The 72,089-nt window shown below is 33.8% G+C and overlaps 2 protein-coding genes and 2 non-coding genes across 4 annotated transcripts; 2 read left to right on the top strand and 2 right to left on the bottom strand.

The window, feature by feature from the left end:
* Positions 1 to 40,282: 40,282 nt before the first annotated feature.
* LOC139892532 (nucleolar protein 56-like) lies at positions 40,283 to 43,330 on the top strand. The gene is made up of 8 exons (XM_071875645.1): positions 40,283 to 40,547; positions 41,015 to 41,229; positions 41,332 to 41,489; positions 41,568 to 41,755; positions 41,842 to 42,094; positions 42,175 to 42,323; positions 42,419 to 42,553; positions 42,825 to 43,330. Exons 1-8 carry the CDS (start codon positions 40,343 to 40,345, stop codon positions 43,148 to 43,150), a joined length of 1,629 nt encoding a protein of 542 aa, XP_071731746.1. The 5' UTR covers positions 40,283 to 40,342; the 3' UTR covers positions 43,151 to 43,330.
* A 1,131-nt stretch (positions 43,331 to 44,461) lies between these two features.
* Positions 44,462 to 44,581, bottom strand: LOC139895478 (U5 spliceosomal RNA). Its single transcript, XR_011775918.1, has one exon. It is a non-coding gene; the product is annotated as a U5 spliceosomal RNA (small nuclear RNA).
* A 4,261-nt stretch (positions 44,582 to 48,842) lies between these two features.
* On the top strand, positions 48,843 to 51,172 carry LOC139892531 (adenylate kinase 4-like). The gene is made up of 6 exons (XM_071875644.1): positions 48,843 to 49,116; positions 49,929 to 50,074; positions 50,177 to 50,296; positions 50,375 to 50,542; positions 50,710 to 50,799; positions 50,999 to 51,172. Exons 1-6 carry the CDS (start codon positions 49,005 to 49,007, stop codon positions 51,092 to 51,094), a joined length of 732 nt encoding a protein of 243 aa, XP_071731745.1. The 5' UTR covers positions 48,843 to 49,004; the 3' UTR covers positions 51,095 to 51,172.
* A 199-nt stretch (positions 51,173 to 51,371) lies between these two features.
* LOC139895474 (U5 spliceosomal RNA) lies at positions 51,372 to 51,491 on the bottom strand. The gene has a single exon (XR_011775914.1). It is a non-coding gene; the product is annotated as a U5 spliceosomal RNA (small nuclear RNA).
* Positions 51,492 to 72,089: the final 20,598 nt, after the last annotated feature.

The raw sequence follows: 72,089 nt of genomic DNA, 5'->3' as shown, positions 1-72,089 counted from the left end.
CTTACATCCACCGATATACGTATCCGTTCACCACAGAATAACCCTTTTCATTAAATTTCATATTTGGATTTTGATCTATCAGAATCTAACAAGTGGCATAATGAAGAAAACATTAGACAAAATAAAATTTGTTAGAAACAAACAAATTAACTATGAGAAATTTTGTTAAGAATCCATGCTAACTATTCCTAGCTAACTGTTCCCAGCTAACTTTTCCTAATTCCCTGTTACATTTTAATTACCGGAATTTAATTATCGCAATTTTAATTCTCGCAATTTCATTTATCGTCATTTAATTTCTGTTATTTATTTTACGCACTTTATCGGGACACATATAAACATATCATATCGACGTCATCTATATATATTATTTGGAATAACCGTAAGTCACTCTATATGCTGTAATGTTCGAGTTCGCATATAAAGGGTCGAGGTTGATTCTCAAATAATATATATACATTGAGTTGTGATCAAGTCTGAGACATGTATATAATGGGTCACGACATGTATTAATTAATTCTAATATTATATATTAAACTATATATGAATTATTGGACTACAAACTGTGGACTACTAACATTGGACAATTAAAAATGAATTAAATTATTGATTATAACATACGAAACTAAACATCTCTTCAAATTTGCCACTTGATTTCATCTTAAACCTCATTTGTATCATGACCATTACAATCTGCGTTCAAACCTTTCATGATTCTTGAAAACACCTCATGAGAGGATGAACCAACCGCACTTCATCTACGAAAGAAAAGATTGATGCATATAGTTATGCACCTGAAAACACTCGGAACCTGAGTAAACGTTTAACACGTATCTGTGCTAGCTCCTTTGGCATTGCTATTACCGAAAATAACATTGCAATTATTTTTCAAATTAGTCAATTTTGTCACAACTCCAGCAAATCAGCTTCAATTTTTTTTTTCATTCGAATAAACCTTATTATAAAGATTACCCCTTCAATATCATTACCAGAGAACCGTTTATATTCCACCACATTAGCAGTAAACTTACCAGCAACTTCATTACTCAATGGCTTAAGTCTCTCCGAAGAACTATTATATTTGTTCGTTAAAACCTATTCATATACTCATCCACATCTTTAACAAGAACTACCATACCAATTATCGAGAATCAGCAATCAGTACTTTGAAAACTCGCAGCATGCCTACATCAACAGTTATATGTATACATATAATATTTATCTCTTAGAATTATGATCTTCCATTCTGAAATTATAAAAAGCACCCAGTCTACGAATCAATGCTCAAATTTTGAAAAAACTGAATGAAGCAGCAGAAACTATAGACAACCGTAAACAACCCTAACCGTCGAAAGTTTGATGATAAAGAATGGAGTGTTGGAAACACTCAATAGAAAATTTAGTACCAAAAAAAATGGATTATGCAAAACTATGAAGGAAACTGTGGATAAATCACAAAGAATAAACATCCCTTCCAAGAATCCAAATGATTCAGTATCTGCTGAAGTCATTAACATATACTTTACTCCTGACTCTACACTTTTACGGACGATCTTCATCATCATCCATCGATATTAGAAATTCTAAGATATCATCGAATCTTTCATTATAAATATCCTCGATATTTCTGAAGATATTTTCATAACTATTCTTATCAGAAATCATTTATCTCTTCGCGATATCAGTGTTACATCAGAAAGAAAACTATTTTAGTTTCTAAATTCTGAAAAATTCGAATTTAAAATTTTGAATGTTTTTGAAGTAGTGTTGGGAACTGAAGCATGAGTTAGTATAATATAATGACACTTGATCAACGTAATTATATTACAGTAAGTCATGCTGAGTTTCTAATGAAACATGATGATTCACAGACTATAACATCATCATGTCCCATGTTACACGACTCTTTCATTCTACTTAATCTCTAAGCATATCACAAAAATATTTTCCTTGATATTTCTGTTCTTCCGTAATTCCAACAGTTTGCTAATAAATCGTGCGATTACATTTTCTTTCTGATTAAAAGATTTCTTTAAATTCCTTGAATTCCGAAAAATCCACCGTGACTACATCAAAAGTTAAATCTCTATCTCAATCTTTTGTGACGGTTTCACTCGTACGCTTCACATAATCAAATCGTTTTATCTATGTTAATCGATAATGATAAAACTCTATTTATCAACTCATATTCGTCATGAAAACATTTTTAGTGTTAGCCATGACGACCTCGATCAAATTTCGGGGACGAAATTTCTTTAACGGGTAGGTACTGTGACAACCCGGAAATTTTCGACCAAATTTAAACTTAATCTTTATATTTTTCCGACACGATAAGCAAAGTCTGTAATGTTGGAGTCTCAAAAAGTTTGAACTGTTTCTTATATTCAAATGACCTTCGACCATTCTCGACGATTCACGAACTATTACTTGTAAACATATATATATATATATATATATATATATATATATATATATATATATATATATATAATAAATTGAATATAGTTTGATATAATATATGATTTAATTGTAAGAACTAAATTGTAAAATGATATAAAAAATAATAAAATCTATTATTAAAATAAATCTATGTATACATAAAAAGTACATTAAATATATATTTTGTGATTCGAAGTTATTTAGTGAACGACGGTAACGCTCAATTGTCATTCGAATGATAGAAAAAGAGTTAAAAAGAAACTTATGCGATTTTTAAAATAAACGGTAATCCGAAAATGAGTTATATAAATTTTAGCTTTATTAAAAATGTATTTATATCTATTTGATTAGTTTTAGAAATATTTAATTTTGATTTGGGATCGAGCTCGAATGACAAGTCAATTTTTATGGGTGATATTAAACAAGTCTAAATATGAATTCATGACGAGATCTAGATAAACTTTGGTACATAATTAAGTTATATAAAATTTAGGATTTATTAAAAATATTTTTTACTTTGATGAGTTGGGTTTTAATACTCCGCAAAGATTACTTGAAATTAAAAATAAATATTAGACGCACCTTTTTGATCAGGTTTCAAACATTTAATAACCAAAATAAATTAATATATTTAAACTAAAAATTTGAGATTTTTAGGAACACTTTTGTATTTCAACTGTTTAGCAATGAACCACGATATAACACAATCCGTGAAAACTGTCGGCACAATATTACAAATCAAACGATGGCAAAATTATTAAATCACTGTTCTTAATTGATAAATTTTGTCTATTGTGCGTGTTTGATTCCTACACATTTACAAGCCTGAAAGTTAATCATATTATATTTATTATATCACTGTGTTTGAATGAGATATGCAACCGAATTTGTCTTGTTTCATTCCTTCAATCATATATGTTACATATAGATAACTTTATACAGATAAATATGGAGGAACACCCATGAAACTCACTAGTTATATTTCCTTCTCTCTATTTCCTGCACAACACCATAACTTGTCACTTCTTTCTTCCTCATAACCTTGAACACCAACGGGCATCACCTATATCACCTTCCATCACCCCCCACTACAACACCATGAACAATCACAGTCACTTCATATTTATCTCTACCAATTACTACTAACAGTGTTGAAAACCAAAGCGAATACCTCTTATGATCATGAAGTGCTTTATGGCTAAACATCAATCACTCTTTCTATTATTATATATATTCATGTACCTATGCATGATTGTAGTAAAACCCAAGACATAATTTGTTTGCTTTGCTCACCTTCATGCTCAGCACCTTGAAAACCCAACACCCACAACCACAATTCACGTTACAAGATGCCATAAATTACTCCTTCAACGTATCAACCGCAAATCTTTTATCATCTATTTCCCAAGTCATTATTGTGTCACATAACCTTAACCGCCACCTACAACTAGGAACAACCATCTTCACAATCACCACGACAAGACCACCGGCCACCCTAAACCGAGTCACCTTGTCACCACCATGAGACCACCCGTTGCCACGCTTGTTTTTCTATTAAAACCGAAACCACAACCCATGCTACCACCACCGGAGAACCCACTTACTCGATATTCTTTTTCTGTTTTGAATCACAAACCAGAAACCATCACCTTGTAAACTCTATGACCAACCACCATTAACCACCTTCACCACCTTTATCCATTTACAACCGTGAGCATACTCCAACACCAAGATCACCTTCGACAACCATCACCTCAATCACCCATCTTTTTCACTAAGCCACCACCATGATTCCATCTTCCTACCACCGCCAACTCCACTCTCACCTATTTTAGTTTTTCAAAGATCACCACGGTCTGCCAATCTACTTCTGTCCGAAACCCAAAAGCAAAACAGCCATGATAAAATTCGAATGATGTAGTCTGCAAATGCTCGTCATATTTTAAAAACAAATGATACATGATTATTTTTTTTCTTCTTTGTTTTCTTTGTGGCAGACAAGTAATAAGCCTATAATCCCACTTGATAAAAGAATGTACCCTAGTGGCTTTATGCAATGTAGAAAACAAAATAAAGAAAAAAAGGGAACCGATATGATACAGAATTTTGATTGGGCCACCAGTTTAGTTCAAGACATATAAGTATTTAGACATGTTGGGCTGATTAATTGTTGTTGGGCCTATGTGTTCAACTGGACCGAAGGTATTACACTGCTTGTTTTTCTGATTAAATTTAAAACGCAAAGGAGAGGTGATGTTATATTATACATGATATATGTTGGTAACAGTAAACAGAAACGATAGAAGGGATGATGATGAGTCGATGGTTTCTGTGATGATAATTATAAAATGATGATAGTCATGGGTATTAGTATGACGATAGGATGTGTACGATGATAATTAGATTATGATAATGACTATCATAATAATTAGATTAATAATGATAAGGAGGATGATTAGAAAATAGATTGATGAATGGTAGAAAGGTTGATGATAACGGTAATGATGATGGTGATGATATATCATGATATGATATAGAAGATGATGATTATAATCACGTTAATGATGGTGTTAAGGATGATGAGGTTGATATAATTTTATGATGAAACCGTGATTTTATGATATAGATAGCGTTTGATTATAATGTTAATTGGGATTAGAATAGGTAATGATCATGATATATGGTATACAAAGTATAAGAATAATGATGATAATTATTCGATAGATTACATGAAGAAGAAGCAAGAAGGAAAACAGAAATGGATTATTTAGATTTTTATTTGGAAATAAAACAGAAAGGCGTGATAGATCAAATGGTTAAGGTTGTTTTCGGGTTAGCGGGATGTCGCGAGTTCAAACCCAGACTTGGGCATTTTTTTGGGACTACTTCTTTGAGGTAGTTTACCTATTACTCATATTTATTATTATTATTATTATTATTATTATTATTATTATTATTATTATTATTATTATTATTATTATTATTATTATTATTATTATTATTATTATTATCATCATCCTTAATGTATATAGTATTATTATTGAAACTAATTTTTTTTTATAAAAATCATCATTTTTATTATTAGAACTATCATTATTATTATTATTATTATTATTATTATTATTAGAATTATCATTATTTTTATTATTATTATTTTTATTATCATTTTTATTATTTCTAACACTAATATTATTATTTTTATCATCATTATTATTAGTATTATTAAATAAAGATTTTCTATATAAAAATATATTATTTACATAAAACATTACTATATTAATATGTTTGTAATAAATATTAATTATCTATTTAATGTATATAAAAATAAATATAGTTAATTTAGTTATTAATGAAACGTACAAGTTACTAAAATAACAATTAATAATAATACCTAAATTTGTTCGATTACCATTATATGTGTTAATATACATATAAATGATATAGGTTCGTGAATCCAAGGTCAACCTGCATTGTTCAGTTGTTCAATGCCGTCATATGTATTTTTACTACAAAATACAGTATTGTGAGTTTCATTTGCTCCCTTTTTAAATGCTTTTGCAATATATATTTTTGGGACTGAGAATACATGCGTTTTTATAAATGTTTGACGAAATAGACACAAGTAATTGAAACTACATTCTATGGTTGAATGATCGAAGCCGAATATGCCCCTTTTTGCTTGGTAGCCTAAGAATTAGTAAACCGATCTACTAATTGACGCGAATCCTAAAGATAGATCTATTGGGCCTAACAAACCCCATCCGTTGTAGAGGATGCTTTAGTACTTCGAGTTTTTATATCATGTCTGAAGGATGTCCCGGAATGATGGGGATATTCTTATATGCATCTTGTTAATGTCGGTTACCAGGTGTTCAATCCATATGAATGATTTTTGTCTCTATGCATGGGACGTATATTTGTGAGAAATGGAAATGAAAATCTTGTGGTCTATTAAAATGATGAAAATGATCGATTATGATAAACTAATGAACTCACCAACATTTTGGTAGACACTTTAAAACATGTTTATTCTCAGGATTGAAAGAGATCTTCCGCTGTGCATTTGCTCATTTTAAAGATATTACTTGGAATCATTCATGGCATATTTCAAAAGACGTTGCATTCGAGTCGTTGAGTTCATCAAGATTATTATTAAGTCAATTATAGTTGGATATATTATGAAATGGTATGCATGCCTATCAACTTTCGATGTAATGAAAGTTTGCCTTTTAAAAATGAATGAAATGATTGTAAAATGTATCATATAGAGGTCAAGTACCTCACGATGTAACCAAATGTTATTGTATTCGTTCTTATGGATTAGGACGGGTATTTACATGCAAAATGTCAAACAGGTTATGACTAATATTAAAGTCGGAATACTGATGGTGTTAATATCACTGAATGAGAAACCCCTGGAATAAGTCAGGACTAAGAGTTATGTAAGAAAGAGCATCGCTCCAACAGGTGTGGCAGATAAGATCCCTGGGGTAACGCAATAATTTTAATGGTTTAAGATTTAGTGGATGCCCAAAGGCTCTGCATGACGTGGCAGTAAGTGCCTTCAACACATACACACATACACATGAATCTCTCGATTTCGACGGTTGTAAATTCTTCATGATGACTTGGATACGAATAAGCAACGAAAAATTTTATATAATAAGCAACGAAAATTTTATATAAATCGTTTAAGGTGACAATGTAAGAAAGAAACGAAGTTCTTAGTAAATATAGACTACTCTAAGTAAAATATCTTTTGATTAAAAGAATTGATTTGTAAAAGTGAAAGTAAAATTTCACATGTACTAGTCAAAAATAGGTAATTATTTACTTTTTTATATATAACATATATGGTTTCTAAAATTTTGTACGAATGGCAGTAAAATAAATTTATTTTTATAAAACTTTGAGAGGATCACACAGTAAAATAGTATGTGTAAAACAAACTTTTCATATTTCGGTGGTTACAAGTTGAAAAAAGATTTATGAGGATTGAGTAAAGGATTTTAAATATTTCGGGTGATATTTGAGGTAATAAAAACTATTGAATTTAAATGTGGTTGAAGACTATTAGTAGGGCATAAGTCCTTCGACCAAAAATGCTTAAGTGTGAAGTTGTTGCTTATAAGTGAGATACGAATGAGAGAGTATGAGGATGAGAATTAACCACCCATTGATTTTGGAAAAATTTCGAACTAGTATGACTAATACCGAAGTAAGAAGGATGATGGTGTGATTATCATCAAATAAGAAATCTCTCGGAATAAGTTAGGATTCAGAGTCGCGTAAGAATGAGTATCGAATAAGATTCTTGGGTAGTCTTTAATATAGGATTTGAATCGCTGAAGTAACGGGACACAATTTCCTTTATGTATCGTTGTGCAAGTTTGTTCATGGTATCAGTTTCTTTCATGGCTAGAAAGTGGGCAGATTTGGTGAGACGGTCAACAATAACCCAGATAGTGTCCTAACCGCCTACCATTTTTGGTAGCTTCATGATGAAATCCATTGTTATTCTTCCATTTCCATTGTGGGATTTCGGGTTGTTGTCATACAACTAATAAGGTTCAGCTTCGGGCTACTTCTCTCCCGTAACTATTAATGGTTCACCATTCTCGCTAATAATCTTCTTACTATAAATAACCTTCGCTTTCTTCCTTGAAAGCCAGTCCGTTCCAACTATTTCATCAAAGCTTCCTAACTTGATGAGTATTAGGTTAATCCTAAAGTCCATTCCAACTATTACATCAAGCTCCCCAAGTTGATGGGTGTTAGGTTAATTTTAAGGTTCATTCCAACCAAATCTTACTATACTACCGTGAAAAATTCTATCAATCTTCTCAAATAACACCTGCTTGTGCGTAGGTAACTAATCCTTTCCAACTACTTCTTTAAAACTTCCAAGTTTTGTTGACATGAGGTCATCTACAAATGACCCACCTGTTAATTTTAAGGTACTACCTTAAATTATTCCTCTATCTCTGCCAGCTTACCATTAGCTTGTCCTATAGAATACTTAACTCTCATGGTTGTTAATGGCTTATTAGTCATAACACTAATGTTCTTAGATATAAGGTTTCTATCTCCCTAGTATTAAATAACTCTGAGACAATAAAACGTTGTGACAAAACGTACCCTAACTAAAATCAGGATCCATGCGAGTCTCCATAGCTGAGATAACGATTGCTAAGTAAGTCCAGTGTTTTTCCAATTTGAGAACTTTTTCCTTAAGTGTCCAGGGTGTCTATATCTATAACAAATTTTCGGGTTATCAATTCTGCAATCAAGGCCCTTCTTGTGCAGTATCTGGGCTAAGTGGTTATTCTTTCCAGACCATAATGCGTATACTCAAGTGGTTCCTACCAAAATTTTCTTTGAATCACTTCATATTCCTTACGTAGTAACATTGGAACTTCTGCATGATTTACTTCAATATAATCACGCTGGCCTGGCATCATTATATTGTACTAAATCGTTCGTTCATTCCAATATCACTCCACATGGTCAATGTAACATTATCACTTCAAGTTCTACTCAATTTCATCTAACGGTGCTTTATCTATGCTATCTCAAAACAAAATCTGCATAATTAATCTCACAGTTTCTCGGTGTGGGTGCGTAGGTCCCGTAGGTCATGCATCAATGCCTAAATGTCTCGAAATTTTCTTCAAAATGTTCAGGTTCAGGTAATGTCGTTAGGTTTCTTTCTAGAAATTCAATCTGGGTCTCGTGTCGAGTTATACGTATAGCAAATAGTAATACGATATGTCTTTAGGCGACTCCCAAGTCTTTGGGTATGGCTGAGCATCAGTAGAAGACACTCTGACCTTGTGAAAGGAGATGCCTTCCCGACTTCTCCAATGCCTAAAAGTGTTAGGGACCTAAGTCCAGAAGTGTCGTTAGATCGCCGAGCAGTGGGGAAGGATGAAAGAGATAAGTGACGGTCATGAAAGCGTACGGGATGCGGGTCAACTTGCGGAAACTGAACAACCTTCTCATGTTCATACGTTGTATGTGGCTAATTAGGGTGAGCTCGGGGGGGGGGGGGGGAAGGTGTGGTTACTCCGACAAGTCCTCACATATCTCCTCCTCCGAGGATCAACTTCAGTGGGCATGTAATCCGAGGGGTAATCCTCCTAGATTGCGTGAAGTAATGCTTCGATCTCTGGAACGGTGGAACGGTAGTAACAGGTGGATTACATTACTAGTCCTTAGAGTTAGACGAGTGGGAAAAGGGTTCAGAAAAACATCTGAATTAGGAAGATAAATTTCCCAAGTCGGTACAGCGAATAGCAGACATGTAGCAAGAACGTAATCGGGCATAATAGCTACAGCATCCTAGATCATCTACAGCAGTACATAGCATGGCAATAATAACAGTATCATACTGAAGCAACATGCAAAAAGCAGATAGTAGCATACAGTAGCGAGAATAAGTAATAGCATACAGCAAGTTCACATGGTAGTAAAAGTAAGCAATAGCATGCAGCAAGATCATATATCAGTAAAAGTAAGCTGTAGCATGCAGCAGGTTCCGCAGAAACAAGTAAACGAGCAATTTGTAGATTAGTCCTATTAGCGAATCCTACTCAACTCGGTCAAGACTCACTAATGCAACCTAATTCCCTACAACCAATGCTCTGATACCAAATGTGACGCCCCGTACAAAACCATCATGTACGAATCGTCAACAACAGGTCCATTACACGGTATAATACTACATGCTGTTTTAAAACAAGTTTTGCATTCATGAAAAGGTGACGTCTTTACCAACGTCAAATGTTTTACAAAGATAACGTGCTTCTATGAATAGAAAGCATTAACATAAGTACATGACACAAAGGTCATTACAAAGCCATTGTTCAAATGTAACATAAGTAGTGAATGCAAAGTAAAAGTTCCATGATTGAGACATCTCTAAGTAATGCAACGGAAGTCTAACACATCAAGTCAGTAACAGCAAGTCTATAACACCAAGACTATAACAGCAAGTCTAACAACGGAAGCAACAATGTCTAAGTACCTGAGAAATACATGCTTAAAAGTCAACACGAATGTTGGTGAGCTATAGTTTGTTAGCAATCAGTAATGTAATGTAGACCACAAGATTTCAGTGCTTCAACCAGCAGTTTAAATAAGTGTTTCAAACCAGTATGATAAAGTATATGCTTATCCTTGGGCACCCGGTAACTAACTTAACGTAATATAGATATCACCCCCTAAAAGTACACTTGGCGAGTGCGTATCTTTTAGAAGTATCAAACACCCGTTAAATGCTAGCGCGACTAGCCCGAGTGGGGATGTCAAACCCTATGGATCCATATCTAATATTCGCGTTCACCTGTTCAAAAACCAATGATTAAACGTTACCGTGCTAAGGGGAATATTTTTGCCGTTATATCACCCACACATATATAAAGTTTAAGTACTCGTGTCTAGTATGTAAAACATAAAAAGCGCATGTATTCTCAGTCCTAAAAATAGTAAAGTAAAAAAGGGAAGCTATTGATATTGCTCAAAATAGACATATCATTAGTCGCAATATCAAGTCATATCGTCGTTTATTTCATACGAATTTGTAATATATCCATTTATATTCCATTGTATTGTAATTAAGCATAGAATCATTGTATACTTGAAGAAATATTGAAGATAATGAATGAAACAACTCAAAGATCAAAACCAGAACAAGAAACGAAGAAACAGAAAACTGAAAGCTACAGTGCGCGCCGCGCACTGATCGCGCACACCACCGCGCACTCCAACATTTGATCAGAACATTTAAGTAAAATGGAAACTAGAGAGCGCCCCGCGCAAGTTCAACAGAGCGCGGCGCGCACTACAGTGCGCACCGCGCACGTCCTCCGCGCACGATCCCCTTTTTCGTCTGTAAAGTAGATCTGAGACGTGTAATCGAGCTGTAAAGTAAAAGGTGGTAGGTGGCTAGTGCGCCCCGCGTACCTAATTTTGTGCGCGCCGCGCACGCTGGCTTTTCCAGCTATATTCTTCCTTTTTAAGCCCCTTTCCAGCTTCATTCTTCAGACACCATTACACAGTCATTTTTAGAGGCAGAGGTTACGATTCAAGGTGATCCTTGGAGTAATCCAGGATCACCTAATCCATCATTTCAATCCGAATTCAAGAATCATCAAGATCATCATCCAAGATTCATATCAAAGGTCGATTCTTGTTATCACAATGAATTCTATCTTTATTTCCAGTTTGTTATTGTCTTTAAATATGATTGTTAGCTAGTTCTTTTTATGCTTGTCTAGATTAATAACCGAGATGTTGATTGTTACTTTGGTTGATTGATTGTTCTTAAGTATGATAATTAAATGTTTGAATACAAGAACCATTCTTGTTAAGTTTAATCTTTTCAATTCAATTAGTTAGTATACTTGTTCAACTAAGAAATACCATCTTGCTGATTTAGTATATTGATTTACACCTAGTGACAAGTGTTTGCCCGTCTTTTACCAAAAGGGGTAAGTTGCGTTCAAACGGTTAATCTATATAGGAATGTAAGAACGACTCTTGTAGATACTTTCAGATAGCTTAATTGATATTTGTAGTTGTCTAGGAGAATGATCAATTCCCTAGAATCTGTTATCCATATTTTCATTACTCGATTCCATATAACTAATAGGTGTTAGTAATTTGCCTTATCTAGTGACGTTTATAGGGATCTTATTACCACACTTGATTGATTACTTGGGTTGGGTGAATTGAACATTTAACCGGACCAAGGGAATGAACTAAGCTAAACCATTAGTTGACATAGGAGTGGATCATGATCAACACACCATTGACTTGATCATTCTTCAAGTCTTTAGACTAGTTGATTTAGTTGATTACAAATAGGAGGTCTTAGATGACAAGAACATCACTTGCGTCGTGTAATCCCGTTTGAGTGTTTGCGCAAGACTACTCTTGGTAAACCGATCAATTAGTTCTCGTGCATAACCAATCGATCCGATCTTAATCCTAAATAAACATTCACATCGAGGGTAAAAAGTCTAGATGAGCATATTTCATCTTTTTGATATATAAAACTATCTTTCATCTTCATAAACCTAAAATACCAAAAATATTGTCTTTAAACTTATTCCTTTATTGATTTGCCCATCGTTAAAGGGCAACCCAATATCTTGTATTTGTTTGATTTCATTTATTTTAGCTTAATCACAATTTAGTTTATACAATCTTAATTTGCACATATAACTGTCCTTGGAACGATACACGGATTTTACCATTATCTATACTACTACACGATCGGGTACACTGCCCGTTAGTGTGTAGCAATCTTTAATCGGTATTTTTCCATATTATTTTATACGACAATTCATATACCACTTTTCGTACATCAAGTTTTTGGCGCCGCTGCCGGGGACAGTTGTGTCAAGATAAGAATTGTTTACTAAGTTGTGATTATTTTTTTTAGAATTTTCTTTTTTATTTTTTATTTTATTTTTTTTTTTGTTTTGTTATCGCTGTTTAGTGTCGGTGCTTTTATTCTTTTCTAGTTTTTGTCAGTTGCAGGATGATGCTTGATTATTTGATTAGCAAATTGGAGGATGAAACTAACAAGCTTGTTAGAAGAGATGAAGAACGTGGCCTCTCAAACAGATTAGAAGATATGATGAATAATCTTATTGCCTCTCAAACAGAACTTATTGCCACTCAAACACAAGGTAGTGAGAGGTGTGCACAAATGTTTGGAGATCAAGAAATCTCCTTTCAGAACATAGGGCAACAAATAGGAAATATATCACATATGTTGGTTCACTTTCCGAGTGAGCAAGAGTGTGCTGATGTCGGAGATGAGTTGATAATAAATGAAGCTGATCATGAGTCAACTCCAATAGACACACTTTCTGAGTTAATGATGGAATTCCCAGAATTGCAGGATTTGCATTCCTATTCATTTTGTGATGAAGAAGAGGTCACTATGATTGATGAAAAAGCTTTGTTAACCGTTCTCATGGCTAATGGTTATGAACCTACAACTGAAGAATTAAAGGAATTGAAGCTGGAAATTGAGCCCCGCTTAATAGTTAAGATTCACAGTGGGTCCACGCTTATTCCAGAGGATGTCAATTTAGGGAAGACAATCTTTAAAGACCCATTTGACCAAGATCCACCAATAAGAATAAAAGTGTTACTGAAAACCGCACTTGGAGGGGAGTCATGTGTTAACCCTCGGGTTAGGACATCCTTTTTAGGGAAACTGAAAAAGGATTTATCACATATAATATACACCACCCGAGGTGTAAATGATTGGCTCACTATTTTGATTCGTGGAACTTTTTCCACCGACTTCACGTCTCGTCCGATAAAGTGTGGGAGTTTTAACCCCACTAGGCATTAAATTCTGGGGTCGAGTCGAGTGCATGATGCGTTAATAAAAGTGCACGAGGTTTTTCAAGGTTTTAGTGACACTAGCATTAAAATTCAGCAAGGTACCTATCAAATTAGAATTTGTGTGATGAAGATCAAGGACTGAAGGATGTGCCACCGCTCACCTATATTCCACGATCTCCGGTTTTTGAACCTAGGTTTTTCGAACTCCTTTTTCTCACTATTGTCCTCTCGAATTTAAATTTTACTGATTTTAAGTAATGAGGGCATTACTTAATCTTAAGTGTGGGGGATGGTATAAATTCTCGCGGGGTATTCAAACGGTATTCAACTTGGCTTATTTTTGTAATTTAATGGGAAATTTTAAAATTTTTGAACTAAAAGTCTTAACGAAAAAGCCAAGTGTGGGGGATTTTACCAATCTTTTCGAATTACTATCACCAAATTTTGCTAAGAAAAATGTTTAAAGTACTTTTGGCTTGAAAGGAAAAAGAATAATGTCACTAAACCTAAAGGATTATCTATTTCATCCTTGAAGGAAGTAAAGTCTTCCGAATTCTTGCCTTACTTGATATAGCATACTTCCTAAACTATGTCATTTCATACCAATATCATATCACGATATAAAGGTAAAGTAGGAAGAGAAAGTCTTGAACTTTCAAACCCGAAAATAAACTTGGTAGGGTAAATCCAAGTCGCTATCCAATGCAAGACCGATTACGGTGCATAAGCTGGAGCAGGATCTGTCCCGCGCGATAGCTTAGTCTTCGCAGTTTTAACCCTTGATCTAAAATGTACAAATTGTCATGAAAGACCGATATTTATATCGCGTCAGGGGGCGCCCGATTAAGAGTTCCATGATACTACAATCATGGGGGCGGATAGCTTGCTAATCGCCGACTGAGACTTCGGTTTTCAGTTACCCTCAACCGGAATTTGAGGTTAAAACCGAAAAACGTGTCTAGTGTAAAAACTAGCATGACATTTTCAAAATCTTAAAACATTTTTTTAAAGATCCAATTTTCCCTAAGGATTCAAATTTTTCAGAACTTGCAACGAAGTTCACTTCTCCCGATTACTCCAAATGTGTGCGTGTGTCTCATATAGCGTGAGTTTTGTGTTCCAAAAGAACGTGTGTGTTTTGTGTGACTAGTGTAAACTTGTGCACTATATGGTGTGAGTGTGCTTCCTATTATTGTGTTCTCTAATAATTGTGTGTATTCTATTTTTGTGTTTTGTATTCGTATGATTAGAACAAGACTTGCTTGAGGACAAGCAAGAGTTAAGTGTGGGGAATTTTGATATTGCTCAAAATACACATATCATTAGTCGCAATATCAAGTCATATCGTCGTTTATTTCATACGAATTTGTAATATATCCATTTATATTCCGTTGTATTGTAATTAAGCATAGAGTCATTGTATACTTGAAGAAATGTTGAAGATAATGAATGAAACAACTCAAAGATCAAAACCAGAACAAGAAACGAAGAAACAGAAAACTGAAAGCTACAGTGCGCGCTGCACACTGACCGCGCACACCACCGCGCACTCCAACATTTGATCAGAACATTTAAGTAAAATGGAAACCAGAGAGCGCCCCGCGCAAGTTCAACAGAGCGCGCCGCGTACTACAGTGCGCACCGCACACGTCCTCCGCGCACGATCCCCTTTTTCGTCTGTAAAGTAGATCTGAGATGTGTAATCGAGCTGTAAAGTAAAAGGTGGTAGGTGGCTAGTGCGCCCCGCGCACCTACTTTTGTGCGCGCCGCGCACGCTGGCTTTTCCAGCTATATTCTTCCTTTTTAAGCCCCTTTCCAGCTTCATTCTTCAGACACCATTACACAGTCATTTTTAGAGGCAGAGGTTACGATTCAAGGTGATCCTTGGATTAATCCAGGATCACCTAATCCATCATTTCAATCCGGATTCAAGAATCATCAGGATCATCATCCAAGATTCATATCAAAGTTCGATTCTTGTTATCACAATGAATTCTATCTTTATTTCCAGTTTGTTATTGTCTTTAAATATGATTGTTAGCTAGTTCTTTTTATGCTTGTCTAGATTAATAACCGAGATGTTGATTGTTACTTTGGTTGATTGATTGTTCTTAAGTATGATAGTTTGATGTTTGAATACAAGAACCATTCTTGTTAAGTTTAATCTTTTCGATTCAATTAGTTAGTATACTTGTTCAACTAAGAAACACCATCTTGCTGATTTAGTATATTAATTTGCACCTAGTGACAAGTGTTTGCCCGTCTTTTACCAAAAGGGGTAAGTTGCGTTCAAACGGTTAATCTATATAGGAATGTAAGAACGACTCTTGTAGATACTTTCGGATAGTTTAATTGATATGTGTAGTTGTCTAGGAGAATGATCAATTCCCTAGAATCTGTTATCCATATTTTCATTACTCGATTCCATATAACTAATAGGTGTTAGTAATTTGCCTTATCTAGTGACGTTTATAGGGATCTTATTACCACACTTGATTGATTACTTGGGTTGGGTGAATTGGACATTTAACCGGACTAAGGGAATGAACTTAGCTAAACCATTAGTTGACATAGGAGTGGATCATGATCAACACACCATTGACTTGATCATTCTTCAAGTCTTTAGACTAGTTGAATTAGTTGATTACAAATAGGAGGTCTTAGAGGACAAGAACATCACTTGCGTCGTGTAATCCCGTTTGAGTGTTTGCGCAAGACTACTCTTGGTAAACCGATCAATTAGTTCTCGTGCATAACCAATCGATCCGATCTTAATCCTAAATAAACATTCACATCGAGGGTAAAAAGTCTAGATGAGCATATTTCATCTTTTTGATATATAAAACTATCTTTCATCTTTATAAACCTAAAATACCAAAAATATTGTCTTTAAACTTATTCCTTTATTGATTTGCCCATCGTTAAAGGGAAACCCAATATCTTGTATTTGTTTAATTTCATTTATTTTAGCTTAATCACAATTTAGTTTATACAATCTTAATTTGCACATATAACTGTCCTTGGAACGATACACGGATTTTACCATTATCTATACTACTACACGATCGGGTACACTGCCCGTTAGTGTGTAGCAATCTTTAATCGGTATTTTTCCATATTATTTTATACGACAATTCATATACCACTTTTCGCACATCAGCTATAACTCACAGTGAATGTGTGGTAAAAGTCGCTATGAAAAGTATGCAAGTAGTAAGTCAGTCCAAACAGGTAAGTTGGTCGATCCAAAAGGTCCTCAACCTAAGTCAAAGCTTACTAGGTCAGTAAATTGTCCCCAAAAGTTTAAAAGTGAATAAATTAAGTTTAAGTATCATCATCATCATCATCATCATCATCATTTATAAAAGGTAAAGTAAGTTTTCAACAAAAATAGAGATCGAAACAATAGGCTAACTTCTGATAGCTGCTACGACCTCTATACAAACTGAAAAGATGCGTGGTTAGTGGCCAAGGCTTCGTATGTGAGTCCTCTAACTGTTTTTGAATTTTTAGATGCTAACTCGATGTCGTTTGACCGTGGTGACGGTTCAAGCGTGAGTAGGTCAGAATTTTTAGCATGTCGTTATATCCGCGTAGTGACTTTCGGAAGGCTATAAATCCTAAACCGTATATTGGATTTAGGCGAGTCCGATACGAAAAGTCATCTACTCGAAACAAAATATCTGAAAATCAATTTTCTAGAAGTCTTAGGAGTCTTATCAGACCCCGAAAAACAGCAAACAAGTGCTCCGGTGGGTTTCTTGGTGCTTGATGCTCATCACGGTTCTCATCTTTGATGCGTGTAAGCTTTAAGTGTACAACTCTTTGATGTTTTAGAATCAATTTGACCAAGTTTCAACCATCGACACGCAACTAAGAGTAAAAGCTAACATTCTACAAGTTTTGAACATCAAGGTTGCCTCTTTATTGCATAAACACAATAAAGCTTCAACCTTTGTCCTTTTTACACAAGTTTATGCATCTTCATCATATGAGATGATGAAGACTTGATCTTTATCATCACAAAAATCACAAAAAGGATCCAAGTAAGTGAGATCTACAATGATAACTTATATTTCAAGTATTAAGAAAACCCTAAGCTAGAAAGCTTGGATCTTTACAAGATTAATGAGACCATAAGCTAGAAAGCTAAGATCTAATGAAAGTAATGAGACCATAAGCTAAAAAGCTAAGATCTTTAACAAAATAATGAAACCGTAAGCTAGAAAGCTTGGATCTTTAATGTTCTTGAAGATCCTTAAAGCAAAAGGCTAGATCTTCAAGTTACATGAAGATCATAAACACAAATTTTGATCTTTTTAACAAAATAAAGGAATCATAAGCTAGAAAACTTAGATCCAACAAAGTAATGAAGATTCAAAGCTAGAAAGCTTGAATCTTTTATGTTCTTGAAGGATTCAAATCAAAGTTTGAATCTTCAAGATATAACAAGATCAAGAAGCTAAAAAGCTTGATCCTTGCATGATGATGATGATGTCGATGCTATGAAGAAGAAAAGAAGAAGAAAAAAAATTAAAACTTACACTTTTTAGAGTGAGAAAGACTAGAGAGATAATTAGAGAGTAAGTGTGTGTAAAATGTGAATGAGATTAAGTGTGAAATGAGATATATAAGGCTTGTATATATAGTGGTGGAGGTGGTGGTGGGTGCCCTGAAACCATAGGCCTTAGATGGGGGACAAGGGGACAACTTTTTTCTTTTTGGTTAGTGGTGGTCTAAAGGTGGTGCTTATTGTTAGGATCTCATGCAACATTTGTGATTATAGTGAACAAAAATGCTAGTATGTTTGCTCTTATTAATGGGTATTTGTCATACATTTATATGGGTCATAAATTTATTAAAATTGGGCTAATTAAATAGCCCATTAGCTAGAGTAGAGTGGGCTAAAGTCCAACAAGGTAGAAAGTCCAACAAAACTAACTAGTGAGTATAAGTAAATTACTAAGCGTAATTAAGCATCCAATAACCCAAGTAATTGTTATTAGAAAATAACAATTAGTATTACGTAGTCATAATATTCCAATTATGACCAAAGTTAAACGTGTACCAAGTACATAGCTCGTTTCAAACGTCAAGTGACATCAACGGTCGTAAAAGTATTCGGGGGTCAAGTTAAGTGATTAAACACTTAATAGCACGTTGTAAGATGTTAACCAAAGTAATTATCATGAAATAAGATCCCAGATTATAAACCAACACAGTACGCATAAATACGCAGTTTCGCAGAAAGTAACAAGCACAAAAGTAAGTCGAAAAAGTCGGGTCGTTACATCTTTATAATGCTACCGGCTCGTGGTTCACACTTTGGCGCTACCGGCTCGTTGTTCACGCCTCGTTTTATAGTGCTACTGGCTCGTGGTTCCACTTTGGCGCTACCAGCTCGTGGTTTACGCCTCATTTTACAGTGCTACCAGCTCGTGGTTCACACTTGATGCTACCGGCTCGTGGTTCACATCATGACACTCGTCACATACATGTAATGGTACTACCGGCTCGTTGGTTCATACTATAACATTCACAAATAAATATGCCATATACATATACGCATAATTATTCCACTCACCTTAACGCCCTCGGTGAATGATAACTCGAGCTCGCAACCTTCAACGTAACTCACCTATTACATTATGCACATAATCAATCATACGATCAAGTTGGTCAACCAACTCATTCACCATTCTAGTGTCATTTTGACCCATGGTGCAATTTCGACCCATTGCACTCTTAACCATAACATTAGGTCAACTTTGCCAAAACCCTAACACTAGCCAATTGTGGTCTTAATACACTTTTTAACACAAGGTTATCGCATTATCACACTCATTAAACAACCTAGGTCATCAAAGACTCATTTGACCAGCTTCAAGGTTAACACACCCATTTGGGTCACCAACATACCCAAATAATACCCACTTACTTAACATCAAAGTGTGCTAATGATTAACTAACCATTTAAGAATCATAAACACCAATTTCCACTTTGAAACCCTAAGTTAGTCATTCTTGAGTCCTCATGACTCAATCTTACCCAAAAACCCCCAAATCCCTAACAAATGGGTTTTATGTTCATCTCTAACCCAAATCACCACGTAGCTAGAAACTAAATGAACAACTTTAAAACTTGCACTTTAACCCGAAACACGCTTCTTCCTTCCTTGATTGAGCTCTCTCACTCTAGAAACCTTCCCTCTTACTAGAATTAAAGTGGAAAGGAAGTGGTGGTTGGAAAAGTAGTAATGGCACTTTATAAACTGATCTTTTGGCCTTTAACTCGTCCCGTAAGTGAAATTACCAAAAAGCCCCTTTAAAACATCTAAAATAAGACAGCTGGCCCGTCAGACCATTTAGACGGCGTCTAGCAACTTGGACGACGTCCAGTCTTTCACAATTGGACGGCGTCCCACACTTCTGGACGGCGTCCCATACAACTGGAAACAGGATCTTACAATGGCACTACCACGTATGCATGAATGTGGCCAACAAAAAGCAAAAACCGTTAGGTGACACTTACCACATTCCCACAAGTGGCCGACAAAGAGTGAATTCTTACGAAAGTACTTGCCACATGTAACAATTGCAAACGTGGCTGAAAAAAGTGAATCCTTACGGATACATTTACCACTTTGCACCAAGTGGCTGACAAAGAGTGAATCATCATGCCCGGATATCACTCGCCACATCACCTGCAAGCAAACAACTTTTATACATGCACATATAAATACTCCACTCACCTTGGAATCTCTAGCAACACAATATCCGAATTCCACGAGTCGCCAATGTAATCCACCTATTACATTATATCACAAATAATAAGCTAAATATTTCTATTTAGCTAATTACCACATACATAAACACAAAACTCGCCCATAAAGCCACTAGACACCATAAGTGACTACTAGCTTAATTTCGACCTAACTGAGCTTTCAACCAATTTGACTCAAGAAATACTTGGCCCATTACCACTATGAGTGGCAATTCAGGCCCAAACAACAACCTTATAATATAGACACTAATACCAAGCCCAAAATGTACAAAAATTTGCCCATTTTGACAATTTGGACAGCCACCTCTTTAAAACAGATTTTGGCCAACTTAAATTCACTTTCAGTAAATACATACTTATTCATTGAAAATTATACTCAAAGACCTTTCCGAAAAGTGCTCACACGCCCCAAACGGAGTAACGGTTTGCAAGATATGACCTTCACAAAATCATGTTTAGTGCAATTTTTTATAGTAACGGGTTTCACCCAAACTTGACCCAATTCAACTCAAATCAACACAAAAACGCCAACCCACAATCCCCTTGATTAACAGCACTATTAAGGATTGATTTTTGTCCATATTAATCATCAACACTTATTTAGGGCATTTCATCATACACCTTACATGCATGCCCGAAAAAAGCAAAATAACAACTAACTTGGTGTTTAACCTACCAAGAACCTTAGCCCATCACTTAAAAATGAAATTGGAACATGAAGTTTGGATTAAGAGCTTACCAAGTGAGTAGAGATGACCCTTTAGCTTGCAAGAACAAAAGCCCTTTCAATTTGAGCCAAAAATACACCAATTTCCACCATTTTTCCATCTCTCTCTAAACTCTCTGTCTAGAATTGAGAGCAAATGTGGAACTGAAAATGGCTGGAATAAGGCTCTCAAACTCAGTTTTGAGGGTCAAAATTTGTTTTTATATTTGCACCCTCAGTCCCTCAAATTTACAAAAGCTGTCAACTCCATTTTCAACTCATATTCGGCCTATTTCCCATCAATCGGGCTAGAATTTTGAAAACTTAAAACACGAAAGTTGTAGCTCTATTTATTACGGACGTCTGGGCTTTCGAATCGCCTCCTTTCGAGGTCGTACGAGCAAGTTATGCCTAAAATACGAATCAGCTCCGAAATGACCTCTTATTGAAAAGTTATCCGTTAAACATTTCAACTTAGTATTATTAGCCCTCGACCACCAACACTTATTATTACTAAAAAAAATAATATTTCAAATCACTTCTAACATCTCGACACATCTCGATCGCTCCCGATATTATTAAATTAGTACATAAAATATAATAAAATAATACTCCAAATTTTTGGGATGTTACAGACGGTTACTACTGGAAACAACCAATAAAGATACATATAAAGAAGATCTAGCGGCGGTTTCTAGAATAAACAAAAAAAATGTAAGATACAAATACAAATCTGGATCTGGAGTAAACGAAAAAAAAGAAGAAAATCTAGTGGCTATCTAGTGATTTTCTGAAGTTTCCAACGTATTGCACCCACCCTTTCACAAAGGTTTAAACATAAAAAAAAAGATGGTGGCGGCGGATCAATCGAAAAATGGGGATGCGACAGCGGTTCGACAAATAAACACACACGATGGGTTTCACACCAGCGGGAACGACATTGACATCGTCGAGTAGATGGCGTCAGCATAAAAAGTGAGAAGAGAATGGGATGATTTTAGGTTTAGACTGTAATACCCCGTAAAATCAACATCATAACTTTGATAGTATTTAATAAATATGTTTTAAGAGGGTAACTATATACGAAGAAAGAGTAGCATTTTATCCTAAGTTTAATATAATTAATTATTCTAAGATTGATTAATAATAAAGTTAACATAAATAAAATAATAATTATGTTTGTCACATGACTGATTATTTTTAAGACTTGCACTTTTTTAATCAATTCACTTTAAAATCTAGAACCTTCTACATTGAATTCTTTTTATAAAAAGTTTAAGTCACTAAATAACTAGATACAAGATATGATTTAACATTACATCTTATATAAGTCTAGGTTCATGGAAGACCTTTGATACCATATACTTGTAACTTAGTAATAAGTAGTGTTTAATCATTCATTTAGTTACAAGTTTAATCATTATTTATGTACAAACTAATGATCTCTTAATAAGAGACCTTTCACTACACTTTAAGTTAAATTTGTAAGAGCAATACTTATATTTTAACTTTGTCTAACATATCTTTCTAACTCTAAAATCCATTCATAATTTTCTTTCAAAGTTGCTAAGAGTTTCATTCATTTTGATGGAAAAAGAAGTTGTTTTGATGTTCAAGTGACAAGGTAATATTTCTATCTTTTATTCTATATTCTTAAAGATATATCATCATTCTGTAAGTTTTAAAATTCTAAAATATAATCACACAAAAATTATGCCAAAACTTTGTTTAACATTTCATACATTTAGTAATAAAAGTATAACAAAAATGATGAAGTTTAATCAAACATGTAGTTTTAATCAAATGTATAACTTTAGAATAATATGAATAAACAAATGAAAGTCATAATACTAATAAAATAAAGATTTTACATATTCTCCATTTGAATATATTATATGTGTTCATACTTTTCTATTTGTTAGATTCCGTTCGGTGGTCGCATTTATTTGGTGGTCCTTTCGTCTTTGCTATTGGCTTTTTGGAGATAAGGTACGGATATTCTAGGTGGTACTAGGATCATTTCGGTAAATTCTTTCCTCTCAAAACTTTGTTTGAATTGTGTATAAATCTTTTGGTATGACATGCTTATTTGAAAAATTATTTTGTTTAGTGGTCTTTGAAGTGTGTATATTATATTTTTCTTATTTGATGATTCGTTATGTTTGTTAGTCTATAAATTGTGTTATGATTTTCCTCATTTTGATGTACTAACGAGGTTGCTAATTGTGTTTGACATTTGAGGAATCATAATATTTTGGTCTTTAGAAATTGTGTCAAAACCGTGTCTCAAAATCTCAACCAAAACAGCCCGAAAAAATTCAGCCCCTAAAACTGTCGCGAAACAGTCCCAAAGTGTCACGAAACAGCCTGAAAGTGTCGCGAAACATCCTGAAACTGTTGCGAAATAGCTGTTTAGAAACTGTCACGAAATCAGCCCCCAATTGCTGCTATTTCAGCCTGGAAACAGCCCCGAAATGTCCCGAAAAGTACGGTAAAGAACGTGTATTTGTGTGGCGAGTGATACGGTGATTCGTATCGAGTGTCTCTCATTCCATGTGGCTTTACATGTCCCGTTAAGTTCCATTTAAGTTGTTAATTCGTAAAAGGGCTAAAATATTATGTAAATGACTAGTGACGAAAGTTAAACCGAATGGTTGGCGAGACACGTGAATTTAAATTAAAAAGGCATATTATTTTATATTTCAATTTTAAGTGTTGGTCAAGCGTAAAATATTTAAGTTCATTGTTTTTAAATACTTTTAATTATATTTTAAAGTCCTTTAATCATTCGAAAAGTATTTGAAAAATTTATAATCATGTGTCAGTTAAAACCAAGGTTGCAAAAGACGCGAGACGGGGTCGAGACGGTCGGGTCCTAAAAGGGTCGAGACGGTCGAGACGGGGTCGAGACGGAGGTCTAGACGGATGTTGACTAACGTTGACTTTTAAATAAAAATGTTATATATTATATATATATTGTACATTACATTATTCCAAACATAAGCATTTCACACATGTTTAAATACTTCAACATTTCAAACATAAAAAAAGAAACCCTAAGTAATAGCACAACGTTTAATATTAAAAAAAAAATTTGAAAAAAATCAGAAAAACCCGTTTTTCCCCGTCTCGGACCGTGTTTGACCGTCTTTTGACCGTTTTTTGGCCGATTTCCTTTTTTCAAACGTTTTATGTATAAACGGGACGGGGCACTCCAAAATCCGTCTACACCCCCGTCTACACCCTCGTTTTTTCTGTTTTTTACAACACTGGTTAAAACGGTTTATTAAAATGTGCCTAAGAGTAACCTATTCATGGAGGTCCCATGAGCGCATTATTGTGACACCGATAATGTGGCATCGACCTTAGCGATGTATTTTGTTATATATACAGCGTCTCCTTTTGATTACCCGGCGGTGGTACGAGCTCTTTGTATTTGTTATTTGATTTTGATAGGAGGCGTATGGATCGATCCTAGGATTTTGTTTTAACGGTGGACGTTTATCGTAGTGTCATACGAAACGTCACTGATATGGATGATTAGTGGAGTAGCTACCCTATGATTTCATTTTGATACTTTGTTACATATTTGTTTTGACTCTTAGTGCATTCTTTTATGAAATTCATGATTTGTAGTATACTTTGATATATTGACATCCTTGGTATGATGAACTGTACACATATTCGTACTATGTTTTGAAAATAAGTTCCTTTTGAAAATAAGTTCGTTTTGAAAATAAGTTCCTTTTGATAATAAGTTCGTTTTGAAAATAAGTTCCTTTTGATAATAAGTTCGTTTTGAAAATAAGTTCGTTTGATAATAAGTTCGTTTTGAAAATGAGTCTATTTTGTAATAAAGCTTGTATTAAAATAAGTTTTGCATGTCATACTATAATCCGTTATTTGTTATATCCGCTCACTGGGCTTTGGCTCAGTCGTATTCCTTTCTTTTTATTTCTTATATGACAGGTGTTTGGGGCATTGTGATCGAGTGAAGAGTGTACATTTGAAGTGGACTTAGCACATTTGCCTTAGAGTTATTCAAACTTTAGTACTTGTAGTTTAATGTCAGACACGATTGACTTTCGCTTTGACTTTGAATTATAAGATTAAGTAACGCCCTTTTGTATGTTAAGTTCCTTTTTCATTATTATTTAGTAAACTTTGTAAGATAGGTCGTTACATAGACATTGAGAGAAATGATGGTTCTAGGTTTCACACCTTAGTTTATCTTTTTACGTGAACTTGTGGCCGTGGTGTAGTGATGAAACGACCCGTCAAAGTACACTTGACGACCATCGTTATCTTGGTCCCAAAGCTTGATCATAACTCTATATGAATTTGATAAATAACCTTACATTCTTTATTTAAAAATGATTTCCTATAAAGGAAACCTACCAAAATGTGTAAGTTTAGAAAAACCATACATTATTACTTAACCAAAAGTTGACCAAAACAAAGTCAACAACATCCACTATTAAATGTATCAAAATTGAATGCAAGTTAATGTTTAACAAAAGCTGCCATCATAAATATGCAGACTCTCTAAGCACGGCGGAAGCAATCAATCATGAACCTGAGAATAAAACATGCGAGTAACTATCAACAAAAATGTTGAGTGAATTAGAGGTTTAATATTGCAAACAATATTTAATTCAAACTATAAAAATTTATGTTTGAAAACATAAAAACTCCTTTTTGGACCACAAAAATTATATGCTAGAAAACATATAAAAATATTATTCCATTTTCTGTGAGCCACCTGGTAACCACTTAACCATTTATTTACCCTTGCCAAACACAATAAATAATATACACCAAACAAGTGTATCTTCAACTAAATACGAAGTACTAAACATTTCGATTATAAATTGCTAGCGCGACTAGCTCGAAACGGGGTTATCAAATCCGATAGATCTATCCATAGAATTCGCGTTCACCAGTAGAAACTAGTGATTACAATTACCAGATTAGGGAATATTTTTGTTCGACTCACAATGAATAATTTAAACCAACTTCCACTTGTGTCCAATATGAAAAATAAAATGCATGTATTCTCATCCCAAAAGATTTAAGATAGAAAAATGGGACTATAACTCACCTTAACGCAAATGAAGTAATCACACAAAAAGCGAACAGCAAGTGAAGTAAAGTGAACAGGAATGATCACAACGCCGACCTATAAATAAAGCAGGTCGATATAAATAACTAACTTAGGTCAAGTCTTAGTATGATAGCTATTGTACATGTTGCAAGTAGACATAGAAAAACACTCAACATGCATCAGTTTGATCGAAACAGCGTACGGACACACACTTTCTATTTTTAGAAAGTTTCTATTTTTAGCAGGCTTCCATTTTTGGAAAGTTTCTATTTTAGGAAAGTTTCCATTTTTGGAAAGTTTCTATTTTTAAAAAAGTTTCTATTTTTAAAAAAGTTTCTATTTTTGGAAAATTTATAAGTTAGGAAAGTTTCCTTAATTAGAAAGTCAACAGAAGTCAACTGAAAGTCAAAGTCAACTGAAAGTCAACTCAAAAGTCAACCTTGGTCAAACATAGTCAACATTGAATTTTAAAATATAATTTATATTAATAATATATGTTATAACGTTAATTAAAGTCATATATGTATAATTATGCCATAACATAAGTTTTAATTAAATTAAACGAATTATTAAAGTTAACATAAGTTTAAATGATATAATTGATATAACATAAGTATTTAATTAAGTAATTACATATCAATCATAATATAAGTATTATTAATTAATAAACAAAATTAAATTATATCATAAGTATTATTAATTAATAATGAATTATTAATCATATCATAAGTTTCTAATTATAATTATTAAATCATAAGTATTTAATAATTAAATTATAATTAAATAATAACTAAGCCTTATAATAATTAAATAATTAATTAATCCTTATTATACGTCTTATTATAATAATCTCATAATATAAGTTTAATACTTACCATAAGTATTTTTCATTAATAATAAAAGTATTATTAATCATAAGTTTAATTAAATGTTTAATTTAATCAGAATTAATTAATAAATGATATAATAAATATATATCATAAATCTTAAATTAAATAATTACTTTTCATATCATAAGTAATTTATTAATAATGAAATTTCATTATTTATATCATAAGTCATAATTAATAACCATAAGTTTTAATTAAAAGTTCATCGGGTCATAACTTGAGCCCCGGGAATCAGTTTTCGGCGAGTCTTATATATATCTTTGTCTAACCAACCCACCCGACACATTAGTGTGCTTAAGAACATCCCAATAACAGCAAAAAAGTCGTGATGATTAGCCATTAAACAACTTGTAGCTTTAATCCGTTCAAAAACATGTTTTAGTCATATCAGGTGATCCGTGGCTCGGATTTCGATGACCCGAACATGAAAGTTCATATCATTATCAATTCTAACACACTAGTATACCCTAAAGACTCCAAATATGATCACAAAGTCGGACCATACCTGTACCAATTCGTTTTCACATTTTAATCTCAACAAAACACCATTTTAAGCATATCTAGAGCTCCGGGAATCGAAATAACATGAATCCGGAGTCTAAAATTAATGTATCGATGAGAGGAACTCATCTAGACACTTTAATTTCACTTTCATATCAGTTATATTTACAGAAAATAACAATCAAACCGCTGTCCCAAAACAGTCAAACCGAAAACATATATAATCGAGCATTCCTACGCATACAATCAACAATACAATAACATATAAGCATCATACTATCATTATAACATGTAAAAACAGAAAAAATTAAAGAAAAATTGAAAAGCTAGGGTTAGGGTTTATACCCTAATCAAGAATTGAAGGATATGAACGTGTAGAGATCGAAGAGAGGAACGCGTTTATATGAATGATTGATTGATCCAAGCTTGTTTGAAGAAGAAGATGATGATTTAAGGTGGTGGTGGCAATGGCTCTAATGGGAAAAATAGGGAGAGAAGTAAAATGATAAAAGCTAGGTTTTAGAATTGTGAAGTGTAAAATGAAAACATGAAATGAGAAATGGAAAATCAAAGGAGTATACCCCCTCCCCATGGATTCGGCCTAATGGGTGATGGGGTGGGCTCCCTTAGCCCAATTTTGTATTTTGATAATTTCCTTGTGGCCCGAACGCTCGAACGATACCCGAAACGTGAAAACACGACTACGCGATTGAAAATTCGGAGAGATAACAAATACGCGATGAAAAATATATATAAACACTATATATATTCATATGACATTAAAATATCATATTTAAAATAATTAGGACTTTAAAAATCCCAAAAGCTTGACCGTTGGTTTGAAAACCGAAAAGATTTGCCGGATAGAAATCCACGACACGTAGAAACGTACAATTTAAAATATGAATACAAATATTCATTTAACACATAATAATTAATATATTATTACTAAAATAATATATAGGTCATAGAAATGACGTGGCACGAAAAACAATTAACGGGCATTAAATAATTAATGGTAAAAGATAACGAAAAAAGTAGGGTCGTTACAGTACCTTCCCGTTACGGAAATTTCGTCCCGAAATTTAAGCAGGTGCAGGGGTTGACTCGTCATCTGGGAACAAATGCGGGTACTTCTGCCTCATCTGATCTTCACGTTCCCAAGTGAACTCGGGACTGCGTCTGACGTTCCATCTAACTCGAAAAATAGGAATTCTACTCTGCTTGAGTGTCTTAACCTTTCGATCCATAATTTCGACAGGTTCCTCAATAAAATGAAGTTGTTTATCAACATGAAGCTCCTCAAGAGGAATGGTTTCATCGGCCTCGGCCAAACACTTCTTCAAATTCGATACATGAAAAACGTCATGAATAACACTGAGTTCTTGTGGCAATTTCAAACGACAAACCACGGGTCCAACTCTCTCAGTAATCTCAAACGGTCCAACAAAACGAGGATTCAACTTTCCCCTCTTACCAAAACATACCACCCCTTTCCAAGGTGATACCTTCAACATAACACGGTTACCAACTTGAAATTCTATATCTTTCCTTCTCTTATCGGCATAACTCTTTTGCCGACTCCTGACGGTTCTCAATCTTTCTTTAATCTGTACGATCTTCACGGTAGTCTCATGAATAATTTCTGAGCCTGTGAGTTGAGCATCCCCAACCTCATTTCAACAGATAGGAGACCTACACTTTCTATCATAAAGAGCTTCAAACGGTGTGGCTTTAATACTTGCATGATAGATGTTATTATAAGAAAATTCAGCTAGCGGCAAATATCTATCCCACCCATTACCAAAATCAATAACACACGCTCGTAACATGTCTTCCAACGTTTAAATGGTCTTTTCACTCTGACCATCTGTCTGAGGATGATAAGTGGTGCTCATATCTAACTTAGTTCCCAAGGTTTCCTGTAAGGATTGCCAAAACCTCGATATAAATCGACTGTCTCGGTTTGAAATAATAGATACAGGAACACCATGTCTAGAAACAATTTCCTTCAAATACAAACGAGTAAGCTTCTCCATTGAATTTGTTTCCTTAATCGGTAAAAAGTGAGCTGACTTAGTGAGTCAATCTACAATCACCCAAATGGTATCATAGCCACCCGCAACTCTCGGTAACTTCATAATAAAATCCATCGTAATACCTTCCCATTTTCACTCGAAAATCTCAGGTTGCACCAACAGTCCTGACGGTTTTTAATGTTCAGCCTTAACCTTAGCATAGGTCAAACACTTAGCCACATAATTAGCCACATCAGCCTTCAAATCAGGCCACCAATACAGCTCCTTAAGATCATGATACATCTTTCCTGAACCAGGATGAATAGAGTACCTAGACTTATGAGCCTCATCTAAAATAAGTTATCACATATCGCCAAATTTCGGAACCCAAAGGCGTCCTGCAAAGTATGTAGTACCATCTTCTCGTACCCCAAAATTCTTAGCCATGCCTCTGACTTTCTCGTTCACAAAATCCTCCTCCTTTAAGGTTTCTTGTTGTGCCTCAAGAATCTGCCTAGCGAGGTTAGTTCGAATTGTCATATTCAAGGCTCTAAACCTGCGAGGTTCAGCCCTTTCTTTATGACTTAACGCATCGGCCACAACATTGGCTTTTCCCGGATGATATAAGAGTTCGCAATCATAATCATTCAACGTCTCAATCCATCTTCGTTGCCTCATATTCAACTGTTTCTGATCAAGGATATGTTGAAGATTTTTGTGATCAGTGTACACCGTACTTTTGACCCTATAAAGATAATGTCTCCAAATCTTAAGCGCAAATACAACAGCTCCCAACTCTAAATCATGGGTTGTATAGTTCTGTTCGTGGATCTTCAACTGTCATGACGCGTACGCAATAACTTTCTTTCGTTGCATCAAAACACAACCAAAGCCCTGACGCGAAGCATCACAATAAACAACAAAATCATCATTACCCTCAGGTAGTGATAATATCGGAGTGGTAGTCAACTTCTTCTTCAGAGTTTGAAAAGCAGTCTCTTGTTTATCCTTCCACTCATACTTCTTCCCCTTATGCGTTAAAGCAGTCAGAGGTTTCGCTACTCGTGAAAAATCTTGAATGAACCTTCTATAATAGCCTGCCAAACCTAGGAACTGACGAATCTGAGTAGGAGTTTTTGAAATTTCCCACTTCTCAATCGCCTCATTTTTAGCAGGATCAACTCAAATTCCCTTCTTACCAACAACGTGTCCAAGGAATTGAACTTCTTTCAACCAGAACATGCACTTAGAGAACTTAGCGTACAGCTCTTCCTTCCTCAACAAATCAAGGACTGACTTCAAATGTTCTTCGTGCTCTTCATCACTCTTGGAATAAATAAGGATATCGTTGATGAAAACAATATCGAATTTGTCCATATAGGGTTTACACACACGGTTCATGAGGTCCATGAACACAGCAGGTGCATTTGTCAATCCAAACGGCATAACAAGGAATTCATAGTGACCATAATGGGTGCGAAAAGCAGTTTTCGGAACATCAGTTTCTTTAGCCCGCAGTTGGTGATAACCGAAATGAAAATCAATCTTAGAATAAATGGACGAACCTTGAAGTTGATCGAATAGATCATCAATTCTCGGAAGAGGGTAACGGTTCTTAACCGTAAGCTTGTTCAACTCGCGATAATCAATACACCATCGGAACTAGCCACCTTTCTTCTTAACAAACAAAACAGGAGCTCCCCAAGGGGACGAACTGGGACGAATGAAATATAGTTACAACAATGAAGGAAGAAATATATGGAGTAGTCACATCGGTGGCATAGATATTTAAGGCAATTCTCTCAAGGAGACAACGAGGATCATGGACTTCAAAGTAAATTTTCATTACATTTTCGAAAGGAAGACGTATGAAAGGTGTGATATTTCAACGAGAGTGAACTTCCTTGTACAATGAGCGAGGAAATCTAGGTTTCATCCATATTCTTAAATTTATGTGTGGATGAAAAGAACGCGAATCATGGGTTATAAAGAATGGTCGACTCCAGGTGAGATGATTCTCCAAAAATAATTTCGTGTACCTCAAAGTATTGAATCCTAGGATTGATGTTTACGAGGGTGTTGCGGTTGACAGCGAATATTGAGAGTAGAAACTCCTCAGATGGTCTAGTGTGATATCTATCTGTGATACCAATTATAACAACAGTTGGGGTAAAAACCCACCCAGTGCCTTCCCTGAGAACAGGATGGCCACCGAGTGTACCCCAGAAAACTGATTTATCGGTCCGCGTTTCGGCCATGACCAACCATGAGAGGGAAAATTTTATGAGCGCAAAGATTTTCCAACAAATTTTATAAAACCGCCATCCAAAGTGGCGTAAGAGTTTTTATTACTGAACTTAATGGTATATTTCATCCTTAAATGGAGGATGAGAATAATTGTGATCCAAACATACTGCATAGTAATGCGAAAATTTTAATGTAATCAATCAAAGAAGCTTTGAAAAAGCTTTAAACGTCTGATGTAACCCCATAAACGGAACGAAGTTCTTGGTAAATTTAGAAGTATGTACAACGTGTACCATTTTATATAAAGCAAATTGACTTAGTCAAACAGCTCAATAAATGAGTGGTTTTAAAATAATTTTGAAGGTATAATTTAGTATATACTAGCCAAAATAGGTAAGGGTAAATTTATTCATTTGAATCCATACATACATATATGATTTTATAAATTGTATACATGACAAAATATTTCATTACTTCTATTCGCCCATAAATATCGTGAGAACCTCCCCATTAAACAAATGTGTAAAACTCCCGATGATAAACTGAGTATCTGTATTTCAGAGGTTACAAGTTGAAGTAAGATCATGGAAGATCGCGTAAAGGACTTGAATCGTCATGCGACATTTGACCAATAAATGTTACGAGGTCATGAAACCAATGAGTTAAATGTTGTTTCGACTATTATCGGGACATAAGTCCTTAGGCCAAAACTGTTCCCGAGCGAAGCTGTTGCTAACAAGCGAGTTATGAAGGATAGAGCATGAGATAGATAATCTGGTTAAAACGAGCTTCTCGTATATCAACAGATAAGATAATGAATATTTTCCCTACCCCTGTAATACATCGGAATTTCTGAATGAGTAGTGTAAAAATTTTCTTTGACTCGCTTTCTATTCCTCATGTCACAATATTGGGACTTCTTTATGAATTAACGTAATATAATCACGTTGGTCTGACGCCATTATATTTCACTAATTCATAGTTCCATTCCAATAGCACTACATGAGGTCAGGACACGCGATCAACCTCGAATTTTCACACAATTTCTCTAAACGATTTCTTAAACAATGTACTAAGGATAGCACAAGAGGCAAAACATCAAAAGTAATGAATAGGAGTAACGATGACATAGAAATGTCTTCGAAGTACCAAGAGTCTCTAAAAGTCAAGAATGACGTTTTCCGGTTCAAAAACCAAAGCACATAGGCACAACGGCACCAAGGCACGTAATATAACAAGAATGTTATATACCTAACATAATAGCTGACATTGAAATGCCGAGCATTTAGAAGTCAAGAATGACATCTTGCGTAATATAAATCGAACGTTATATACATAACCATAATAGATGACATAGAAATGTCGAGAATTTCAGAAGTCAAGAATGACATCCCTCGGTTTCACTACCCGAGGTGTTCTTATAAGGATAAGTTCGCATGAGTCGGAGAATACGTTTAAATCAGAATGGGAGTTCCTCCCGGATTCAGAACATAATAGAGATGGATGTATGATAACAATATACATACCAATACGATACAAATAATCACATATGCACCCTATCGACTCGGGTAACGACATCAATGCAGCCTAATTCACTACAACCAGTGCTCTGATACCAAATGAAACGACCCGTCAAAGTACACTTGACGACCATCGTTATCATGGTCCCAAAGCTTGATCATAACTCTATATGAATTTGATAAATAACCTTGCATTCTTTATTTAAAAATAATTTCCTATAAAGGAAACCTACCAAAATGTGTAAGTTTAGAAAAAACATACATTATTACTTAACCAAAAGTTGACCAAAACAAAGTCAACAACATCCACTATTAAATGTATTAAAATAGAATGCAAGTTAATGTTTAACAAAAGCTGCCATCATAAATATGCAGACTCTCTAAGCACAGCGGAAGCAATCAATCATGAACCTGAGAATAAAACATGCGAGTAACTTTCAACAAAAATGTTGAGTGAATTAGAGGTTTAATATTGCAAACAATATTTAATTCAAACCATAAAAATTTATGTTTGAAAACATAAAAACTCCTTTTGGACCACAAAAATTATATGCTAAAAAACATATAAAAACATTATTTCATTTTCCGTGAGCCACCTGGTAACCACTTAACCATTTATTTACCCTTGCCAAATACAATAAATAATATACACCGAACAAGTGTATCTTCAACTAAATACGAAGTACTAAACATTTCGATTATAAATTGCTAGCGCGACTAGCTTTAAACGGGGTTGTCAAACCCAATAGATCTATTCATAGGATTCGTGTTCACCAGTAGAAACCAGTGATTACAATTACCAGATTAGGGAATATTTTTGTTCGACTCACAATGAATAATTTAAACCAACTTCCACTTGTGTCCAATATAAAAAATAAAATGCATGTATTCTCATCTCAAAAGATTTAAGATAGAAAAATGGGACTATAACTCACCTTAACGCAAATGAAGTAATCACACAAAAAGCGAACAGCAAGTGAAATAAAGTGATCAGGAATGATCACAATGCCGACCTATAAATAAAGTAGGTCGATATAAATAACTAACTTAGATCAAGTCTTAGTATGATAGCTATTGTACATGTTGCAAGTAGACATAGAACAACACTCAACATGCATCGGTTTGATCGGAACAGCGTACGGACACACACTTTCTATTTTAGAAAGTTTCTATTTTTAGCGGGTTTCCATTTTTGAAAAGTTTCTATTTTAGGAAAGTTTCTATTTTAGAAAAGTTTCTATTTTTGGAAAGTTTCTATTTTTAGAAAGTTTCTATTTTTGGAAAGTTTATAAGTTAGGAAAGTTTCCTTAATTAGAAAGTCAACAGAAGTCAACTGAAAGTCAAAGTCAATCGAAAGACAACTCAAAAGTCAACCTTGGTCAAACATAGTCAACATTGATTTTTAAAATATAAGTTATATTAATAATATAGGTTATAACATTAATTAAAGTCATATATGTATAATTATGTCATAACATAAGTTTTAATTAAATTAAACGAATTATTAAAGTTAACATAAGTTTAAATGATATAATTAATATAACATAAGTATTTAATTAAGTAATTAAATATCAATCATAATATAAGTATTATTAATTAATAAAAAAATTAAATTATATCATAAGTATTATTAATTAATAATGAATTATTAATCATATCATAAGTTTCTAATTATAATTATTAAATCATAAGTATTTAATAATTAAATTATAATTAAATAATAACTAAGCCTTATAATAATTAAATAATTAATTAATCCTTATTATAAGTCTTATTATAATAATCTCATAATATAATTTTAATACTTACCATAAGTATTTTTCATTAATAATAAAAGTATTATTAATCATAAGTTTAATTAAATGTTTAATTAAATCAGAATTAATTAATAAATGATATAATAAATATATATCATAAATCTTAAATTAAATAATTACTTTTCATATCATAAGTAACTATTAATAATGAAATTTCATTATTTATATCATAAGTCATAATTAATAACAATAAGTTTTAATTAAAAGTTCATCGGGTCATAACTTGAGCCCCGGGAATCAGTTTTCGGCGAGTCTTATATATATTTTCGCCTAACCAACCCACCCGACACATTACTGTGCTCAAGAACATCCCAAAAACAGCAAACAAGTCGTGATGATCAGCCATTAAACAACTTGTAGCTTTAATCCGTTCAAAAACATGTTTTAGTCATACCGGGTGATCCGTGGCTCGGATTTCGATGACCCGAACATGAAAGTTCATCCCATCATCAATCCTAACACACTAGTACACCCTAAAGACTCCAAAGATGATCACAAAGTCGGACCATACCCGTACCATTTCTTTTTCACATTTTAATCTCAACAAAACACCATTTTAAGCATATCTAGAGCTCCGGGAATCGAAATAACATGAATTCGGAGTCTAAAATTAATGTATTGATGAGAGGAAATCATCTAGACACTTTAATTTCACTTTTATATCAGTTATACTTACAGAAAACAACAATCAAACCGCTGTCCCAAAACAATCAAACCGAAAACACATTTAATCGAGCATTCCTACGCATACAATCAACAATACAATAACATATAAGCGTCATACTATCATTATAACATGTAAAAACAGAAAAATTAAAGAAAAATTGAAAAGCTAGGGTTAGGGTTTATACCCTAATCAAGAATTGAAGGATATGAATGTGTAGAGATCGAAGAGAGGAACACGTTTATATGAATGATTGATTGATCCAAGCTTGTTTGAAGAAGATGATGATGATTTAAGGTGGTGGTGGCGACGGATCTAATGGGGAAAAGAGGGAGAGAAGTAAAATGATAAAAGCTAGGTTTTAGAATTGTGAAGTGTAAAATGAAAACATGAAATGAGAAATGGAAAATCAAAGGAGTATACCCCCCTCCCCATGGATTCGGCCGAATGGGTGATGGGGTGGGCTCCCTTAGCCCAATTTTGTATTTTGATAATTTCTGTGACGATCGCTCCAAATCCATATGGACGAACACGCCATTCATCGATTTCATTGCGAGGTATTTGACCTCTATATGATACGTTTTGTAAACATTGCATTCTTTTGAAAAGGCACACCATAAATGAATATTTAAATCAAAGGTTTTCGACATCTGATGATTTATACATATAGACAATCACCATAAATAATAGTTTACAATAGTACTTCCATTGACAATGCAGTCAAAATAAGATACATGGTGATGATTTGGTGAATGCAACGTTTCCTTGATAAATATGCCATGTAAGACTCCATGCACATAGCTTGTCTAACATATAAGCAAACAGCGGAAGACTTCTAGGAACCTGAGAATAAACATGCTAACAAGTGTCAACACAAAGGTTCGTGAGTTCATAGTTTTAGTGTTTCGCATAATCTGTATATAAAAGTGGATCACAAGATTTCAGTTGTTTCATCTAGAAACATTTATCAATAGATTATACATAACAGAGCACCCTGGTAACTAAACTTTAACGTTATGATGATAAATACCCCATTCGTTTTAATACACGCAAACCAACATGTCCTAAACTCAAATAACACACGTCCGTTAAAAGGCTAGCGCTCTAGCTCGGACGGGGATGTCAAGCCCTATGGATCCATATACTGTTATTCGCGCCCACCAGTCCATATCCTATTTACTGGCAGTTACTAGTTACCAAAGCTAAGGGATTTTCGATTTAAACTCGGCGTAGAATTTAGTTTGTACTTGTATCCATTGCGTTTAAAATAAAGTGCATGTATTCTCAGCCCAAAAATATATATTGCAAAAGCAATTAAAAAGGGATAAATGAAACTCACCTTAGCAGCATATAAAGTCGTTCACCAAAATGTGACTGAAACTCGGATTACCAAATAACCGTAGATCTCAACCTAGAGAACATATGTTGGTCAATAAATGTCTATCAAACTAGGTCAGGTCATAGTGTATCACAATCCTAATGCTCGAGATCGACATACAAAAGTTATCCAAAGTTGTTTCAAAAAGTCAATCTGATTCAATACAATAGTTGAATGGTCATGGCAATCGAACCATTTTAACATTTCATATAGTTTTCCAATTCTTGTAAAATTAAACTATAGTTTTTATGAAGCTTTAAAAAACATGATAAAACAGTCAATTTTGACGATTGTTCAACAAACGAGACATGCCTTATTTAAGAATTCATTTACTCGGCTAGTAATATTTAAAAATCCATTTTATCAATCTCGTAAACCATTTGTTTAAATCTTAATTGCAGATTCAAAAGCAATTTCAATTAACGTCAATCATAATTCAGTTGATCATATCTTTTAATTCGTTCATCGAGACTATTCGATATCTAAATGAAAAGTTATTGATTTTTCGCCAGCTTTCCGAAAACATGCATATCATATACCTTTTATCAGTAATATATGTATTTAATTTGTGATTCATCATAACTGTTTAACGACGAAATTTAGCATACAAGCATGTATAAATATATATACTCAAGCACTAGACATGGATACACAATTAATATATAAAAGATAAAATATGAGTGCTTACGTACCAATATTGAGATTCAATATTGTAGAAAAGTATGTAGACGTAACGGAGATGATAAACACTAGGTTTGACTTGCAAATGTTACCCATAACCTCCATAATTATAACCCATAATTTCCTTAGCTCTATCCCGCTCGAAACCCATTTTGAAAGTGACACGCTAATGACCTCGTCGTAGTATTTTATGTATAATACTAATTAATAATTAATAATACTAATAATAATAAGATTAATAATAATATTAATCTTAATAATAATAATAATAATAATAATAATAATAATACTAATAATAATAATAATAATAATAATAATAATAATAATAATAATAATAATAATAATAATATAAATAAATACTTACGGAGTAATATTAAGAATAATGTGAGGAAAACAGCACTGAAATCGTTTGAATTTATAGGACCTCAGCTGAAAAAGTACCCCATGCAATCGCATGGGGTTTAGCCTCCTTGGCCATGCGATCGCATGGCTGGAGGATCCAGCTCACACTTGTTTGGTTTTTAGTTTGTCGACGTATTTTTATATTAATATATAATATATATAATTTATATTAATTAATTATATATTATATTATATTCTCGTACCTAGATAACTTGTAATTTTTGTTCCGATAAGTCGTACGTCGTTACTCGACTTATGTCCCGGTTTCGGTTTTTCGAACGTTCTTTCGTACATTTAGAAAACTTTCATTTTACGTTTCGTGTCATGTACCTTTGTCAAAATATAGCCTTAAGTTATCCATAAACTATACCACTCAAAGTATATCTTAAACTTTCGAGTGTTTTGGTCATTTACTTCTATAAATCATCGTCTCGCTATTTGTTAATATATATATAATATATACATTTTCATTTTGAAATAGTGTTTTACTGTAGCAAAATCACTGTAGCAAAGTTTTTTACTGTAGCAAATAGTGTTTTACTGGTTCATCTTAAACGTTTTAGTTAACTTATCTAAATATTAATCGAATCAATAATCGAATGTTAATATCGTTTACTAAATAACTTGAAATCATATGTATGTATATATGTATATATATATATATATATATATATATATATATATATATATATTTTTCGTGAATCTTCGAGAACAGTCAAAGAATAATTGATTACATGAATATAGTTCCAAAACTTTGAGACTCAACATTACAGACTTTGCTTATCGTGTCGAAAACATTAAATCATTTAAAGATAAAGTTTAAATTTGGCCAGAAATTTCCGGGTCATCACAATTTCCTTGTGGCCCGAACGCTCGAACGAAACCCGAAACGCGAAAACACGACTACGCGATTGAAAATTCGGAGAGATAACAAATACGCGACGAAAAATATATATAAACACTATATATATTCATATGACATTAAAATATCATATTTAAAATAATTAGGACTTTAAAAATCCCAAAAGCTTGACCGTTGGTTTGAAAACCGAAAAGATTCGCCGGATAGAAATCCACGACACGTAGAAACGTATAATTTAAAATATGAATACAAATATTCATTTAACACATAATAATTAATATATTATTACTAAAATAATAATATATGTCATAGAAATGACGTGGCACGAAAAAGAATTAACGGGCATTAAATAATTAACGGTAAAAGATAACGGAAAAAGTAGGGTCGTTACAAGTGAATTGACGCATTCTTCTCAAGGGGAGATGCAGGTTCGAATCTTTGCACACAATTCATTCCCAAGTACACCCCCACTTTACGTGGGATGTTTGGGTTGAGGTCACCAACTTAAAATCTCTTCGTGAGAGGTGTCTCATTAAAATAAGCCTGACTGAGAGGTTTTACCGGATTCGTTCACGATGCTCTACCCGAACACTGCTCGTATGGATGTTTTTCCGGGTACCGTCGATCGGGTTCGGGTTTTCGTCCGAACGTGTATATTACGTGCAAATGATGAGAGCCGTTGAAATAAATGATCCACTGATACGCCATTCATAAATAAAAAAAAATTTGTCGAGTGAAATCCCAATACCGAACGCTAACCCAAGCTCAAGCCCGAGCAAAGAAGATGGGTGAATTTTAGATTCCAACAATAACAGAGGGGCAAAACTGAAAATTTCAAACTCTTCTTCACTGTCTTTTATATCACCTCTAAAACCCTAAAAAAACCTAGCGGCTTTCAATTAAAAGAGAACCAGAACCAAAGGCGACGCCCAAAACCCTAAAATCATCATCGGTCTTCTTCAATGGCGTTGTACGTTCTACATGAGTCTTCTTCTGGTTACGCTCTATTTTTAGCTCACGGTATTGACGAAATTGGTCAAAATACTGAAGCTGTTCGTAACTCTATAACTGATCTTAATCGTTTTGGTAAAGTTGTTAAACTTGCTGCTTTTAATCCTTTTGAATCTGCTCTTGATGCTCTCAATCAGTGCAATGCTGTCTCCGAAGGTACCTTTGTTTATACATATAATAATCTGCTTGCTGCTTGAAATGCTACTGTATATGATAATCACTACAATAATTAATAATTAGGTCATACTTTTTCTAAATATATTTTATTTTATACGTATGTGGTTTTTTATTGTTGTTACAAGTTCTTAATTTCTCTAATTGCTTAAGGTTGCAAAATGATGGAGTAAATATATATGTATAAAGTATACATTTATAATCTTTTTCTTTTAATTTTCTGTATTTTGTTTTTACTTATGTAGAAATATGATACTGTACATATAAAGTTACAAGTAATTTGAACTAGCTATTTGATGCATTATTTTGTTCAGATTTGTGCTCATATATTATGTTTTTACATGCATGATTTATATTTGTGTTCAAATTGGTCCAATTATTTGTACAGTTAGTATGGAAATTGTTTTTGTAACTTTATAATTTAATTTAATTGCTTGTTTTTAATTTAGGGCAAATGACTGATGAATTGAGGAACTTTTTGGAACTCAGTCTTCCTAAGGTGAAGGAAGGTAAGAAGGCTAAGTTTAGTTTAGGAGTAGGGGAGCCTAAAATTGGTTCTCACATATTTGAAGAAACTAAGATTCCGTGCCAAAGCAATGAGTTTATTTCAGAGATTATTCGTGGCATTCGTTTCCATTTTGATAGGTTCATTGAGAATCTTAAGGTGTTACCTTTGTTTATTATATTATGTAATTGTGTAATTTCTATTTCTATTCATTTTGAAATCATTTTAATTAAAGAATCTGCTTTGCTTAAACATATATAGCCTGGTGACCTGGAGAAAGCTCAACTTGGTTTAGCTCACAGTTACAGTCGGGCAAAGGTGAAGTTTAATGTTAACCGTGTTGACAATATGGTCATTCAAGCAATCTTTCTTCTTGATACTCTTGATAAGGACGTAAACTCATTCTCAATGAGAGTCAGGTTTGTTCACTTTGTTTGTGTTTTGGTTTCAGTTATGTTATCTGTAATTGCATATGAAGTGTATGATGTTTGATGTAGGGAATGGTACTCGTGGCATTTTCCAGAGCTAGTAAAGATTGTTAATGACAACTATCTTTACGCTAAAATTGCAAAATATATTGACGATAAGTCACAGTTGTCTGAAGATAAGTTAGAAGGACTAGTTGATATACTTGGGGATGAAGATAAGGCAAAGGAAGTAATAGAAGCCGCGAAAGCATCAATGGGTATTGCTATAGTTGATACTTGTTACATTGCTATGAACATAACATTGTGTAATGTGGTTTTGATGTTTTTGTGTTTGTGTTTTCAGGGCAGGACTTGTCACCAGTGGACTTGATTAACGTGAAGATGTTTGCACAGCGGGTGATGGATCTTGCTGAGTACAGGAAGAAGCTTTATGATTATCTCGTTTCTAAAATGAGTGACATTGCGCCAAACTTGGCTGCGTTGATTGGAGAAGTTGTTGGTGCTCGTTTGATATCGCACGCTGGTAGTCTTACAAATCTTGCTAAGTGTCCTTCGTCCACCCTTCAAATTCTTGGTGCTGAAAAGGCTCTGTTTAGGTATTAATGTAATTATGTAGTTAATCAGTATTGGTTAATGTAGTTGGATATTGGTGTTGATTGTTGTGTTTTGGATTCAGGGCTTTGAAGACTAAAGGGAACACACCAAAATATGGCCTTATTTTCCACTCGTCTTTCATTGGGCGTGCATCCGCAAAAAACAAAGGTCGTATGGCGCGATATCTAGCTAACAAGTGTTCAATTGCATCTCGAATTGACTGTTTCGCAGGTTTGTTTATTTTATTTCTCAGATGCTATTTGTGCTTTTACTCTTTTTATTTGTTGTTTAAAGTTTAAGTTTATGATGATTGTTATTTACTACAGAAAGCAGCACCACTTCTTTTGGAGACAAGCTTCGTGAGCAAGTTGAGGAGCGTCTCGACTTTTATGACAAGGGTGTTGCACCTCGTAAAAACATTGACATGATGAAATCTGCTATTGAAAATGCTGCAAGTCAAGGTTCGATAGAAAACTTATACACAATATCTAAATTTTGCAAAGTTACTATTTATAATCGGTCAAACTTGGTCAGAACTCGGTAAAAGTCAAACTTGGTCAAAATTCAAGTACTCCCTGAGTTGCCGAGTACACCTTAAAAAGTCCCGACTGAGTACTCCTCGATTAATGATTTTTGCAACCTTGCTATTTTATGCACATTTGGACCTAAAACTCTTGTTTTATAGAATCCGGATTAAATAAATATGCTGTTAATATTCATATGTATGTGCAGAAATGGATGTGGATAAAGCGTCTGAAACCGCATCAAAGAAAAGCAAGAAAAAGAAATCAAAAGACAATGATGATGCAAAGGCAGATGACAAAGAGAATGATGTTATAAATGTAGATGGTGCTGAAGCTAAATCTGGAAAGAAGAAGAATAAGAGAAGTCTTGAAGAGGAATCAGTGCCCACTACAAATGGCAAAGAAAATGGTACAACAAATGGTGAAAATGGAACAGAAAAGAAGAAGAAAAAGAAGAGCAAAGATGTTGAAATGGAGGATGTTCCTGCTGTTACCGAAAGCAAGAAGAAAAAGAAGAAAAAGTCAACCGAATGAAGAAAATTATTATATTGTTTTTGCAACTTGTGTGAGGGGTAAGGTGTAATAGTAGTATTTGTTTTGTCAACCTCTGTATTATGGCCTTTATTCTGATATGTTTTATGCTTGAAATATTATTAATGACGAGGTTGGAAATTTGTTAGGTTTTGTTTAATGACAAAGATTTTGTTGCACATCTTTTTTGAAGTATTGTATCATGTTATTATCGTCGTAGTAGTGATCATTCCGGACTTACTTTTCCAGTTTTTTAAATGGCCAAACGACCAGTTAGATCTGTCCTTGCAAGTTAGGACCAGCTTCCGTGTTATGCAGATTATAACTACCAAATGAGATTAATGTGCTTGGTTTTTAATCATTTAGCAATGGGATCCAGCCCATACCCTAAATTTTCTTGTTTTTTATATTTATGCCTTTAAGGTCATGAGAGCGTTGAGTGGTGTGCTTAGTTTGTTTTTTTTTTGTTTTTTTTTTCCCATAAAAAATTAACCGGTTTCCAAGCAGTTGGTCATTGTAGGTAGAGCTTGTTTTGTAGCATGTAGCGGATGGGTTCGTTTAAGGTGCAATTTCATTTTTTCTTATTTTTACCTCTTTGTAGAACTTGGGAGGAAACCAAATACATTTGACTCTTGATTTTGGAACCCCCCCAAAAAAAAAAAAATCCTAACCTTTCAATAATGGTCAAATTCAAATTCTAAATTGCTTTCTAGTTTGCTTCTAATAAATTTCCTACTCCATAGTGTTTTATGACTTGAAAAAATATTTAAACCATCAATAACAAACTCTACTTTTTTTCTTTATTGTAAATGTTTGTGTATGTTATGTATTTAAACCATCAATCACAAACTATCATTTTTTGGAACAACTTACATACCCAACACAAATTTATTTACAAGTATGCCCACAAATGGACTTGAACCTCCAACCTCTTTAGTTGATATACCCCTCGAATACTATTATAAACCTTTTGGTTAGAAACGTATCAGCTGAAGTGTAATCCTAAAAGTCTCACGAGGTAGAGTAACCATGATCGTTGATATACCCCTCGAATACTATTATAAACCTTTTGGTTAGAAACGTATCAGCTGAAGTGTAATCCTAAAAGTCTCGCGAGGTAGAGTAACCATGATCGTTATACTTGGGTGCCAATATCTTTAACTTTGATGATTATTTATTTATTGTTACTTTGTAGTAGAATATGAAAATGGTATAGTTTAATTATTCTAACAACTATGTTTTGAAAGGCTAAATATATTTGCATTTATTCAAGACAAAAACATCATAAAGTTTTAACTACTAGAAATTAGTTGGAGTCCTTTTGAATCAAAAAAACTCTCCAAAAATAAGCGTATGCCATTTTTATACAACGAACACACGGTATTCTTTAGTAAAAGGCGAAAGAATAGTTCGCTTTGTGTTCATTGCATGGCTGCGTGATTTCCTCAGTTAGCATTTGGTTCAATTTATGCAGCCATTCTCAATTCCTGCTTTCACTAACCAGCCGATGTGGGACTAAAACCCAACATCTCTTTCAGTCCCTATAAGTTGTTATGTAACATCCAAATTGATAGTATCTGAATAATTGTATAATTGAGTTTTAATAATTATGAGATTAGACGAAATAAACACGTTTTGTATTTTAAGTTTTGAATTAGTGAAAAGACTCGTGAAATCACGGGTTTGTAAAAAAAATATTTTATAAATATATAAAAATTAAACGAAAGTTTATAGAAAACATTTAATATTACCATCAAAATTTAAAAAAGAAACATGATAACATAATAAAAATTAAAAGTTTGAAACGCCTTATATAAATTCATAAATAATAGTTCTAAGGAAAAAAATTATTTTATCTAAATGATCATAATTATCGTTCATAGTATATTTCTTGCATCACTTTATAAACTCCATAACCCTCCATAATTATCGTTCATAGCATGTATCTTGCATTGACATCATTTATCCAAAACAAAGTTGAAGACATATTTATGAGAATCATCTCCATATTAGCCTGAACCAAACCACTTTTAGAATTTAACAATGATAGAAATAACATCACATGAAAAAAGAATTAAACTCCGTATGTGAAATGTAGTAGTACAAACATCATTAACATTTATAAAATAGAAAGTCATCCATACCTCCTTAGTATAAATCTTAGCCTTATTGACTTGCTGATTTTAAAGCTCGGATCTCACGGTAAGCACGAATCACAAACAACACCAAAATTTAATCTAATCAGCCAAACCAAATTCTTCGAATTAGAGCTTCAAGCCTGTCATGTCTACCTCACTCCGTAAATGAGTTCTATTTTATAATTGTTTACAATCTCAAGAAAGTTGAAACCAAATTAATCTTTCAAACCTCGTATTACAAAAATAGATTTCAATGCCGCAGATAGTAGTAATCAATCTGGGATCGTCTTGCAGCAAAAAGTTCAAACTTGAAATCTTGAGGAATAAGATGAAGTTAAGAAATAGAATTTGAATCGAAGAACAAAAATAAAACAAAATAATGAGTAGTGTATATGGTGGCCCATTGGACAGTGCACTGGAAGCCAATTGAAAGGAAAAAAAGCGTGAGCTGTCTAATTTTAGAATCCTAGGGCAGTACAAACATTTGGCCCAAAGAAATTAGCAGAGAACAACCAAAGCAATTTAGGACAAACAAATAAACTATAGATAAACTAAATCAACAATAGTATGTGTACCCAGTACCCTAAGTTCTTATAAATCGGAAGTCGATATCATCATCTACGTCATCAATAAAAAAAAGTTTCATAACTTAGAAGCTTTACAAAAAAAAAATGACCCATTAAAACTTAGACACTTTGTAAATTTTATCCAACTTCCCCACCCGCCCATCTTACCTCATATACGCAATAGTGAGATATTTTAGAGCAAGAAATTTAATCTTCGCCTGATTTATTGCAAGTTGACTGCAACTTGACCCTCTCCTGTAACAATAGAAGACTTTATATCCAAAAACAACAAAAATGACTAAACAACTTACTAATTTGCTAAGCTTGGTAAAAAATAGTCAAACTGGTCTAATTTGCCAAATAGCCTTCAAACTATTCATAGGTCCTAATGAAATATATGCATGAAAAGTTTTATAACACCAGTTAATCAAGCTCATTGAAAAAATCAGTTTATCAGGCTCTTTAAAAACCTGCTGCAAAATTTTAATAAGCTTTTTCCTTCCTTGACTAAAATAAGTCGATCACCAATACATGTTGTTCACACCACATCAGTTCTGCAACACATGCTCTAATACTCGAATTTAGATAACACACAACACAAGAGTAATATTGTGATGAATATAAATGAAAATGAACCTTTGACTCCATTAAAAAAATCAATAGCTATATACTAAGATGCGCAAACATGAAAACCTCTAGCTACTCAATAGAAACTCTCAACCTCAATCTAAACCTTGCATCATATTTGAAATTTACAATTAATACAAAACAAACTTTACACATGTCCAATAAAGATGCTCAAAAACAATGAAATCACAAATCTTCAAGTGAAAGATTAAAAGTTTCTCATTGGATTAGTTTGAAATGAAAGAAGGAATATTTTAGGTCTTTTAAAAAAGGAATTGACTCGTATATATGTAAATTAAACATTGTAGCACACAAAATCCACCATTTTCCATTTTTTAACTTAATTTGGCTTCATGCATGGATTACAATACAATTACATGGAATTTGCAGTCATTTTAGTCTAAACCAATACCAACCAATCATGTCAACAGGTCGTACGGTAATTTTTGAAATAACAAACAAACTAATATCCTTGAATAACAAAATCAAAATGAACAACTCTAAGATTATTGAATCACACATTTAACAAAATAATCGAACAAATACATTCTCGAAAAAACCAAAACTTTGAACTCGCCATCTTCAATTTCAATGAATATGATATTGCGATTTGTTAGCACCCGATGAATCGATTTCTGTAAAGGTAGAGTAATACAACAAAAAAACTCATATTTTATAACCAATAAACAAATAAAATACTCTGTATATAATTTCTTTCTAAACAAAAAAGTTAAAAACCTTGTTTGAAGAATTGATGTCAATTGAAGAGTGCATTCACAACATAATATTGCAGAGAGCTATTCCACAACCATGAAGGAATGAACCACTATAATATACTGCAAACACCACTTAAATACCATAAACCTCTATGGGCAAACACGTTTCAAACAATTATCATCAAATGGTTTCATCTGATCAATGCAATATTAGTCGTGACACCAGTTATGAAATTAATTATGTGGATCATGTAACAAATAGTATGGTATTTAGTATTATATTATAAAACAAAAACTAATTGCCACTAAATTTGTGGTAAATGATACCATACCATGTAACTCTATTTTTTTTTTTTCAAACATTTCATCAAACACTTTACATGCACTTGAATAGTCACAATTTAAAGACACATCCACCTCCACACTTCACTATTAAGCTATAATTAGGATCTACATTTGATATGCATAATTGTTCCACCATATCCATGTTTTTGGTTATATGAAGCCCACCAATCACGTTAAGTTAGAAACAACTATAGTGATGAAAAGTTCAATATATTACAGTGGTTCAGAATTTTTTTTGTAAATCTCAAATCTTTTAATATGCCATATGAAAAATAAGCATATGAAACGATAGTAGTTCATCTGCCATTAAAGAACTTTTTTGTAAATCTCACATCTTTTAATCTAATCTGAATATTAGCTCTAACATTAAAAAAATCATTGCAGCTAAAAAACCATATCTAATATCGAAACCAACAAACATAAAAAGATAAAAGTTATATTTAACATAAAGGGGAAAACAACTTTTAACACAATCTAAACAAAAAATAAAAGACGTTAGCGTACACTTAGAACTAATTAATCAAATAACGTTGATAAAACACAAAACTTAGAAGATTTATTTACCCGAAAGAAGTCGTGATGATGTCCCCAAAGATTAAAAGATATCGCGAAAGGTAAGCGTGCAATTGAATTTTCAAAATAAACAATGGTGAAAATACACAGAGGTAAAAATCTATACTAACTTATTTTTGAATTCTTGTTAATGGAGATAACATTGGGAAAATATCCTAAATCACTGCTATGAATATGAATGTGAGAAGATGATGTGAAAAAGATGCTTTATTTGGGGCGGTGCAAAATTTAGAAGTTGGAGACTTCCAACGGAAATATTAATATTTTCAAGAATTGAAAGCATTCTTGATTGTTTGGATTTTTTTAGGGTTTATTTGGATTTGGAAAAAAATGAGTTGCAGATGATTTATGGGATTCAACGTGAAGATTTGGTCTGCCTATAATCGATAGGGTTTTTAGGGCTTCATGTTATTTGGAACAGATAAGAGTACAATTTTTTTAATTTAATTATGAGTTTAAAATTTTTAAATAAAATTAATTAGTGTTTATGACATCTTAAGATACTTTAAAAAATTTTCTTTTATTTTTTGATTTTTTTATAAAAGGAAATAGTTGACATCATTATTTTAGCATTTTAATAGAAACTATAGAATAGAATAGATACTTTCAACTAGTTAAAATCGATATAGTAATGTTAAATCAATGTTTTTAAATTAACTTAAATTAATTATATTATAAAAATAAAAAAGTTACCAAAGATTAAAGCATGAAGCAAGGAATACTAGATTTCTTTTACACAAATAAATGATGATCAGGAGATTCCAGGGAGTTCCAATCCCTTCCTTCCTATAAAAGTCGACGGAAGCAAAATATTGTATGCGAAATCAAATAATCGCATTATTATTAATCACTTTGATTTTGATAATAAAAGCCAAATTAGTGACGGTCTGTGATGGAGACGGCAGAAAACTTTTTGGAGGATGTTCCGTCACAAGATTTAATGACGGAACTTCTTCGTCGTATGAAGTGCGCCACTAAACCTGACAAACGTCTCATTCTTATCGGTATTATTACGAACATTTTTATTCGTATGATGATTTTTTTTAGGTATTGAATGTTTGAGTATCAGAATTCAAACTCTGTAATTAAATCATTCGTTGAACCAGACTATTATAGACTTTAGAGTAGTGCCGGAGCTAGCTAGAAAATTCAGAGAGTGGGGGCAAAAATACTCTATCATTTTGCTATTTTCATACTTTTGAGGGGCATAAGTTAAAAAAAATAAATAAATAATTAATACCGTCAAATTTATACGTATTTTTAAACATTTAAAAACCGCAATACAAGCTTCAGGCGCAAACAAGACATCGACGCTTGAAGCAAGCAAAAAACCAAACACCAAACGAACGACAACAGACCTAATCAAAACAAACCAACCACAGATAACAGAAAAACAAATCAACAACTAGTGAATCTTCCAAACCCGCTTCATATATTAATGGGACAGTTTGGTCTGCCACATTAGATCAGCCCATACTTTCAAGGTAGGAGTAAACAAGATGAGTCGAGCTCAACTACTGTCGAGCTCGGCTCATTTAAAAGTCAAAGAGATCGAACCGAGCTTGGCTTGTTTGACATTATCTCGCCTTGAGATCGACTTGTTTATATTTCAAAAATATGTTTTAGCTAAGTCTCGAGCTTGTTTAAGCTCGTTTTGCTTGAATCAAGTATTTAACAAGTCAAACTCGAGTAGCTAAGTTAATTTACACCTCTACTTTAGAGTCACATATTATACATATGTATATGTATGGTTCACTGAAGACTGTTTTATCATATCATCTCAAATTGAATGATACATCACTTAAAATTACTGCAGGGCCACCTGGATCAGGAAAAGGTACCCAATCACCAATTATCAAAGAAGAGTTCTGTTTGTGCCACTTGGCGCCTGGCGATATGCTAAGGGCTGCCGTTGCCAAAAAAACTCCTGTTGGACTTGAAGCCAAAAAAGCTATGGAAAAGGTATATATTCTCAATCTGCTTCATGCAGTTCTTTTTTTTTTTTTTTTTTTTTTAATATAAAACAATCATTGTACTTACCATATGATTCGTGTTACTGTTTAGGGACAACTTGTTCCTGATAATTTAGTTGTTGGGATGATTAATGAAGCCTTGGAGAAGCCTTCATGTAAAAAAGGTTTTATTCTTGATGGGTTCCCAAGGACCGTGGTTCAAGCGCAAAAGGTATTATCGGTTTAAACAATCGATTCATCTAATTTCTATCTTACATAATAATCTTGAACACGCGTGCTTATGTGTCAGCTTGATGAGATGCTTGAAAGAAAAGGCGTTAAAGTTGACAAAGTGCTAAACTTTGCAATTGATGATGCAATCTTAGAAGAGAGAATTACGGGTCGTTGGATCCATCCTGCTAGCGGTCGGACTTACCATTCAAAGTATGCTCCTCCTAAGGTTCCTGGCATTGATGATGTAAGATTTTTGAATTATGTTCCTCCTAAGGAACCAATTATAATAATTAGACATGCTATTATAATAAGAATTTGGTTTAACCCGTTTGAGATAAAAGACGACCCAAATTATAAAATGGAGTATCCACATCAGAAGTCATCCTTACTTGGTTGTCAAACTTTGTGAAGGTCACGGGTGAAACTTTAATCCAACGTAAAGATGACACACCAGACGTTTTGAAGTCAAGGTTGCAGGCGTTCCACCAACAGACTGAGCCGGTATGTTTCCTTTAATTATTGTACTTTATAATTTAATTATGTTTAAGCCCATACTTCAAATAAAATATTCTACATGATTACAAATGATTTTTAACCCAAATTGACCCTTTTCCACGCGAGTTGTGGAAATTACTTTCCTAGTTTGCGATCCCTTCGAAATTATTATGCTGAAACTGCTTAATTTGATTGTGGTGTACAGGTTATCGATTACTATAGGAAGAAGAGTATTTTAGAAAATCTTCATGCAGATAAACCACCACATGAGGTAACTGCTGAAATCAAGAAGGTGCTCTAGTAAGGCAGAGTGAACATGATACTAACTTCATATTCAGAATTACAATTTGATAATTTCCCTGTTATTCCAGTTGTATTTTGCCAGCATAATTTAATGTATTAATGTATGTATGTATGATATCAACTTCTTTGAAGTAATTACTCCCCAAGTGCTACAAGTTATTTTAATTTCAAACAACAGAACTATCTACCTAGTACTAGTTCCTGCTTTCATGGTGATCATTTAATTGAAACTGACTTTTTGAAACTTCAAACTTTGAACTAAAGAATTGGTTGGAGTCCTTTTAATTAAAAAAGGAACTCTACAAAAATAGGCGTATGCCACTATATACAACGAGCACACGGTATTCTTTAGTAAAAGGCGAAAGAATAGTTCGCTTTGTGCTCATTGCATGGCTGCGTGGTTTTTTAAACTTGCAGATGGGTTTATTATATACAGACTTCCTCTCTATCTCTTTATACTCACCAGCCAATGTGGGACAAACCCAGCACCCTTCTTCTTTTCTCAATGGGTCAATAATACATAATACATCTTATAATACATTGTGGCCCAAAAATAACATCAATACTAAAGTATCAAATTCACCATACTGTTTGAATAGAATCCTTTTCGACCCGTCCAATCTTCCGTCCTAGGAAATAACTCGCCTATAAACAAACAAATCGGGCATGTGATGCTTTGAATCGGGCGCCAAATAGATTTGGAATTATGGCAATCCAACAATAAATGATCTCTAGACTAAACACCAAACAAGCAAACAGGGCATATAGTCACAGAGGTCATTTCAAGCCCATAGAGAGAGATTTAGACGAGTATGAATACAGTCTAAAATAAGCCACCAAGAAAAGATGTTAAACTTTATATGTAGTAACTTCTTCCAACGTGTGGGAGACGAAGAAGATGGAAGAAAGAAACTCGTCAAGATGACGCCTTGCACTTGAAGCCAAAAAGAAACCATACGTCATATAAACTATTGTACATGATTTCAAATGCTATTTAACCGAAATCGACCCTTTTTCACTTGAGTTGGTTGAAATTCTTTTCCTGGTTTGCCATCCCTGCTATATTATTATGCTGACACAGCTGAATTTAAGCACTTGTATGAAACCGACTTCGACTTCTTTGAATTCATGGTAGCCTGTGTGCCTGTAATTTAAAGTTCAAGTTATGTTTAAGCATATAACCACAAAACTTTTCTTGTACCAGTTATTACTTTAAAATGTTCAACAATTTTGATTCACAAGTCTTTTTTATTTCATTTGTTAGTTTACGAAAGTAGTCTCATATTAATAAATTAGTGGAGGGCTACATTTCAAGTTAAACTGTACAACAACAACAACAATACCCAATTCCACTAAAGTGGAGTATGGGAAGGTTAGATGTAGACAGTCCTTTCTTCTACCCTAAAGTAAAAGGGAAGTCATTCCTCCACCCGCGGATACCTATCGGTCCCCAGGTAGAGAAAGTCGTCCCTCCCTATTCTGTAGAGCAGAGAGGCTGCTTCCTAGGGACCTCCGACCAGAAAGAACCATGAATTCCGATATGTGCAGCAAAAATATACAAGTAAAGTTGATAAAATAGAAACTTTACCACGAATAATGTATACTCCAATACGATATGTATAGGTAAATAAAGCATGTAACAATATAATGTAATATAACATATAAGTAAAAAAAGTGAGTGTCAAATATGCAAGTATAACAAGTCATGTATGTTGGAGGTTTTATTGAAATTTTCGTGTAGGGTAAAATAATCGATAGCCGGATAAATCACTGAATCGTGGTATCACTTTCCGAAAGTAATTATTCGACCCTTATTGCCTGGGTTACACGAATATCACTTTGGGATAAGACAGAGATTAGTTCTTGTTATTGGCAGTAAACAAGAACTCTTTTGCATAAGAGTATTAAGGTGTTTGTGTGTATTTATTCTCATGAATGATAGTCCATATTTATAGGCACCCAAAAACAAGTATTATTCTATGATGGAGATGTTTCACCTACTTCACGATAGAGATGTTTCACTAACTTCACGATAGAGATGTTTCACTAACTCCACGATGGAGATGTTTCACTAACTCCACGATGGAGATGTTTCACCTACTCCACGATAGAGATGTTTCACCAACTTTTTAACAGCAAAAGTGGGTGCAGGAATAATACTTACGTAATTACTCAAATTTGTGATGATGGAAAACCACTTTCGGGTCCGGGTAATCTATCACTTAATGGGTGTACACTCCGTACCTCCTAACCCATTTACAAGTGTAGATTAAATCCCTCAATTACACTAAATTTCCAACAATCCTCCCCAATTTAGTGCAATTCGTTTCATGAGAATTAAACAAATTAAAACAAAAACTCATGCATAAATGAAAATATCTTTGAAAGGACCCGTTCATATACATTATAAACGATTCACAAGAGGTGATTACATCGCGAGGTATTTAACCTCTATATGATACGTTTTACAAACATTGCATTCGTTTTTAAAAGACAAACTTTTTTTACATCAAAAATTGACGGCATGCATACCATTTCATATTACATCCAACTATAATTGACTTAATATTAATCTTGATGAACTCAACGACTCGAATGCAACGTCTTTCAAAGTAGGTCATGAATGACTCCAAGTAATATCCTTAAAATGAGCTAATGCACAGCGGAAGATTTCTTTAATACCTGAGAATAAACATGCTTTAAAGTGTCAACCAAAAGGTTGGTGAGTTCATTAGTTTATCATAATCAATCATTTTCGTAATAGTAATAGACCACAAGATTTCATATACATAAACGTTTTAATAAAAATATTCTAAGTGGTTGAGCACTTGGTAACCATACTTAACATTTAATCAACGTCGCATATTCCCTTTATTATGAAATCTCACTACACTGTACCAAGTGTAGTCACTGAAAATGAAGTACTGTGCAACCGTTGAATACTGGCCGTCCAGTCCGGTTGAGGTTGTCAGGCTCGATAGATCTATCAACAGGATTCGCGTTTACAATACCGCATGTAAATGGTAGTTACCAAGCTATTAGGGAAAAATATGCAAAGTGGTACAACTCAACGTAGAATATGTTTTTAGTACTTGTGTCCATTTCGTAAAACAGTTATAAAACAGTGCATGTATTCTCAGCCCAAAAATATATATAAAAAGGGAGTAATGAAACTCACTTTTGCCTTGAAGGTATTTAACACGACTTGGTCTTCGATAGATATCACGAACCTAACCATATATATAATATATCAACATATTTTCTTTTCAAGTAATCGTTATATATATATATATATATATATATATATATATATATATATATATATATATATATGTACTTATAATACTTTTAATGTTTTCTTAGTCCGTAGTTAGCAGTCCGATGTTAGTGGTCCTCAATTAGTTGCTCAATAAAATAAATAAAAACCCTATCGTATTCGTATTGATCAGAATTAATCTCGACCCATGGTACCATGTTGTCAAATGACGTGTTGCGTACATAAAGTACCGTGTTGTCAAATGACGTGTTGCGTACAATCATGAGGTTTTATGATTAATCTTCTCGTGTTGTTTACGGGTGGTCCTGAAATATATAAAATCAAATCATAAGTAATTATATATATATATATAATATTATATTAATTAGAAAAGATATGATTAATTTACTTTTTCTCCAAATATTTTCGTAGCTAAACTAGCTTCGGATACCCAATCTTGTTTTAGTCGTAGTTTCTTCATTACAACTCCGTTTTTGTTGGTTCAACTTGCCACTTCCTTGGATCGAGTCAAATTTTAAGAATATGAACTGAAAATACCTTAGTTTGTATTCGAAATCACAGGTTATAAGTAAAACTTTGATGAAACTTATGAAAGTGATCATTTTCCATCATAAAAACAACATTTAATGATCATTTTTCTAAAAATACTTACACTTTGAGTTAAACCATGAAATTTTTATGTGTTAACATATTCATAAGAAATATCATTTTTCTAGAACATGAACTTCCAATTCAAAGTTCAAGATGATTTTTAATTATCCAACCCAAAACAGCCCCCGGTTGCACTCCGACGATGTAGATTCAGTTTTTAAGATGTTCTTTGTAAAACCAAGTTATATCTTGTTAAGTTAGCATATCATTATGATATATTACAGGTCTTGAAGTGTTTTACAAGTTAAGTTAGAAGGATCTATTTAGTTTGCAAACAAGTTTGAAATCATTCAAACTATGTTCTTGTTGTTGAAATTTTACAACATAAAATAAGATAGCTATATAAATATGAATCGAATAAAATTATGAACAAGGTTACTACCTCAAGTTACTTGGACAAAGTTACTGTAAGAGATAAGAAAAAATCTTGGAATCAAAGAGTGGTGGAGTTAGATCAAAAGGTTGGAAGTATACTTCTTCAAATGGGTGGTTATTTTGATATGTTCTTGAAAGAGTTTTCTTATGGCGTTTAAGGCTTGTAATTGAAGCTAAATGATGGGGAAAATGCTTGGAGATGATCAAGTATGAAGTTAGGAGTATTTTGAGAGAGAAATGAGGGTGTAGGTATGAGAAAATGGAGTGAAGAAATGGTGTTCATTCATAAAAACGTTTTTAGTTTATAAAGAAAGAAAAGGATTTCTAGTTTTGTTTTCTTACTAATAATTCATGCTACTTGACAAATCCTAGTTACCTCATATCTAGGGCAGAAATAATGTTGATTAGGATGTTGATTTGATGTGTATATACCAATAGTAAATACGTATAGAAGCTGGGTATGATACGGGTACATATACCCTAGATATACGTATAGAAATCTTGAGGAAACGGAACGAGAATTCAAATATAGCTATCTTTTGTAAATATACTTATATTATTTTATGTATAAAAGCTATTTAAAAGTGATTAAATACATATCTATACGATACATGTATAAACATTATAAGTTTTAAGTCAAAGAACGTTACGTATAGTTATCGTTTTGAAAACTTAAGTTAGTAGTTTCAAAATATACTTATAACTCATTGTAATTAGTACACAATGAGATGTTAAACCATCCTTAAATCATGTTAAATATATATAAATACATATATATACACAAACGTATAATTATCGTATGTTATATAGTTCGTGATATCATCGGTCATATTGGACGGTCAAACGTTGTGTAAAACTCTTTTCAAAAACACAAGTCTCAACAATTTGGATTGCTTATCATGTTGGTAAGGTTTAATTTATGTAAATATTAATCTCATAGGTATAAAATGATCGGAAAAATCCGGGTCGTTACAGTACCTACCCGTTAAATAAATTTCGTCCCGAAATTTGATCGAGATCGTCATGTCTAACCATAAAAATGTTTTCATGACGAATATGAGTTGATAAATAGAGTTTTATAATCATTGAGTAATATAGATAAAACAATTTGATTACGCGAAGAGTATAAGTGAAGCTATCAAAAAAGAGTGAAATGAATAAATGCATATTCGTTTTAACCAGTGACGTAGTCACGGTTGATTTTCAGATTTAGAGGAAATCTTCGTCATAAGATTTGGGTTCTTCGATAATTAAGGAAATTAGAATCCTCTTTGGTTAAATGCGATGATCTGTCCAGATTGTTCTGTCTGGTACTTTACTATAAATCCACCATCTTCGTTTCCTTACAACTCACACCTTCTATTCTTTCTCCCTCAACTCATATTTTAAAGTATTTGTCAATATGCTCCATCCAGTGCTGATTCTTGATATACTCCTCACTTTCATATCTGTCGTTCTTCTTTTTCATCTGCCACCGGAAGAATCTATTTACTTCTACTATACTCTTAGTTTTATAATGTTTTTAGTTCTCCCGTATCTTTATATTGCTATATGCATCGATATATATGGTTTATAATTTTCGGGTTGTCATTGGGCTTTATATCTTCCCTTATATTTACAAGTCCCTGCTTCTGTCTTCTATAATCGTTGTCATCTACAGTTAATGCTCCATTCTATTTGCTGCGATTTATACTCCCATTTCTATTTCAGAGCTTCATTCTTTCATTTCCTCTTCTTGCGATTAAGCACCGTATATAATGGTCCAGATTTCGTAGATATGAATTTCGGAATGAACATAGTTAATGTTCTAAGAGTAAAATTGAAATGGCACGATCTTGATTTGTCAAATTACCAAAAATTCAAGAGAAAATATAGAATTATCAGAAATAATATGTTCTCAATATGTTTGGAGATTAGGTAGAATGTAAGAGTCGTGTAACATGGCACATGATGACGTTATAATCTGTGAATCATCACGTTCCATTAGAAACTCAGCATGACTTACTGTAATATAATCACGTTGATCAAGTGTCATTATATTATACTAACTCATGCTTCAGTTCCCAACACTACTTCAAAAACATTCATAATTTAAATTCGAATTTTTCAGAATTTAGAAACTAATACAGTTTCCTTTATAATGTATCACTGATATCGCGAAGAGATAAAAGATTTCAGTTAAGAATAGTTATGAAAATATCTTCAAAAATATGGAGGATATTTATAATGAAAGATATGATGATATCTTAGAATATTTAAGATAAGAGGATGATGAAGAATATTATCCACAAGGGTTTAGAGTCAGGAGCAAGGTATTTGATAATGACGATACTGAATCATTTGGATTCTTTGAAGGCAGGTTTAGTCTTTGTGATTTGTCCACAGCCTCCTTCATACTTTGCTCAATCCATTTTCCAGTTCCAAACCTTCTCTTTTTATGAGTTTTGCCAACACACTATTTTTTATCATCAAACTTTTTACTGTTAAGATCGTTGACAGTTTCTGCTGCTTCATCAGCATTTTTTAAAATTTCGAGAACTAGTTCGCAGTTTAGGCATTTTTCAGAAACTTCACATTCGAAGTATGTAAGTCTTGGAGGTAGACGTTATATGTATATATAACTGTTGATGTAGACATGCTGCAAGATTTCAAAATACTGATTACTGATTCTCAATAATTGGTATGGCAATTCTTGTTACAAAGTGCGGATGAGTATATGATAGGGTTCTAATGAATATATCGATTTTTCTGAAAATCAAAGATCAGTGAAATTGTTGGTAAGTTTATTGCTAATGTGGTGGGACATAAACGGTTCTCTGGTAACGATGGCGAAAGGGCATCGTATATATCGAGATTATAATAAGACCGTTTTAATTGAAAAGTCGAAGTTGACTTGTGGAGCTGTGACACAACTGTCTACTTTGGTAAGGAATTGAAAGGTCATTTTTGCTAATAAATGCCAAATAGTCTGACACGGATACGTGTTAAACTATGACTTTAGTTTCGAGAGTTTTTCAGGTGTATACTGTGGGTAACATGTGGTTGGATCATCATCTCGATTGTTCATTATTTGAAGCGTCTTCAGGAATTTTGAAGGGTTTGGACAGAGATTGTAATCGTTAATATACCTATGATGTTCTAACATAGTTTTGAAGTCAAAGTATAGCTTTGCAAGATGTAAGGATTTAAGAGTGATGATTTTTGGCTATATCTCGAATTAAATTTTGCGATTTCAAAATCAGAATATGTAATTGAATTTGAATGAGTATGGTTATTTTGATTTCTATAAAAGAATGTATATTGTTATGACAATAGTGAGTATAGTTGATGATTGCTGAATCAGATTCGAAGAATGTAACATATTAATTGTGAATTTTATATATCTCTTGAGTATTACCTACCCGTTAAAAAAAAATTCACAATTAATATTTTGTACAAAAAAAATTTATTACAGTCTTTATGAAAATATACATGTGTATATTTTCTTCAGATGTAATACAGATTTGATGAATTAATACTAAATTAAGTTCATTTGATCTTAGGCTGGAGTTAGAAATGAATAATCTCTAACATTAGAGATTACATAATCTTCACAGAGTATTTCACTACTGTGATCAATACTTCATTATACGCGTTGTTGATTAGTAATGATGTCCACGGTGATTTTTGAACTGACGGAGCTTGTGATGTTATAGGTGCTGCTAATTCTGACAATGCTGATGGCAGTGACTATGCTGGTGATGATAATGATACTGCTGATGCTGTTGGTAAAACAAGTAAATCACGCACCATTCTTGTCAGGGTTTCTACTCTTCCTCCTATCATTTTGGTTCACTCATCTGATTTATGGTTAGGGCTAGAGTAGATAATTTCTAAGACTTTAGAGACTACATAATCGTCGCATAATGTTTCTTCAATGAAATTATGAATCAATACTTCATCGTTTGTTGTTGTTGGTATTCTTTGGTATCTACAGAGCGTATGACATTGGTGCTCGTGGGACAGATTGTAAAGTTGAGGTTTATGACGCAGTTGTGGTTGGGGTGGTAATGGTACTATTAGCGTTAATGATGGTGGTACTGGTTATGCTGCGGGTGCTGCTGCTGGTGTTTGTAACCTCTGCAACATATTCTCCAAAGCCACTACCCGAGCGCGAAGCTCGTTGACTTCTTCTATTACACCGGGGTGATTGTTGGTTCGGACGAGCGGATAAATAAGATCTAGAATTTGGTGTAGTATATAATCGTGACGAGATACTCTGGAAATGAGAGAAAAAATGGTGTTTCGGACAGGTTCGCCGGTAAGTGCTTCAGGTTCTTCGCCAAGAGGGCAATGTTGTGGATGGAAAGGATCGCCTTCTTCTTGTCTCCAATGATTAAGGAGGCTACGAACCCATCACCAATTCATCCAGAATAGATGATGGCTGATTGGTTGATCCATTCCAGTCACACTGCTTTCGGAGCTTGAGTGGGATTCTGAAATGTCCCGTTCTTATTGATTAAAAACGTTCCATATTAATTGATTTCGTTGCGAGGTTTTGACCTCTATATGAGACGTTTTTCAAAGACTGCATTCATTTTTAAAACAAAGCATAACCTTTATTTCATAAATAAAGGTTTAAAAAGCTTTACGTAGATTATCAAATAATGATAATCTAAAATATCCTGTTTACACACGACCATTACATAATGGTTTACAATACAAATATGTTACATCGAAATCAGTTTCTTGAATGCAATTTTTACACAATATCATACAAACATGGACTCCAAATCTTGTCCTTATTTTAGTATGCAACAGCGGAAGCTCTTAGTATTCACCTGAGAATAAACATGCTTTAAATGTCAACAAAAATGTTGGTGAGTTATAGGTTTAACCTATATATATATCAAATCGTAACAATAGACCACAAGATTTCATATTTCAATACACATCCCATACATAGAGATAAAAATCATTCATATGGTGAACACCTGGTAACCGACATTAACAAGATGCATATATATAAGAATATCCCCATCATTCCGGGACACCCTTCGGATATGATATAAATTTCGAAGTACTAAAGCATCCGGTACTTTGGATGGGGTTTGTTAGGCCCAATAGATCTATCTTTAGGATTCGCGTCAATTAGGGTGTCTGTTCCCTAATTCTTAGATTACCAGACTTAATAAAAAGGGGCATATTCGATTTCGATAATTCAACCATAGAATGTAGTTTCACGTACTTGTGTCTATTTTGTAAATCATTTATAAAACCTGCATGTATTCTCATCCCAAAAATATTAGATTTTAAAAGTGGGACTATAACTCACTTTCACAGATTTTTACTTCGTCGGGAAGTAAGACTTGGCCACTGGTTGATTCATGAACCTATAACAATATATACATATATATCAAAGTATGTTTAAAATATATTTACAACACTTTTAATATATTTTGATGTTTTAAGTTTATTAAGTCAGCTGTCCTCGTTAGTAACCTACAACTAGTTGTCCACAGTTAGATATACAGAAATAAATCGATAAATATTATCTTGAATCAATCCACGACCCAGTGTATACGTATCTCAGTATTGATCACAACTCAAACTATATATATTTTGGAATCAACCTCAACCCTGTATAGCTAACTCCAACATTCACATATAGAGTGTCTATGGTTGTTCCGAAATATATATAGATGTGTCGACATGATAGGTCGAAACATTGTATACGTGTCTATGGTATCTCAAGATTACATAATATACAATACAAGTTGATTAAGTTATGGTTGGAATAGATTTGTTACCAATTTTCACGTAGCTAAAATGAGAAAAATTATCCAATCTTGTTTTACCCATAACTTCTTCATTTTAAATTCGTTTTGAGTGAATCAAATTGCTATGGTTTCATATTGAACTCTATTTTATGAATCTAAACATAAAAGTATAGGTTTATAGTCGGAAAAATAAGTTACAAGTCGTTTTTGTAAAGGTAGTCATTTCAGTCGAAAGAACGACGTCTAGATGACCATTTTAGAAAACATACTTCCACTTTGAGTTTAACCATAATTTTTGGATATAGTTTCATGTTCATAATAAAAATAATTTTATCAGAATAACAACTTTTAAATCAAAGTTTATCATAGTTTTTAATTAACTAACCCAAAACAGCCCGCGGTGTTACTACGACGGCGTAAATCCGGTTTTACGGTATTTTTCGTGTTTCCAGGTTTTAAATCATTAAGTTAGCATATCATATAGATATAGAACATGTGTGTAGTTAATTTTAAAAGTCAAGTTAGAAGGATTAACTTTTGTTTGCGAACAAGTTTAGAATTAACTAAACTATGTTCTAGTGATTACGAGTTTAAACCTTCGAATAAGATAGTTTTATATATATGAATCGAATGATGTTATGAACATCATTACTACCTCAAGTTTAGTAGGTAAACCTACTGGAAGTGACAAGAAATGATCTAGCTTCAAAGGATCTTGGATGGCTTGAAAGTTCTTGAAGTAGGATCATGACACAAAAACAAGTTCAAGTAAGATTTTTACTCGAATTAAGATAGTTTATAGTTATAGAAATTGAATCAAAGTTTGAATATGAATATTACCTTGAATAAGAAAGATAACCTACTGTATATTTCAAAGGTTTCTTGATCTTAGATGATTACTTGGAATGGATTAGAAAGCTTGGAAGTAAATTAGTAAACTTGAAGGGATTTTTGAAGTGTTCTTGAAGTGTTCTTCCTATGATGATTATAGCTTGATTCTTGAAGTGATTTTTGATGAAGATGATGATTAACTACTGGAAAAATACGTTCATAATTGTGTGTGTGTGTTGAGAGAGAATTAGAAAGAGAATTGGAAGTGAAATGGAGTGAATGATGAGTGGTAATTGGTGAGTGGTGAGTGGGGTTAAAAGGAGTTCTAGTTAGTTGACTAGCTCATGGTAGAAGTTAAAATTGATTAGTCATACATGACATAATCAAGAGTGGAATCCCATGCTAGTTCCTATTAGTATATACTCATAGTAAGTACGTTTTGAAGCTGTGTATAATACGGGTAAGAATACGACTAGAATTCTTGATGAAAGAAAAGAATGGAAAAGTAACTGTAACTATTTTCGTTAAGTATGAGTGTTTTGATATATGTCTTGAAGTCTTCCAAAAGTATTTTAATACATCTAAATACACTACATGTATATACATTTTAACTGAGTCGTTAAGTCATTGTTAGTCGTTACATGTAAGTGTTGTTTTGAAACCTTTAAGTTAACGATCTCAATTAATGTTGTTAACCCATTGTTTATTATATCTAATGAGATGTTAAATTATTATATTATCATGATATTATGATATATTAATATATCTTAATATGATATATATACATTTAAATGTCGTTACAACGATAATCGTTACATATATGTCTCGTTTCGAAATCCTTAAGTTAGTAGTCTTGTTTATATGTATATAACTCATTGTTAATATACTTATGGAGATACTTACTTATCATAATCTCATGTTAACCATATGTATATCCATATATATATCGTCATGTCGTTTTTACAAGTTTTAACGTTCGTGAATCGCCGGTCAACTTGGGTGGTCAATTGTCTATATGAAACATATTTCAATTAATCAAGTCTTAACAAGTTTGATTGCTTAACATGTTGGAAACATTTAATCATGTAAATATCAATCTCAATTAATATATATAAACATGGAAAAGTTCGGGTCACTACAGTACCTACCCGTTAAATAAATTTCGTCCCAAAATTTTAAGCTGTTGAAGGTGTTGAAGAATCTTCTGGAAATAGATGCGGGTATTTCTTCTTCATCTGATCTTCATGCTCCCAGGTGAACTCGGGTCCTCTACGAGCATTCCATCGAACCTTAACAATTGGTATCTTGTTTTGCTTAAGTCTTTTAACCTCACGATCCATTATTTCGACGGGTTCTTCGATGAATTGGAGTTTTTCGTTGATTTGGATTTCATCTAACGGAATAGTGAGATCTTCTTTAGCAAAACATTTCTTCAAATTCGAGACGTGGAAAGTGTTATGTACAGCCGCGAGTTGTTGAGGTAACTCAAGTCGGTAAGCTACTGGTCCGACACGATCAATAATCTTGAATGGTCCAATATACCTTGGATTTAATTTCCCTCGTTTACCAAATCGAACAACGCCTTTCCAAGGTGCAACTTTAAGCATGACCATCTCTCCAATTTCAAATTCTATATCTTTTCTTTTAATGTCAGCGTAGCTCTTTTGTCGAGTTTGGGCGGTTTTCAACCGTTGTTGAATTTGGATGATCTTCTCGGTAGTTTCTTGTATAATCTCCGGACCCGTAATCTGTCTATCCCCCACTTCACTCCAGCAAATCGGAGACCTGCACTTTCTACCATAAAGTGCTTCAAACGGCGCCATCTCAATGCTTGAATGGTAGCTGTTGTTGTAGGAAAATTCTGCTAATGGTAGATGTCGATCCCAACTGTTTCTGAAATCAATAACACATGCTCGTAGCATGTCTTCAAGCGTTTGTATCGTCCTTTCGCTCTGCCCATCAGTTTGTGGATGATAGGCAGTACTCATGTCTAGACGAGTTCCTAATGCTTGCTGTAATGTCTGCCAGAATCTTGAAATAAATCTGCCATCCCTATCAGAGATAATAGAGATTGGTATTCCATGTCTGGAGACGACTTCCTTCAAATACAGTCGTGCTAACTTCTCCATCTTGTCATCTTCTCTTATTGGCAGGAAATGTGCTGATTTGGTGAGACGATCAACTATTACCCAAATAGTATCAAAACCACTTGCAGTCCTTGGCAATTTAGTGATGAAATCCATGGTAATGTTTTCCCATTTCCATTCCGGGATTTCGGGTTGTTGAAGTAGACCTGATGGTTTCTGATGCTCAGCTTTGACCTTAGAACACGTCAAACATTCTCCTACGTATTTAGCAACATCGGCTTTCATACCCGGCCACCAAAAATATTTCCTGAGATCCTTGTACATCTTCCCCGTTCCAGGATGTATTGAGTATCTGGTTTTATGAGCTTCTCTAAGTACCATTTCTCTCATATCTCCAAATTTTGGTACCCAAATCCTTTCAGCCCTATATCGGGTTCCGTCTTCCCGAATATTAAGATGTTTCTTCGATCCTTTGGGTATTTCATCCTTTAAATTTCCCTCTTTTAAAACTCCTTGTTGCGCCTCCTTTATTTGAGTAGTAAGGTTATTATGAATCATTATATTCATAGATTTTACTCGAATGGGTTCTCTGTCCTTCCTGCTCAAGGCATCGGCTACCACATTTGCCTTCCCCGGGTGGTAACGAATCTCAAAGTCGTAATCATTCAATAATTCAATCCACCTACGCTGCCTCATATTCAGTTGTTTCTGATTAAATATGTGTTGAAGACTTTTGTGGTCGGTATATATAATACTTTTGACCCCATATAAGTAGTGCCTCCAAGTCTTTAATGCAAAAACAACCGCGCCTAATTCCAAATCATGCGTCGTATAATTTTGTTCATGAATCTTCAATTGTCTAGACGCATAAGCAATCACCTTCGTTCGTTGCATTAATACACAACCGAGACCTTGCTTTGATGCGTCACAATAAATCACAAAATCATCATTCCCTTCAGGCAATGACAATATAGGTGCCGTAGTTAGATTTTTCTTCAATAACTGAAACGCTTTCTCTTGTTCATCATTCCATTCAAATTTCTTCCCTTTATGCGTTAATGCAGTCAAGGGTTTTGCTATTCTGGAAAAGTCTTGGATGAACCTTCTGTAGTAACCAGCTAGTCCTAAAAACTGGCGTATGTGTTTCGGAGTTTTCGGGGTTTCCCACTTTTCAACAGTTTCTATCTTTGCCGGATCCACCTTAATACCTTCTTTGTTCACTATGTGACCGAGGAATTGAACTTCTTCCAACCAAAATGCACACTTTGAAAACTTAGCGTACAATTCTTCCTTCCTCAATACTTCTAACACCTTTCTCAAATGTTCACCGTGTTCTTGGTCATTCTTTGAGTAAATAAGTATGTCATCAATGAAAACAATGACAAACTTGTCAAGGTATGGTCCACACACTCGGTTCATAAGGTCCATGAACACAGCTGGTGCATTAGTTAAACCAAACGGCATGACCATAAACTCGTAATGACCGTAACGTGTTCTGAAAGCAGTCTTTGGAATATCATCTTCTTTCACCCGCATTTGATGATACCCGGAACGTAAGTCAATCTTTGAATAAACAGACGAGCCTTGTAGTTGATCAAATAAGTCGTCAATTCTCGGTAGTGGGTAGCGGTTCTTGATGGTAAGTTTGTTCAACTCTCGGTAGTCGATACACAACCTGAATGTACCATCTTTCTTCTTGACAAACAAAACAGGAGCTCCCCACGGTGATGTGCTTGGTCGAATGAAACCACGCTCTAAAAGTTCTTGTAATTGGCTTTGCAGTTCTTTCATCTCGCTGGGTGCGAGTCTGTAAGGAGCACGAGCTATTGGTGCAGCTCCTGGTACAAGATCTATTTGAAATTCAACGGATCGCTGTGGGGGTAATCCCGGTAATTCTTTCGGAAATACATCGGGAAATTCTTTTGCAATGGGAACATCATTGATGCTCTTTTCTTCAGTTTGTACTTTCTCGACGTGTGCTAGAACAACATAGCAACCTTTTCTTATTAGTTTTTGTGCCTTCAAATTACTAATAATATGTAGCTTCGTGTTGCCCTTTTCTCCGTACACCATTAAGGGTTTTCCTTTTTCTCGTATAATGCGAATTGCATTTTTGTAACAAACGATCTCTGCTTTCACTTCTTTCAACCAGTCCATACCGATTATCACATCAAAACTCCCTAACTCTACTGGTATCAAATCAATCTTAAATGTTTCGCTAACCAGTTTAATTTCTCGATTCCGACATATATTATCTGCTGAAATTAATTTACCATTTGCTAATTCGAGTAAAAATTTACTATCCAAAGGCGTCAATGGACAACTTAATTTAGCACAAAAATCTCTACTCATATAGCTTCTATCCGCACCCGAATCAAATAAAACGTAAGCAGATTTATTGTCAATAAGAAACGTACCCGTAACAAGCTCTGGGTCTTCCTGTGCCTCTGCCGCATTAATATTGAAAACTCTTCCGCGGCCTTGTCCATTCGTGTTCTCTTGGTTCGGGCAATTTCTAATAATGTGGCCCGGTTTTCCACATTTATAACAAACTACATTGGCATAACTTGCTCCGACACTACTTGCTCCGCCATTACTCGTTCCGACACCATTTGTTCCTTTCGTTCTATTAACCCCTGGTCCGTAGACCTCACACTTCGCCGCGCTATGACCATTTCTTTTACACTTGTTGCAAAATTTGGTGCAGAACCCCGAGTGATACTTTTCACACCTTTGGCATAGCTGCTTCTGATTGTTGTTGTTGTTGCGGTTATTATTGTTGTTGGGATGATTGTTGTAGTTGCTGTTGTTGTTGTTGTTGTTGTTGTTGTTGTTGTTGGGCCGTTTGTTGTAGTTGCTATTGATGTTGCGATTGTTGGGATAATTGTTGCGATTATTGTTGTAATTGCTGTTGTTGTTGTATTGGTGATTCTTATCACCGTTTTCCTCCCACTTTCTTTTGACTTGCTTCACATTGGCCTCTTCAGCAGTCTGTTCTTTAATTCTTTCTTCAATCTGGTTCACTAGTTTGTGAGCCATTCTACATGCCTGTTGTATGGAGGCGGGCTCGTGTGAACTTATATCTTCTTGGATTCTTTCCGGTAATCCTTTCACAAACGCGTCGATCTTCTCTTCCTCATCTTCGAATGCTCCCGGACACAATAGGCACAATTCTGTGAATCGTCTTTCGTACGTGGTAATATCAAATCCTTGGGTTCGTAACCCTCTAAGTTCTGTCTTGAGCTTATTGACCTCGGTTCTGGGACGGTACTTCTCGTTCATCAAGTGCTTGAATGCTGACCACGGTAGTGCGTATGCATCATCTTGTCCCACTTGCTCTAGATAGGTATTCCACCATGTTAATGCAAAACTTGTGAAGGTATGCGTAGCGTACTTCACTTTGTCCTCTTCAGTACACTTACTTATGGCAAACACCGATTCGACCTTCTCGGTCCACCATTTCAATCCGATCGGTCCTTCGGTTCCATCAAATTCCAAAGGTTTGCAGGCAGTGAATTCTTTGTAGGTGCATCCTACACGATTTCCTGTACTGCCAGATCCAAGGTTATTGTTGGTATGTAGTGTAGCATGTACTGCGGCTATGTTTGAAGCTAGAAAAGTACGGAATTCCTCTTCATTCATATTCACGGTGTGTCGAGTAGTCGGTGCCATTTCCTTCAAAATAGTCAAATAGAACAAGTTAATCATACAGAATATTAAGAGTGGTTAATAGTATTTCGTAGCATAATATGAACTCATTTATAAAAGCTTTTTCTTCATATTAGCGTTTTATAAGTTTAAATTCGGGTAGTACCTACCCGTTAAGTTCATACTTAGTAGCTAATATACAATTCAACTACTACAATTCTATATGAAAAACTGATTGTAATAATATTTCGCGTTCAAACTTTTATACAATATTTTACAAACTTACAATACCGCTTATTTTACATAAAGCATGAAATATAGCACACAATAACTTTGATACAAGATAGTTGTGAAGATAATTCTAGCTAGTACACAAGTCGTTCAGCAAAGGCAATAAAGACACGTAATTCATACGTCCAGAAACAAGTCATGCATTCTGGTTTTACTAGGACTACTTCCCATCCTTGGTCTTGTGGAACATAACCGTTATGGCCGTTGATAAGACAGCGTGTTGTAACGTCGTCAAAGGGACGAGGGTTACGTAATGACCAATAGTCTCGTAATAACCTAAAAACCTCATTTCTTACCCCAATTACTGACTCCGTCACTTTTGGAAACATTTTGTTTAATAGTTGTAGCCCGATGTTCTTGTTCTCACTTTGGTGAGAAGCGAACATTACTAACCCGTAAGCATAACATGCTTCTTTATGTTGCATTTTAGCCGCTTTTTCTAAATCACGAAGTCCTATATTCGGATATACTGAGTCAAAATAATTTCTTAACCCGTTGCGTAAAATAGCATTTGGGTTCCCCGCAATATATGCGTTAAAGTAAACACATCGTAACTTATGAATTTCCCAATGTGATATCCCCCATCTTTCGAACGAAAGCCTTTTATAAACCAAGGCATTCTTGGAACGTTCTTCGAATGTCTTACAAACTGATCTCGCCTTAAATAGTTGTGCCGAGGAATTCTGACCGACTCTAGACAAGATTTCATCAATCATGTCTCCGGGTAGGTCTCTTAAAATATTGGGTTGTCTATCCATTTTGTGTTTTTATACTGTAAAATAGACAAGAGTTAGATTCATAAAAAAAATACTTATTAATACAAGCAATTTTTACATATATCATAAAGCATAAGCACACTATATTACATATATTACACCACACGAATACAACTATCTTATTCCAACTCGCTCGTTTCTTCTTGTTCGGTTTTGGTTCGTTTTGCCAAGTTTCTAGGGATATATGATGTTCCCCTAATACGAGCCGTCGTTGTCCACATTGGTTTAGAAAAACTTGGTGGTTTAGAGGTTCCCGGGTCATTGTTACAACTTAAGGACTTCGGGGGTTGACGATACATATAAAGTTCATCGGGGTTGGAATTAGATTTCTCTATTTTTATGCCCTTTCCCTTATTATTTTCTTTTGCCTTTTTAAATTTAGTTGGGGTAATTTCTATAACATCATCAGAATTCTCGTCAGAATCCGATTCATCGGAGAATTGGTAATCCTCCCAATATTTTGCTTCCTTGGCGGAAACACCATTGACCATAATTAACCTTGGTCGGTTGGTTGAGGATTCTCTTTTACTTAACCGTTTTATTATTTCCCCCACCGGTTCTATTTCTTCTTCCGGTTCCGATTCTTCTTCCGGTTCCGATTCTTCTTCCGGTTCCGACTCTTCTTCCGGTTCCTCTTCGGGAACTTGTGAATCAGTCCACGAATCATTCCAATTTATATTTAACTCTTCATTATTATTAGGTGAGTCAATGGGACTTGTTCTAGAGGTAGACATCTATCACATAATATCAAACACGTTAAGAGATTAATATATCACATAATATTCATATGTTAAAAATATATAGTTTCCAACAAAAATGTTAAGCAATCATTTTTAAAGAAAACACGGTCGAAGTCCAGACTCACTAATGCATCCTAACAACTCGATAAGACACACTAATGCAAATTTTCTGGTTCTCTAAGACCAACGCTCTGATACCAACTGAAATGTCCCATTCTTATTGATTAAAAACGTTCCATATTAATTGATTTCGTTGCGAGGTTTTGACCTCTATATGAGACGTTTTTCAAAGACTGCATTCATTTTTAAAACAAACCATAACCTTTATTTCATAAATAAAGGTTTAAAAAGCTTTACGTAGATTATCAAATAATGATAATCTAAAATATCCTGTTTACACACGACCATTACATAATGGTTTACAATACAAATATGTTACATCGAAATCAGTTTCTTGAATGCAGTTTTTACACAATATCATACAAACATGGACTCCAAATCTTATCCTTATTTTAGTATGCAACAGCGGAAGCTCTTAGTATTCACCTGAGAATAAACATGCTTTAAATGTCAACAAAAATGTTGGTGAGTTATAGGTTTAACCTATATATATCAAATCGTAACAATAGACCACAAGATTTCATATTTAAATACACATCCCATACATAGAGATAAAAATCATTCATATGGTGAACACCTGGTAACCGACATTAACAAGATGCATATATATAAGAATATCCCCATCATTCCGGGACACCCTTCGGATATGATATAAATTTCGAAGTACTAAAGCATCCGGTACTTTAGATGGGGTTTGTTAGGCCCAATAGATCTATCTTTAGGATTCACGTCAATTAGGGTGTCTGTTCCCTAATTCTTAGATTACCAGACTTAATAAAAAGGGGCATATTCGATTTCGATAATTCAACCATAGAATGTAGTTTCACGTACTTGTGTCTATTTTGTAAATCATTTATAAAACCTGCATGTATTCTCATCCCAAAAATATTAGATTTTAAAAGTGGGACTATAACTCACTTTCACAGATTTTTACTTCGTCAGGAAGTAAGACTTGGCCACTGGTTGATTCACGAACCTATAACAATATATACATATATATCAAAGTATGTTTAAAATATATTTACAACACTTTTAATATATTTTGATGTTTTAAGTTTATTAAGTCAGCTGTCCTCGTTAGTAACCTACAACTAGTTGTCCACAGTTAGATGTACATAAATAAATCGATAAATATTATCTTGAATCAATCCACAACCAAGTGTATACGTATCTCAGTATTGATCACAACTCAAACTATATATATTTTGGAATCAACCTCAACCCTGTATAGCTAACTCCAACATTCACATATAGAGTGTCTATGGTTGTTCCAAAATATATATAGATGTGTCGACATGATAGGTCGAAACATTGTATACGTGTCTATGGTATCTCAAGATTACATAATATACAATACAAGTTGATTAAGTTATGGTTGGAATAGATTTGTTACCAATTTTCACGTAGCTAAAATGAGAAAAATTATCCAATCTTGTTTTACCCATAACTTCTTCATTTTAAATCCGTTTTGAGTGAATCAAATTGCTATGGTTTCATATTGAACTCTATTTTATGAATCTAAACAGAAAAGTATAGGTTTATAGTCGGAAAAATAAGTTACAAGTCATTTTTGTAAAGGTAGTCATTTCAGTCGAAAGAACGACGTCTAGATGACCATTTTAGAAAACATACTTCCACTTTGAGTTTAACCATAATATTTGGATATAGTTTCATGTTCATAATAAAAATCATTTTCTCAGAATAACAACTTTTAAATTAAAGTTTATCATAGTTTTTAATTAACTAACCCAAAACAGCCCGCGGTGTTACTACGACGGCGTAAATCCGGTTTTACGGTGTTTTTCGTGTTTCCAGGTTTTAAATCATTAAGTTAGCATATCATATAGATATAGAACATGTGTGTAGTTAATTTTAAAAGTCAAGTTAGAAGGATTAACTTTTGTTTGCGAACAAGTTTAGAATTAACTAAACTATGTTCTAGTGATTACGAGTTTAAACCTTCGAATAAGATAGTTTTATATATATGAATCGAATGATATTATGAAAATCATTACTACCTCAAGTTTAGTAGGTAAACCTACTGGAAGTGACAAGAAATGATCTAGCTTCAAAGGATCTTGGATGGCTTGAAAGTTCTTGAAGTAGGATCATGACACAAAAACAAGTTCAAGTAAGATTTTTACTCGAATTAAGATAGTTTATAGTTACAGAAATTGAATCAAAGTTTGAATATGAATATTACCTTGAATAAGAAAGATAACCTACTATATATAACAAAGGTTTCTTGATCTTAGATGATTACTTGGAATGGATTAGAAAGCTTGGAAGTAAATTAGTAAACTTGAAGGGATTTTTGAAGTGTTCTTGAAGTGTTCTTCCTATGATGATTATAGCTTGATTCTTGAAGTGATTTTTAATGAAGATGATGATTAACTACTGGAAAAATACATTCATAATAGTGTGTGTGTGTTGAGAGA

This window comes from Rutidosis leptorrhynchoides, chromosome 2 (genome assembly GCF_046630445.1).
Source record: "Rutidosis leptorrhynchoides isolate AG116_Rl617_1_P2 chromosome 2, CSIRO_AGI_Rlap_v1, whole genome shotgun sequence".
In the NCBI taxonomy this organism is placed as follows: domain Eukaryota; kingdom Viridiplantae; phylum Streptophyta; class Magnoliopsida; order Asterales; family Asteraceae; genus Rutidosis; species Rutidosis leptorrhynchoides.
This window is presented reverse-complemented; position numbering and strand designations above follow the sequence as displayed.

Coding starts and splice junctions, on each gene's coding strand:
- LOC139892532 (XM_071875645.1), top strand. CDS start 40,343: ATGGCGTTGTACGTTCTACATGAGTCTTCTTCTGGTTACGCTCTATTT. Junction 41,230..41,331: donor GGTTCATTGAGAATCTTAAG/GTGTTACCTTTG, acceptor AAACATATATAG/CCTGGTGACCTGGAGAAAGC. Junction 41,756..41,841: donor AGCCGCGAAAGCATCAATGG/GTATTGCTATAG, acceptor TTGTGTTTTCAG/GGCAGGACTTGTCACCAGTG.
- LOC139892531 (XM_071875644.1), top strand. CDS start 49,005: ATGGAGACGGCAGAAAACTTTTTGGAGGATGTTCCGTCACAAGATTTA. Junction 49,117..49,928: donor CAAACGTCTCATTCTTATCG/GTATTATTACGA, acceptor AAATTACTGCAG/GGCCACCTGGATCAGGAAAA. Junction 50,800..50,998: donor TCCACCAACAGACTGAGCCG/GTATGTTTCCTT, acceptor TGTGGTGTACAG/GTTATCGATTACTATAGGAA.